At 38.5% G+C, this 72,089-nt stretch overlaps 1 protein-coding gene, 2 long non-coding RNA genes and 1 other non-coding gene across 5 annotated transcripts; 3 read left to right on the top strand and 1 right to left on the bottom strand.

Moving 5' to 3' along the window:
* Positions 1-19,151: 19,151 nt before the first annotated feature.
* Positions 19,152-19,257, bottom strand: LOC122039173. Its single transcript, XR_006128062.1, has one exon. It is a non-coding gene; the product is annotated as a small nucleolar RNA R71 (small nucleolar RNA).
* A 4,345-nt stretch (positions 19,258-23,602) lies between these two features.
* Positions 23,603-26,681, top strand: LOC122004094. 2 transcript variants are annotated; one of them, XR_006118215.1, is made up of 4 exons: positions 23,603-24,199; positions 24,275-24,337; positions 24,660-24,904; positions 26,601-26,681. It is a non-coding gene; the product is annotated as an uncharacterized LOC122004094 (long non-coding RNA). The 2 variants fall into 2 exon arrangements; XR_006118214.1 differs by lacking the exon at positions 26,601-26,681 and having other exon boundaries at positions 24,039-24,199; positions 24,660-24,968.
* Positions 26,682-26,746: 65 nt separating this feature from the next.
* LOC122004087 lies at positions 26,747-27,417 on the top strand. Its single transcript, XR_006118213.1, has 3 exons — positions 26,747-26,847; positions 27,188-27,336; positions 27,401-27,417. It is a non-coding gene; the product is annotated as an uncharacterized LOC122004087 (long non-coding RNA).
* A 29,581-nt stretch (positions 27,418-56,998) lies between these two features.
* Positions 56,999-59,526, top strand: LOC121998029 (pentatricopeptide repeat-containing protein At1g09900-like). Its single transcript, XM_042552742.1, has 4 exons — positions 56,999-57,154; positions 57,382-57,521; positions 58,861-58,879; positions 58,963-59,526. The coding sequence occupies exons 1-4, from the start codon at positions 56,999-57,001 to the stop codon at positions 59,524-59,526; spliced, it is 879 nt and encodes a 292-aa protein (XP_042408676.1).
* The last annotated feature ends 12,563 nt before the right edge of the window (positions 59,527-72,089 follow it).

Raw genomic sequence — 72,089 nt, 5'->3', positions numbered from 1 at the left:
TTTAATCTTTCCTTTTTAGAATTACCAAATTCATTTTGGGGATATGCTCTGGAAACAACAGTGTACATTCTGAACTTGGTATCTTCTAAGTCAGTACCCTCTACTCCCACAGAATTATGGAATGGACGTAAGCCTAGTTTGAAACATATTAGGATTTAGGGTAGTCCAGCATATGTATTGAAGGGAGACACTGATAAGTTCGAATCACGTACAGAAGTTTGCCTGTTTGCGGGTTATCCTAAAGGAATGAAAGGTGGTTTATTTTATAGTCCTAAAGATAAGAAGGTCATTGTTAGCACCAATATTTGATTTTTAGAAGAGGACTATGTAATGAACCATAAGCTTATGAGTAAAATTGTTCTTGAGGAAATAAGAGAGTACACGTCTAATTTAGTACCAACGGTATAAGATGATATACCACAAGAAACTGCAACACGTGTCACAAATGATGCACAATTACAGGTAGTGCCTCGTCGTAGTGGGACTGTTGTTCGACAACCTGATAGATTCATGTTTTGGAGAGTCTTCAGACTTGATCCCTGGTGAACATGAACCTGATCCCTGGACATATGATGAAGCACTCCAAGATAAAGATGCAGCATCTTGGCAAAGTGCAATAAACTCTGAAATAGAATCTATGTATTCTAATTAAGTCTGGGAGCTTGTAGAACTACCAAATGGTGTAAAATCCATTGGATGTAAATGGGTCTACAAAAGAAAAAGAGGGACAGATGGGAAGGTGGAAACCTTCAAAGCTAGGCTTGTTGCAAAAAGGTATACTCAGAAAGAGAGAATCGATTATGAGAAAACCTTTTCGCCGATAGCCATGCTTAAGTTTGTCTGCATTCTTTTATCTATTGTCGCTTATATTGATTATGAGGTTTGGCAAATGGATGTCAAGACAGCTTTCCTTAACAAAAGTCTTGAAGAAAACATCTATATGAAGCAACCAGAGAGATTCATTGTGAAGGGCAAAAAGCATCTTGTATGTAAGCTCAATCGGTCTATCTATGAACTGAAGCAAGCTTCGAGATCTTAGAACATCCGGTTTAATGAAGTGATCCAGTCTTATGGATTTATTTAGTGTCCGGATGAGTCTTGTGTATACAAGAAGAGTGATGGAAACGTGGTGGTATTTCTTGTACTATACGTAGATAACATTTTGCTCATTGGCAACAATGTCAAAGTGTTGTCAGACATAAGGGTATGGTTGTCCAAGCAGTTTGATATGAAGGATTTGGGAGAATGTGGATATATTTTTGGGATCAAAGTAATAAGGGATCGTAAGTAAAGAATGTTGTGCTTATCCCAAGCTTCATACATCGATACTATTCTAACTCGTTTTAGCATGCAAAACTCCAAGAAAGGTTTTCTTTTACCTTTTCGGCATGGAGTACCTTTATCTAAAGAGATGTGTCCTAAAACATCAAAGGAGATAGAGGACATGAAGGCAGTTCCTTATGCTTCGGTTATAGGAAGCCTAATGTATGCAATGCTTTGTACGAGACCGGACATCTGTTTTTCCATGGGTATGGTTAGCAAATATCAAAGTAATTCAGGACAGGGACATTGGACTGCCGTAAAGCATATATTAAAGTACCTGAAAAGGACTAGAGATTATATGCTGGTTTACCAGGCAGAAGCTTAGCACGCCCAAGGGAACAAATCAAGTTTACTTTAAGCAAGTCCCCTTCGCCCGGCCGAGCGAAAAGATAACAAGTATGTTTGCAATTTATGTACTTCATTCAATTTTATGAATACAATGCAGGCCAAATATCGCCCGAAAGGCAGACACGGTTTAAACAATGTGGTGATTGCCGGGTAGACATTCTTATTCAGCTCAAGTGGCTGTCAATTGGGGGCTTGAAGGAATGACCGACCGGGTTTTCTTAAGAAATATCGAAGACGTTAAATTATCACAAGGTTAGGGTAAGCATTTTCACTCAAAAACACAGTCGATCGGGAAATCTCTTGAAGTAACCCGGACGGGCCTTCTCGAGAGGAACCAGAGACTTTAAACTATCAAAAACATAGTCGATCGGAAAATCTCTTGAAGTAACCCAGACGGGCCTTCTCGAGAGGAACCAGAGACATTAAACTATCAAAAACACAATCAATCGAGAATTCTCTTGAAGTAACCCGGACGGGCCTTCTCGAGAGGAACCAGAGACTTTAAATTATCAAAAACACAGTCGATCGACAAATCTCTTGAAATAACCCAGACGAGCCTTCTCGAGAGGAACCGGAGACTTTAAATTATCAAAAACACAGTCGATCGGGAAATCTCTTGAAGTAACCCGGACGGGCCTTCTCGAGAGGAACTAGAGACTTTAAACTATCAAAAACATAGTCGATCGACAAATCTCTTGAAGTAACCCGAACATGCCTTCTCGAGAGGAACCGAAGACTTTAAACTATCAAAAATACAATCGATTGGGAAATCTCTTAAAGTAACCTAGACGGGCCTTCTCGAGAGGAACCGGAGACTTTAAACTATCAAAAACACAGTCGATCGGGAAATCTCTTAAAGTAACCTGGACGGGCCTTCTCAAGAGGAATTGGGGACTTTAAACTATCAAAAACACAGTCGATCGGGAAATCTCTTGAAGTAACCCGAACGGGCCTTCTCTAGAGGAACCGAGGACTTTAAACTATCAAAAACACAGTCAATCGAGAAATCTCTTGAAGTAACCCAGACAGGCCTTCTCGAGAGGAACCAGAGACTTTAAATTATCAAAAATGCAGTCGATCGACAAATCTCTTGAAGTAACCCGGACAGGCCTTCTCGAGAGGAACCGGAGACTTTAAACTATCAAAAACATAGTCGATCGGGAAATCTCTTGAAAAAACCTGGACGGGCCTTCTCAAGAGGAACCGGAGACTTTAAACTATCAAAAACATAGTCGATCGGGAAATCTCTTGAAGTAACCCGGACGGGCATTCTCGAGAGGAACCGGAGACTTTAAACTATCAAAAACATAGTCGATCGGGAAATCTCTTGAAGTAACCCGGACGGGTCTTTTCGAGAGGAACCAGAGACTTTAAACTATCGAAAACACAATCGATCGAGAAATCTCTTGAAGTAACCCAGACGGGTCTTCTCAAGAGGAACCAGAGACTTTAAACTATCAAAAACATAGTCGATCAGGAAATCTCTTGAAGTAACCCGGACAGGCCTTCTCGAGAGGAACCGGAGAATTTAAACTATCAAAAACATAGTCGATCGGAAAATATCTTGAAGTATATGACCCTATTGGCTCAAATCAATCGAGATCACAAGCCCGACCTGTTGGTTGCTACTCGGAAAACCTAGAGGTTCCACTGTACAAAAATTTTGTACAAAGGTCTGAACCTTTTCCTAGCTACCATGTGTTCTTTTAAATTAAATTTTGGATCGCCTGCGGAACTTAACACGTTTGATCCAAAACTTAATTTATTTGTTCTTTAAGGTTTAGACTTGGATCTCCTGCGGAACTTAACACGTTTGATCCAAATCACCTAAGTTATTAATTCCATTAAATATTAATTTCCATAATTGGTTCCCAGTACTGACGTGGCGAGGCACATGGCCTTCTTGGATATGGGAACAACCACCACCGACTAGACAAAACCTTTTATGGAAAGCTAATATTTAATTTCCTAAAATAACTTTAGGTCAACCAAAAGGAACAATCAAATCACAAGGAAAAGAAAAATAAAAGAACACAACTTCGAAAAACATATTCGAAATACTAGAATCGTAAGCCTCTTGTATTTGATATTATTTCCATAAATAACTAGTATGATGCGGAAAGAAAAATTACTAGTTATACCTTATAGAAAAACCTCTTGATCTTCTACCGTATTCCTCTTCTAACCTCGGACGTTGTGTGGGCAACAATCTTCCGAGATGAGAAACCACCAAAGCACCTTCTTCTCCTTTCTTCAAGTTTCGGCCAAGCACTATGCTTCCAAGAGATGAAGATCTTTTTCCATCAATCAAGCTCCAAGGGATGTAAGCTTTCTCTCCTTCTTCTCCAAGCTAAAATCCGGCCACCACTTGATCTTCAAGGAGGAAGAGAGGTCCGCCACAAGATGGAGAGAAGAGAAAGGAAGGAGGCCGGCCACACCAAGGAAGAAAAGAAGGAGAAAATAATAGAGGTTGTTCACCCTTGAAGGCTCCTCTACCTCCTCTTTTATAATCCTTGGTCTTGGCAAATAAGGAAATTTTAATAAAAACTTCCTTAATTCTTTTGCCATGAAAAGGAAAATTTTATTTTAATTAAAATAATTTTTCTTCTCACTAAAACATGGTCGGCCACTTATTTCCTCAAATCAAGGAGAGTTTTAATTAAACAAGAATTAAAACTTCCTAATTTGTTTCCGGAAATTTATAAAAATTTCTCCAATAATTTTATCCCTTCATGATTGGTTTATAAAAAGGAAATTTAATAAATTAAAATCTTTCTTTTAAACATGTGGATAAAAAGAAAGTTATCTCTAAAAATTAAAATCTCTTTCAATCTACAAATAAGGAAAGATATCAAATCTTTTCTTAATCTTTTGTAGAAACTTATAAAAGAGAATATTTAATTTTTAAACTCTCTTTTAAATCATTAACATGTTTAAAAAGGAAAGTTTTCTTAAAATTTAAAATCCTCCTTTAATCAACAAATAAGGAAAGATTTCAAATTTTAAACTCTCTTTTAATCATGTAGATGATTTACAAATAAGGAAAGTTTTTACCAAAAATTAAAACCATCCTTTTAAACTACAAATAAGGAAAGAGATTAATCTCTTTTCTTAATCTTTTGTAGAAAGTTATAAAATGAAATTTTTAATTTTTTTTTAACTCTCTTTTAAAAACATGATATCCTCATAAGAAATAATTTTAATAAAAATCCTTTTTAATATTCTAGTGGCCGACCACCTAAGCTTGGGACCCAAGCTTTGGCCGGCCACCTTCATGGCTCATCCACTTGGTCTTGGCCGGCCCTAGCTTGGGTTCCAAGCTAGCTTGGCCGGCCCCATTGGATGGGTAAGAAGGTGGGTATGCGGTGGGTATAAATCTCTATATACTAGAGGCTACGATAGGGACCGAGAGGAGGAATTGGTTTTGGTCTCCCGATAAAATTAAGCATCCCGTGTTTGCCCCGAACACACAACTTAATTTTATCAATAATAATTCATTCCACTAGAGAACTATTATTGAACTACCGCACCAATCCCAAATTACATTTTGGGCTCCTTCTTATTATGAGTGTGTTAGTCTCCCTGTGTTTAAGATAACAAATGTCCACTAATTAAGTAAGTTACTGACAACTCACTTAATTAATATCTTAGTCCAAGAGTAGTACCACTCAACCTTATCATCATGTCGGACTAGGTCCACCTGCAGGGTTTAACATGACAATCTTTATGAGCTCCTCTTGAGGACATTATCAACCTAGTATCTCTAGGACACAGTTTCCTTCTATAATCAACAACACACACTATAAGTGATACCATTTCCCAACTTATCGGGCTTATTGATTCATCGAACTAAATTTCACCCATTGATAAATTAAAGAAATAAATATCAAATATATGTGCTTGTTATTATATTAGGATTAAGAGCACACACTTCCATAATAACCGAGGTCTTTGTTTCTTTATAAAATCAGTATAAAAGAAACGACCTCAAATGGTCCTACTCAATACACTCTAAGTGTACTAGTGTAATTATACAGTCAAGATAAACTGATACCTAATTACACTACGACCTTCTAATGGTTTGTTCCTTTCCATTTTCCTCGTGAGCTACTGTTTATAATTTATAAGGTATTGATAACATGATCCTCTGTATGTGACACCACACACCATGTTATCTACAATATAAATTAATTGAACAACTACATTTATCACAAATGTAGACATTTGACCAATGTGATTCTTATTTCTAGATAAATGTTTATACCAAAAGCTAGGCTTTTAGTATACACTCTAACAATCTCCCACTTATACTAAAAGACTAAGCTGCCATATCTGCTGCCATACATCTGATTCCCATCCCTTCAACATGCCCATCAAAAGCTCTTGCCTTAAGGACCTTAGTGAAAGGATCTATAGGTCATCACGTGAAGTAATCTAGGCGGCAACAACTTCTCCTCGTTTATATGATTTCTCGTATTGGGCGGTACTTGCGCTCTATTGTGTTTACTTGCCTTATAGACTTATGGTTTCTTCGAGTTTGCTACTGCACCAACATTATTACAATAAATTGTAATAATCTTTGGACAAACCAGAAATCATATCTAAGTCTATCTTGAGATTATTGAGTCATTCAGCTTTTATGGCTACCTCAGAGGCTTGCCATATACTAAGCTTCTATGGTGAAGTCCAGAAAAACACCTATGCTTATCACTTTTCCATAGTTATGACTTTACCTCCTAAAGTAAACACAAAACCCCGAGATGACTTATTATTGTCCCTATACGATTGGAAGTCAAAATCCATGTAACCCACAGGGACCTAATTAACTGCCTTGTAAGTTAGCATATAATCTCTAGTGCCTCTAAGGTACTACAATATATGCTTTACTGCAGCCTATCCTTGTCCAGGTTACTTTGATATCTGCTAACTATGCCCTTGGCAAAACAGATTCGATCTAGTGCATAGCATACATTAGGCCATAGCATAAAGAACTGCCTTTATTTCATTTATCTCCTTTGATGTCTACAGAGACATATCTTTAGATAAAGTTACTCCATCCCGAAAAGGTAAGAAACCTTTCTTGGAGTTTTGTATGCTTAAAACGAGCAAGGATTTTTCCGATGTATGAAGCTTGGGATAAGTAAAATATTCTTTTCTTGCGATCCATTATTACTTTGATCTCAAGAATATATACATTCTCCCAAGTCCTTTATATCGAATTGTTTGGACAACCATACCCTTACTTCGACAACATTTTGATATTGTTTCCAACTACCAAAAATGTTATCTAAGTATAGTACAAGAAATACCACCACGTTTCCATCACATCTTTTGTATACACAAGACTTATCCGGTTACTAAATCCATAGATCTGGATTACTTTGATAAATCAGATGTTCCAAGACCTTGAAGCTTTGCTTCAGTCCATAGACCGATTGAGCTTACACAAGATGCTCTTAGCCCTTTGCAATGAACCCTTCGGTTGCTTTATATGGATGTTTTCTTCAAGACTTCCATTAAGGAATCTTGTCTTGACATCCACTTGCCAAATAGATAAAAGAATCCGGATAAACTTAAGCATGACTACCGGTGAAAAGTTTCCTTTTCATCAAGCCTTGCTTTGAAAGTTACTACCTTCTGTCTATCCCTCTTTTCCTATTATAGACCTTTTTATACCCATGACTTTTACACCATTTGGTGATTCTACAAGCTTCAGTTTTATTAGAATACATATATTCTAATTCTTTATTCATTACTCTTTGCCAAGATGCGTCTTTATCTTGGAGTGCTTCATCATATGTATGGAGATCGGTTCATGCCCTCCAGAGATCGAGTCCAAAACTCTCCCAAAACATGAACCTATTTAGGTTGCATAACAACCCTCCCACTACAATAAGACACTTTCTGTAATTGTGTATCAATTTGTGATCTGAGTTGCAGTTTTCTTGTGGTATCTCATCTTGTACAGTTGGTACTAGGTTAGACATGTCCTTTATTATTTCCTTAAGAACAAATTTACTTATGAGCACGTGGTTCATTATATAGTCCTTTTCTAAAAATCGGTCATTTATGCTAACAATGACCTTGATTTTAAGACTATAAACCTACTTTTGTTTATCTAGGATATCTTACAAACAAGTGAACTCCTATCCAACTTATCATTATCTCTCTTTAACATATGTGCTGGATTACCGAATCCGAATATGCTTCAAAATAGGCTTACACCTATTCAGAATTCTATATGAGCAGAGAGTTATGACTTTGGAAAGTTCACTTCGTTTCAGAGCATATCCTTAAAACAAATTTGGTAATTTTCTGAATAACTCATCATCTATCTAATTATTCCATAAGAGTCCTATACCTTCTTTCTACTACACCATTCTGTTGGGGTGTTCCAGATGCAGTTAGTTGGGATTGAAATCCAACTTCTGATAAGTGACTCCTAAAATCTCTCAAGAGGTACTTGCCACTACGATTTTCCATAGTGACTTTTTACTTTAACATTTCTCCGCATCAGCCTTGTACTCTTTGAACTAATCAAAGCACTTAGTCTTGCGGTACATTAAGTAAATGTATTTGTATCTTGAATAGTTGTCTATAAAATAGATGAAATATTCGATACTACCTCTTGTTTGGATTGTCATAGGATCACACAAATTAGAATGAACCAATTCCAATATATCTTTGACTCCATTCCCCTTAGACTTAAAAGCTTCTTGGTTATTTTTCCTTTCAAGTAAGACTTGTAGGTTGGAAAGATTTCCACTACTAATGAACACAAAAGTTCATCAGCTACCAATGAATCCTACTTAAGTTAATATAACCTAGCTTTAGATGCCAAAGATATAATTGGTTCATTTCCGAAGGTTGCTTTCTCTTAAAATTAGAAGATGTGTGACTAATTTCTATTTGTTGCATCGTGGGAGTTATTGGATTATAAATTGTCAACCATCATACCAGAATAGATAACTTTCCTATTTTTCTTGATAACAACTTTGTTATCAAAATAGACACAATATCTATAATAGTTTAGAAACTGAAATCAGGTTCTTTCTAAACTTGGTATGTAAAGACAATTACTTAAAATCCATATTTTATTCTTATCAAAAGATAAACATCTCCCACTGCAACAGCTACCATTTTTACAGTAGTGCCCATGTGGACGGTGATTTACCTTTCATTTAGTTGTTGGGTTTCCTGGAACCCTGCAATGAATTGCAGACATGATTAATGGCATCTTGTATCTACACACCAGGTACCGGTAGATAACTCCACTAAACATGTATCAACTAATGAATAAAATACACCTATATTGTTCTTAGTTCTAAGAGAACAGTCTACCTTAATGTCCAAATTCTATTTCCAATCAATTATAATTGGGACCACTAAGTCTATCCTAAAGTATATCAGCTAGGGTTTGACCATCTTCCTAAGAATCACAAAAATATTTGGTTAAGACCAACTCCTTAAAAAATCCCCATGAATTTTGTATGCCACGTTAGTGTGGACGTATACAAATTCAAAGAGGAAATTTTATCATTTAATTTTATTATCTCGTCAACCTTACTTTATGACGAATAAAATTAATAGTTGGTCTATCTTTAATCAAATATTTGGTCAAGACTCTAAATTTAAAATAATATTGATTCCTCTAACAATACTATTTAAATTTACCAACACCTCAAAACACCGTGAATTTTGCATGCCACGTTAGTGTGGACGTATACAAAATCAACATTTGTAAGAGGAGGGTTTTACCCATTAACTATCTTGTCAACGTAACTTTATGACAAATAAAATTATCTCAAACACCGTTAATTTTGTATGCCACGTTAGTGTGAACGTATACAAAATCAATCATTTGTAAGAGGGGTTTTAACCCTTTAATTTTATTATCTTGTCAACCTAGTTTTATGACAAATTAATAGTTGGTTTCATTTGGTCACACAAATAATAGCAGTGACTCCGATGGGGAGGATACTATTAGATGTGTCTAAGTGTATACCATTACTTGACACTAAGTCCATTAATAAGATTATGCCCCTTCCGTTGGGGAAGATCACACGCTCTTAATTAACTTCTTATAGTCATCCAAAAATGGAAGTCTGTTCTAGTGATCCACAAACAAGCTCATCCGTTATGGAGGAAGGCACTCAGAGCCAACGCGCAAGCTTGTTTGCATCACTTACAAACCAGTAATGGAGACCATGGGATTTACTTAAAATCCCTCTCCCACTTAGTTATTTATTAATGAGGAATTTTAACTATGCTAGCCTACTAAACTTGTAAACTAACATGCACACAATATAAAAGCAATAAATAGAAAATCTAATTTTCAACTATTATGGCTTTTATCTCTAGTTATCCTCCGTGTGTTGTCATCCCAAGTGCTGCCATATTTGGCCACCGCTACCGTCGCATCCATCTTGCTCCTTGTTCCGCTGCGCCTCTGGTCCTTAGAAGGTTCCACGCTTTGCAAGATTCGATCCGCGACATAAATAGAATTTTACAATTTTGATCCTATATTCCATAAAAGGAATGTACATGTATCTAGATCAAAAATAAAATCCTAATAAAACTAAATACAGCTCCTGCTGTATTTTATAATACAATCATGCACACACATATAAATGCCCTTGACATGTCCAAGGGTCCAATCACACACATAAAACTCTAAGCCATAATAGTTGGATCCTGCATCCACAAAGTTAGCACATCCTACTATTATCCTACCTAAATTATGTATGACATGTGCATAATTAAACTAATACCAAATACACAGAGGCAAAAACCTCGCTCTGATACCAATTGTTGGTTGCTACTCGGAAAACCTAGAGATTCCACTGTACAAAAATTTTGTACAAAGGTCTGAACCTTTTCCTAGCTACCATGTGTTCTTTTAAATTAAATTTTGGATCGCCTGCGGAACTTAACACGTTTGATCCAAAACTTAATCTATTTGTTCTTTAAGGTTTAGACTTGGATCTCCTGCGGAACTTAACACGTTTGATCCAAATCACCTAAGTTATTAATTCCATTAAATATTAATTTCCATAATTGGTTCCCAGTACTGACATGGCGAGGCACATGGCCTTCTTAGATATGGGAACAACCACCACCGACTAGACAAAACCTTTTATGGAAAGCTAATATTTAATTTCCTAAAATAACTTTAGGTCAACCAAAAGGAACAATCAAATCACAAGGAAAAGAAAAATAAAAGAACACAACTTCGAAAAACATATTCGAAATACTAGAATCGTAAGCCTCTTGTATTTGATATTATTTCCATAAATAACTAGTATGATGCGGAAAGAAAAATTACTAGTTATACCTTATAGAAAAAACCTCTTGATCTTCTACCGTATTCCTCTTCTAACCTCGGACGTTGTGTGGGCAACGATCTTCCAAGATGAGAAACCACCAAAGCACCTTCTTCTCCTTTCTTCAAGTTTCGGCCAAGCACTATGCTTCCAAGAGATGAAGATCTTTTTCCATCAATCAAGCTCCAAGGGATGTAAGCTTTCTCTCCTTCTTCTCCAAGCTAAAATCCGGCCACCACTTGATCTTCAAGGAGGAAGAGAGGTCCGGCCACAAGATGGAGAGAAGAGAAAGGAAGGAGGCCGGCCACACCAAGGAAGAAAAGAGGGAGAAAATAATAGAGGTTGTTCACCCTTGAAGGCTCCTCTACCTCCTCTTTTATAATCCTTGGTCTTGGCAAATAAGGAAATTTTAATAAAAACTTCCTTAATTCTTTTGCCATGAAAAGGAAAATTTTATTTTAATTAAAATAATTTTTCTTCTCACTAAAACATGGCCGGCCACTTATTTCCTCAAATCAAGGAGAGTTTTAATTAAACAAGAATTAAAACTTCCTAATTTGTTTCGAAATTTATAAAATTTCTCCAATAATTTTATCCCTTCATGATTGGTTTATAAAAAGGAAATTTAATAAATTAAAATCTTTCTTTTAAACATGTGGATAAAAAGAAAGTTATCTCTAAAAATTAAAATCTCTTTCAATCTACAAATAAGGAAAGATATCAAATCTTTTCTTAATCTTTGTAGAAACTTATAAAAGAGAATATTTAATTTTTAAACTCTCTTTTAAATCATGAACATGTTTAAAAGGAAAGTTTTCTTAAAATTTAAAATCCTCCTTTAATCAACAAATAAGGAAAGATTTCAAATTTTAAACTCTCTTTTAATCATGTAGATGATTTACAAATAAGGAAAGTTTTTACCAAAAATTAAAACCATCCTTTTAAACTACAAATAAGGAAAGAGATTAATCTCTTCTCTTAATCTTTTGTAGAAAGTTATAAAAGGAAATTTTTAATTTTTTTAACTCTCTTTTAAAAACATGATATCCACATAAGAAATAATTTTAATAAAAATCCTTTTTAATATTCTAGTGGCCGGCCACCTAAGCTTGGGACCCAAGCTTTGGCCGGCCATCAACTTAACTCATCCACTTGGTCTTGGCCGGCCCTAGCTTGGGTTCCAAGCTAGCTTGGCCGGCCCCATTGGATGGGTAAGAAGGTGGGTATGCGGTGGGTATAAATCTCTATATACTAGAGGCTACGATAGGGACCGAGAGGAGGAATTGGTTTTGGTCTCCCGATAAAATTAAGCATCCCGTGTTCGCCCCGAACACACAACTTAATTTTATCAATAATAATTCATTCCACTAGAGAACTATTATTGAACTACCGCACCAATCCCAAATTACATTTTGGGCTCCTTCTTATTATGAGTGTGTTAGTCTCCCTGTGTTTAAGATAACAAATGTCCACTAATTAAGTAAGTTACTGACAACTCACTTAATTAATATCTAGCTCCAAGAGTAGTACCACTCAACCTTATCATCATGTCGGACTAGGTCCACCTGCAGGGTTTAACATGACAATCCTTATGAGCTTCTCTTGAGGACATTATCAACCTAGTATCTCTAGGACACAGTTTCCTTCTATAATCAACAACACACACTATAAGTGATACCATTTCCCAACTTATCGGGCTTATTGATTCATCGAACTAAATCTCACCCATTGATAAATTAAAGAAATAAATATCAAATATATGTGCTTGTTATTATATTAGGATTAAGAGCACACACTTCCATAATAACCGAGGTCTTTGTTTCTTTATAAAATCAGTATAAAAGAAACGACCTCAAATGGTCCTACTCAATACACTCTAAGTGTACTAGTGTAATTATACAGTCAAGATAAACTGATACCTAATTACACTACGACCTTCTAATGGTTTGTTCCTTTCCATTTTGGTCGTGAGCTACTGTTTATAATTTATAAGGTACTGATAACATGATCCTCTGTGTGTGACACCACACACCATGTTATCTACAATATAAATTAATTGAACAACTACATTTATCACAAATGTAGACATTTGACCAATGTGATTCTTATTTCTAGATAAATGTTTATACCAAAAGCTAGGCTTTTAGTATACACTCTAACACGACCAAAATTTGATCGATCGAGATTACATGCTCGAATGAAAATCATAAGTTGATTGAATTCTCCATTCGGGATTACACGTCCGACCGGAATTCAAAGTCATATGGATTTCTTTATGAAAATCACTCGGGATTACACTCCCGACCGGGATTCAAAATTCAGTGGGAATGCTTTATATATATAATCATTCAAAATTACACTCCTGATCAAAAGCCGCAATCATATGAAGTGCTTTATATAAAATCACTCTGGATTGTACGCTCAACCAAAATGTATAAAACTTATGGGGGTCTTCATATAAAGTTGCTCGGGAGTACATGCCCCTATGAAGTACTGAGGTTTTTAGGATCCTTTATATACAGTCGCGCCTGATCAAAGTTCAAGGAGTTTATGGAAAGCATTATTGTTCATGACCATATGATCAATCAAGATACCACAAATGGAAGGGTTTATTAAAATAGTTCATAACTTCAAGAAATGAGGAAGGATTCTTGAACAAGATAATACTTATTCTTAGCTCTCATGATCACTTCAAGGGAAGCAGTAGCAAGATAACAAAGGTTGGGAAAAAAAGGTAGGTATAAATTTTTACAAAAATGCAAGTACTTGATTACAAGTCTTTTATAAATACATAATCATGCTTATTTAAAGTTGCTTGTCAAGTTTTCGGGCAATTCCTTGTTAAGTCTATGACGGTTTATGAAATGAGAGGGAGGTTCATGAGATATATAACCACCTTCCTTTAATTGCTGAATAATCTCGGTCATAGAATGATTTAAAGTCCCTATGATACGGCGGACATATTCGCCATTAAACTCAGGGGACCGCAGATAGGCTAGGCGCTTGTCCTCCCATCGATCTTCTTCATGTTCCTTATAACCTTGAAATTCGGTTTGTAGTTTAGCAGCCTGATCTTTAAAAGTGTCTCTTTCTAATTTAAGCTGCTCTAATGCCTTTTGGAGTGAGGATATCTCTGCATCCTGAGCCTTTCTCTGTTCTTGCACTTGTAGAAGAGCAAACTCTCTTGATGCTGAATTTTGAGCCTGCTCAGAAAGAAAGATATTGTGAAGTCTTTCCACTTTCTCTAAGACAATGTTTTTATGAGAAACATCTGAAATAACTTTGTCTTTTAAAGCAGTTTCCACCTAGAGGCTGGAGTTTAACCGATCTACTTGTAACTCCAAGATTTTCCTTTCAAGCTCTTTGTTTTCCAATAATTGTTGCCGGTGCTGCAGTTCCTTCTTCATAGTCTCTATTTATTGAGTCTGTAAAGCTATCTTCTCTCGTAATTGAGTAAGATCAATGTGGGAAGGAGGAAGAGCAACTTTCAATGCCTCTACTTGGGCCCTTAACTTGCTGTTATCCTTTTCCAAAGCAATGAGCAGCTGGTCTAGATGAAAACTTGAGGCAAAGAATTAAACAAAATAATAATGCAGTTAGAGGGGATGATAAGAAGTTAACAACATATAATTAAAAATATTTACAGCAGAAGTTTAACGGCTATGACTATCAACGCGGCTTGAGATACTGGTGCCCTTTAATAGTTCTTGGCTATGTAGCCAAGATTCGGCCAACATGCCTTGTAGTTGTATAGATCCCCAAATAGGAGGATCTGAGGCTTGCCCCAGTTGAGAGGGCAAACCCAAAGCTTGCCTAAAAAGAGGTGTGGGGACAGAAGGGGAAGAGGGTCGTGTAGAAGAAGAAGGAAGAGAGGGAAGGGAAGTAGTAGAAATGGGAACAATAGAAGAAGAGCTAGACGGGATGAAAGATGTCAAAGCAAGGAGAGTTGAGTCAGTTGTTGAGGTCTAGATAGCTGATAGCCCTGGACTCGGAGAAGATCTCTTGCAGGGTGCTCTTTTAGTTCGCGGTCCAGAGGCCATAGGAGGTAAGACCAAGGGAATAGGTGATGTACGTAACTATTATGATCATTTATGCATGTTTTAACGCACATTCACGTACTTTATTCATATATATTCGTTTCATGATTGCCTCTTTCGTCTTGTATTCATTATATATAATCTTTTGTTCGGATATCTGCTCTTTGTTTGGTTTTGTGTTAACAGGGATGACTTTCGGAGAAAAAACGACGATTATCTACGCACTGAAATAAGCCAAAGAACACGGCCATGCAACACACGGTCGTGTGACCAGACAGAAGAGAGCAGTGCACGACCGTGCTGTTGGGACTTTCGGGCCGCAAAAATCGCTTTTTGCGTTGCGGAAACCCCGAAGTTCCATGCCACCGGATCCGTGTGAAGATTAAAATTTTCGTATACACGTTTTCTAATCCTAGATCTACACTAGATCTACATGGTAGAGAAGTTATACCTTTGATGCGAAGCCCTTCGCTTATCCAGCTCGTCCAAAAGTTTGCCGGATCTCAAGGGTGTCAAGTGAACACCCCTCTATGTGTATCCACACGAGCAAAAAATGGAGAAGAAACCTTAGAGTGTGCTAGCACTCTTGAAGGTTTCGGCCAAGGTGGAGGAGAGGGAGAGAAGAAGATGAGAGGAGGAAGAAGAAGGAGTGAATGAGCACACAAAACATTCAACACCACTTAAAGTGGTCGACCACTTCAAGAGGGGTTTTTAAACTCCATGGAATACCAAGAGTCACAACTCTTGATCTCCCTCATGAGGTGGCACACACATGTACTATCCTTGATGATATGGAACATCATCATTGACCCACTCTATGCCAACTCACAAATGAGGTGGCATTGGTCAAGTAAAACTTGACCTTTCATCTTCCCTTCTCAAATCAAGTCAAACTTGATCTCTTCTCTCCCATGGTTGATCAAATCTAACCATTTGATTCAAACCAATTTAATTTAATGTATCTTTATCCATTGAATTAAATTGACTCAATGAATCCAAATCTAATTAGACTCATTTAACACATGAACCAAATTGAGTGCAACTCAATTAGTTTAATTAGGATTACTCTTAATCTAATTTGGTTCATCACATGAACCTAATCCTCTTGGTTCATCATATGAACCTAATCTCCATCTAATTGCCCTTTGTGTGTGACCCTATAGGTTCTTGTAACGTTGGCAATGATCCTAAACTCATTTAGAAGCATAAGTAATAAGCGGTATCTATCAACACATCATTACTACCCAAGTTACAAGAATGTTGAGATCCAACATCATCTTGTGACTACTAATTGTGACTCTTCACAATATATGATAATGTCCTTCTATCATTGACATCTACATTGATCAATTTGAGGCATAGACGGTGTTATCCTCTGATTAATCTAAATCTTGAACTTCAAGTAGACTCATTATAATCAAATGAGCTCAATATCTCATATTGACTCATTTGGGCATGACCATGCACTTAGTGGTCTCACTCTATCAAAAATAATGATGTCACTCCCATTATATAGGAGGGATAGATCTCATCTACATCACTCACATCTCTGCGCATAAGTTGTTATATACCCAGTAATCGCCTTTATAGTCCACCCAGTTATGGGTGACGTTTGACGAAGCCAAAGTATGCAACTCCTTATGTAGGGAACCATGGTGACTTCATGTCCAAGGACTAATAGTCATATTAATAGCCACATGATAAAGTATATGACACTCATATAACGATCCATGATACTTTCTCATGGTGGGTCATTCAGTATATATTCTCCAATGCATACTCATGTGTCAACTTGATATCTCTATATCTATGACTTGTGAGATCAAGTCATCGAGTTGACCTACATGCTAGTCTCGTCGCATTAACATTGTCCCTGAATGTTAATACCTGACTAGGAATGATTAAGAGTAGTATTCTCTATATCATCTCACTATCGATTCAACCAATCGATTGATATAGATAAGAACCTTCTACTCAAGGACGCTATTATACTTAGTTATTTGGCACCAATACAAGTAAGTATAATAACCAAAATAAATGCCTTTATATACATAGGAATATGCTACAATGAGTCCATACAACAATCATTATATGATTGGATCTAGGGCTCTAACTAACACGTGCACCCTTGCACGGCCGTGCGGTCATGGCAGAGGCGGAGCAGTGCACGGTTGTGCACCCTTGCATGACCGTGCGACCATGGCAGAGGCAAAGCAGCACACTACTGTGCATCATTGCACGGCCGTTCCTAAGAGAGCAGAAGCCAGAGACCACACGACCGTGCCAATCAGCACGACCGTGCAGCTTCGCCAGAGGAGAAGATGGGCGTGGTCGTGCCAACCTTGCACGGTCGTGCCACGGGTCGTGTGGCGTCCATACCCTAGCTTATAAAAGGGTCAATAAACCTATTCTGGGGGATCTTTTGGTTCGGGACTTCGTCCCTCCCCTCGGGGAAAGCCGTAGAGCTTCATCCACCGCCCGTCCCTTCACGATCCGTCCATCTCCGGAGTAAGGAGGCATCCCCAAGACATCGGAATCATCGGCAAGAATCTCTTCTTCCCTTTCTTCTCACACCTAGGGTTGTAAATATGCTTTTCTTTATATTCTAGGGTTGTTCTTCCCCCACAATAGAGTAGACGTCCTCTTTTAGGATTAGGGAGTATTTGTAATGTGATGGAGATGTAGAACTATGTAGATTCACTTTGTTTCTATACGATGACTTGTTAATGTCTTGTTCATGCTTGTGTGAGATGTTTATATTTCTATTCTTTGATTGATTGATGTGGAGGATTGTTGATCCCGCAAAGGAGATACCTTAGAGCGTATTGACCAAGGTACCCTAGTGATAGGGGTAATCCTTTCTGGACGTCTAAGACGTTCCCTCATAAGGAGAGACAATCCCTTAGGAACTGCTGCTCTCGTAAAGAGAGTGCTCTAGATCGTATACCCGAGGGGCCCTAGTGACAAGGGTAACTCGTTCACAAACGTCTAGGACATTCTCTTGAAAGGAGAGGCAATTCCTCCATAGGAAGTAGGTAACCGTACGGAACCTCTACCCTTATCCTTATTGTTCTTTACTAGATATGTATCCCAGTGATCTACCGAGGCGCCCTCGTGACAGGGGGGTTAACCGTTATAGGATTTCACAGGGATCGTCTCTACGTGATACTTAGGGATACTAGTCAATCTAACTTCCTGCAAGAGGATTGACATAGAGGATGAAAACTAAGCAATCTATGTAGTATCTCCTAGTATTATAATAAAATCGAAATCCTAGAATCCATCTCCCGAAACTCATTCCCTCCAAGATCAGTTCTCTCTCTTCTCACTTTCCTCTTCTCTCTCTCTTATTCTCTTTTCTCACCAATCTTAGGTTTGTCTAGATAACGTACTTTGCAATATCTCTAGTGCTTAATCAACAGTCCCTGTGGATTCGATATTTTTATTACTGATGATGAAACCATACACTTACGGTTGCATAACAAGTTTTTAGCGCCGTTGCCGGGGATTGTTCGCATTAACATTAGTAGATTAGCAATTTAGTTAACCTAGACTTGTGAATAGTTTTTGTTTTTCCATTTTAAATTGCAATCTGTTTTCCATATACATAATCAAAAAAAAATCTACATTTTTTTCCTAGCAATTTAAATTCTACATTTTGTTTCTTGTTTTTCATATAGCATTTCTTTTCTTATCTTTAATTCTTCATTTTTATTTTTACTCATTTTATTTCGATGAGCACTAACATGTCAAGCAGGGCCTTAAGAGATTTCTCGGCACCTATTTCTGTAAGATTTATGTCTCCCATTGTGCAGCCTCATATTGAAGCGGAAAATTTCCAACTAGACCCAGAGTTAATTTCCATGATACAATGTCACGAATTTGGAGGAGAAGTATCAGAAAGTCCTTATATGCATCTTCAGACATTTCTAGAGCTTTGTGATATGGTGAATTGTGAAGGAGTATCAGCAGATACAGTTCGGTTGATGGCATTTCCCTTTAGCATCAAGGATAAAGCAAGGACTTGGTTATATTCTCTCTATTCTCAAAGCATCACAAGTTGGGAACAATTGGAGCAGCAATTTCTGAATCATTTTTTTCCCTCCAAGCACAACAATCTATATGAGGAGTTGCATCACAAATTTTGCTTAGGTGTATGGAGAATCATTATTTGAAGCATGGGATAGATTCAAGAGTCTACAAAGACAGTGCCCTCATCATGGTTTGGAGAAATGGCTGATTCTACACATATTTTATAGGGGAGTTTCTTTTTTAGATAAGTGTTTGTTAGATTCATCAGCTGGAGGTTCTTTTATGGACAAGAGTATAGAAGAAACTTATACATTGATTGATCAAGTGACATTGAACCTCCATGGATGGTCGAGCAAAAGTTGGATTGAATCTCCCTCAGAAATTCAAGAAGTACAAGCCATATATACAAGAGAGCCTGACAAACAAAATGCAGTTCAACCACCTAAGAATGTTGAAATTCAGAAGTCACAGAATGAGGAGTTCAAACATTTGGGGGCAAGGATTGAGAGCATAGTTTCAAAATGGTTCAAAGAAGATCCCCCTCCTACACAAATAAGATCTAGTGAAAATTGTAATGATATTAAGTTGAGGGGCGGCAAGAATCATTAAGAACTTCTGAAAAATGACTTGTATAGAATTGAGGAGAAGAACAATAGAAGATCACAAGATCTCAGTTTCATTACTCCAAGAAGTTCACAAAGACCACATGTACCCTTCCCTCAACGATTGATCACACCAACATTAGATAAGCAAATTGGACCTCCTCTGCATGCTCAAAGGGAATATGGAGAAAAGGAAGTACATTTCCCAAGACCTTCACTAAAGGTTCCTTTTCCACAAAGGCTAGTGAGGGTCAATGAAAATGAAGACTTTGGCAAATTCTGTGACACTAATATGGTTGAGTGTAGATTTCTGGATGTATATGAATATGAGGACTCTTCAGATGAGGATTGTGATGATAATACAGTGGATAACAAATTTTCATATCTACCTTCTGGGTTTACAAGGTGTTATGATGAAATTGAATTTTCAGATGATGAATGTATTGAGGTATATCAACTTAAAAATGCAAATGAAGTCAATGATCCTCTTATAGTTGATTCTCCTGTTAAAGATATAGACATTGATTTATTTTTCAATGCTTGTGTTGATGATGATGATTTGGAAGAATGTGTAGGGAGCTGCATTGTGGAAGCAGCATCTCAAGGATCACCTCCTTCGTCCACACAACCCTTAGAGGTAAGAATTGCAAGGGTTGAACATGTTGTGGACCAATGTGTAGGGACTCATGTAGATATGGGTGAGTCCCAAAAATCACAATCTATTATATCACCAACACCTGAGCTAGAGCCAGACCCATCAATTGATTCAGAAGAGGTCACATTGACATGTTTAGAAATTTCAGGTATCTCTCAGCAAAATAAGGTTAGTATTTCTTATGATCATTTGGAAAATTTTATAGAGGTATCTATCATTGACTTTGTTGGATGTGATTCAGTTTTTATTTCTTATCCTGCTTATCTTAATATGGTTATGGCTCTATCTTATCTAATACGTTTGTGGGAGATTTGCATTTTCTTTGCATGTGCAGATTTTCATAGGGCCTATAATTGGAAGCTCGATCTGAACCATCTTCGGCCACCTGAAAGAACTTCAAACAAGACGAAGATGGAGAGAGTTATACTTTACTTTGTAGCTCCTTTGATGAAAGCTCTCTCCATAATAAGAGCCCTTGGTAGGAGGGTGCTGAAATATCTTACCCCTCCTAGAGCGAGATTTCGATGAATCTAATGAGATGGTCGAGCTAATGATCTTAAATAAGCGCTTCTTGGGAGGCAAGCCAAAATTCTTTCTCATTTTTGTCTTTAGTTATTTCTTATTTTCATTTCTTTCCTCATAATAAACATGTATCCTCTACTTAATTTTTGTTGTCTATCTTCTTTTATAGGACTCAAAGATTAGGAGGAGTGCAACTACATGATGGAGAAGTTAATGACATGGATACTTGGCACGCATCATTTGGTAACTTCTCTTACTTTTAATCTCCTCTACTTTATTTTTAGTTTTCATTGGGACAATGAAAAGTTTAAGTCTGGGAGGGTGCATTAGATGCATTTGGTTTTTATTTTTGTTCTCTTCTTTTTGCATAATAAAATTTTTGCTAGTTGCATCTTACATCACATCATGATTGCTTGTTCCTTATTGTAAAATACTAGCACATTTATTCTAGATTTTATGTGTTACTTATGGTGCTAGTATGTTTAGTGATATATCTTTTTCTATCTTTGATAGCATGAAGTGAGCAATATTTTTACTATAGAGTTTAAGTATTGGCTTTGTTTTAGGATCTCTATACACTATGCCTATTTTGATGGTTGATAACTCTAAAATAGTCATGATTCATAGAATTGGACTAGTATTTGTGTTTCTATGGTGACCTCTCAACTATATTTTGGTTACTGGATAAACTCAAATCATGTAAGCTCATTTGGAAAAATCAATCCCAAAAAAAAAAAATTAAAAAAAAATGAAGGTTTGTTCAAGTTTGATACTTTGCAAACATTCAAAGAAAAAAAAGGGATAAAAAAATAGTTATCGTGAGTAGAAACTAGCAATTCACCCCTTTGAGACCGAGTTAGGTTACTGTGGAAATAAATGCTATGTTTCTCTTGATATTGAGTATTCCTTTGAGACCTTGTGTAGACGATGCATAACATTTTTTTGAGGGGAACGAACCTTGCGTGTGGCAGGTAAGTGCCTTTCGCCGGAATCATAAGGAACACAATTTTATGATGACTTGACTAGACTTAGGGATTGCAACTTGATAAATCTAGGCCACTTTTGCACTGAGCACGGAGGACTACTACTTAGGTCATACTTAAACTACTTTTGTATCTTGCTCACCAATGAAATCATTTGATAGAATTAGATTGACTTACTAGAGATTATGATGCACTATCTAACCACATAAATCTAGATTGCGGGTTTTGCTTGAGGATAAGCAAAGGTCTAAGTCTGGGGGTGTGATGCGCGCAAATATTATGATCATTTATGCATGTTTTAGCGCACATTCACGTACTTTATTCATATATATTCATTACATGATTGCCTCTTTCGTCTTGTATTCATTATATATATTCTTTTGTTTGGATATCTGTTCTTTGGTTAGTTTTGTGTTGACAGAGATGACTTTCGGAGCAAAAACGGCGATTATCTACGCACCAAAACAAGACAAAGAACACCGCCATGCAACACACGGTCGTGTGACCAGACAGAAGGGAGAAGTGCACGACCGTGCACCCTTGCACGGCCGTGCGACCATGATCACTACAAGAAAATCTGCATTCAACAACACTCAAACGACAACGGTTTTATACCAAATCGTTGTATTTTTACCTTTTAACAACGGTTTTAACAAAAACCGTTGTCTTTAGCAATTTTTTTTGGCCTACGACAACGGTTTTTAAAAACCGTTGTCTATTTATGTTTTTTTGGGGCTACGACAACGGTTTTTAAAGGCTACGACAACAGTTTTTGAAAAATGTTGTCTATGTGCGCTTTTTTTGGGATTACGACAACGGTTTTTGAAAACCGTTGTCTATTAAGTGTTATTGAATAGCGTTGTTTTTCTTCTTTCGCCGCTTTTTCCCCTTCGCAATTTTTTGCCGCTGCTGCGTTTTGTCTTTCCCTCTCTCTGAAATTTTTTGCCGCTGCATTCTGCCCCTTTACCTTCTCAATCCCTAAAACCTCTCACTTGCTCTCTCGTTTTCTATGGTGATGGTGAGCGCGCAGCTGTGGGATTGGAGTAGAATGGAAGGCTTAGAGGTTTTCAATGCGTGGCGATCTTTGTCGACGCGTCCTAAACCTCATCGCATACCTCTGATCTGCAGCCACGGATTGTACCAACCGCGACCTCGACGACCTTGGAGCACTGCTAAGATCAAGCAGCACTTCTGTTTTATTCCTCTCTCGACTCGATTGCTCCTTTGTCCATCGCACGCTTTCATATTCTTTGCTTTTTCCTTTTCTTCTACAGATCATTTGAAGATGGAGGGCGATCTCCTTTCCATGGCTTCCACTCAGCGCTTGAAGTTATTCCAGGGAAGCCAGGCTTTTCCCTCCAACCTCCACCTCTATCTTCTGTCAAAACTAGGCATTCTGCGAAATTTAGGAGATAAAGAAAGCTGGTAAGCGAAATGAGTTCTTGGTGGAAGGGTAACTATCCTACAGCCAGGTCCAATGGTGACTCTTCGAGGAGGAATTCGACAACCACTGAGGAACAGAAGCAGACGAGAAGGACAAACACGTTCTACGGACCTTTGGAATCACATTGGCATTTTCCGGAGCCTGAGAAGAAGAAGCCCCCTTTAACTTCAAAATTGACCTTCAGGTCCTTGTAGAAATCGCTCACTAAGGTCAGCAAAAGCAATGCATTTCCAACGATGTTCCAAGGCGTCCACGATCCGAATGAGGAGAAAGTGGTGAAGTCGTTGAGGGACACACTACTATCGAAGGGCCAGCTACCTGAGAAGTATGATGACTACCATACACTTCTCCGGTATGGCTAGAATACATTTGTTAAGTAGCTGGAAGAAATTTCTCTTTTTGAATCCTTCTTATTATTATATTGATCATACATGTCCTAGTTCTATATCGTGTGAAAGAATTTTACTATTGATGCTATAGCTTTCTATTCTTCTCTGCAGATTTTTGTGATTGCGGAACTTCAACATGTCTAAGGCAGAGATCATGTTTGTTAATATGCTCAAGTGGAGAGATAGTTCTGGTGTTTATCTTATTGCAAAAGTAATATATTCCTGACATGTTTTTCTCCCTATGGGTTACTATGTGGGCATTTCAATTCAACACCTCACGACTTTTACTGACTTTGACACAAATATGATGAAACAAATAACAATTTTCATCCAATTTCTACAATAATATTTCTGCCGAGATCTTTTTCCTTGCAAACATTAAATCAAATGACAGATTAAAAAAATGTCTTTTAAATGCTGGTTTTTTCTAAATAATGCTTTCATTTTTTTCAAACATAACCATGATGATCCATGTGAATATACATTCCTTTGCAGGTTTTGGATTCTTTATAGGGCCAAGCAAGATGGACCAGTAGTCTTGGTAAATTACCTTACTATGAATATCATCCTATACCTTGGTCATCTCAATATAACTGTTGTACAAACACCTATTCAGGGTTGGCGTCATCCTTGGGAAGGGCATGGAGATCACTCACATGATCATGTGCCTGAAGACAAGGTATTATAGTACAAGCATGCCTTAATTCATCTACAATTTCCCTTTTGTTTGTGTATGTATAAGATGCTTCCAAAGCTTCAATATGATTATTGTTGACAACAGGTGCTTATTCATGAATAAGCTCCAAGCAGATTCAATTTCCCTATAAGATGTATGTTTGGATTCATGGTATAGACTAAAAGATTATTGTTGTGGCACCTTTACCTTAGAAGTGCTAACAAGCTCAATGCACATGATGAATCTCTTTGCTATCCTTTCAAACTGCTAATTTCTAGCTTCAATATGCATTGACATTGACCTGTTATGCTTGGATATCTTCTAGGTGTAGATGTTAGAACATCCAAGATATGCGAACTTGGAATATTGAATTATAGAGCTAAGCGAGTGCTTTGGATTGCCCTCCGCCAGCTTGAAGTAATTGAGACCCACAGTGGATATGGTTCTCATCACACATCTTTCCTGTAATGAATTAAGATTGTCTGCTACATTTTTGACCTGGCTCTGATCCATTAGATCTGTGTAACTATGCTGTAAGATTTCACAGTAGAACGAGAGACATGTGAGAAGGTGATTTCTTTGACTCATTTAATTAGATCTAGTCCTTTATTTGCTAATACTTCCCCATACTGATTTTTTTTAAGCATGTTAGAATTGTGAAGAATTTCTAATTATATCTGTGTGCTACCTTTCTCATAGTTTATTGCAATGTGTGATAACTATTAGATGTTGCTATTCTTTTTCTCCATTATGTAGTCCTTTGATTAATATTTGCCAATTTTCCATAGTTTTTCACTTTAAGATCTTTCAAGCATCTAGTGACAAGTGCAAATTGGTTAGCATCTAGTGACATCCTTGTGTGGACTTTAGAGATTAAAGATTGATGTAATTAGCATGTTTTTCTGGTGCTATAATCCAATGATATAATTTATTCTTCCAATGCGAGTAAACATTGTCAGATTCCTTTATACTCCTTTATGTATTAGATTTCTTATGATTATTTCTTATTGCCTTCTCATTTTTCTAATTGTAGAGATCGAGCGAATCAAAGAAATACTTGCAATGCCGAATGGAAAGGTTAGTTTGCATCTAGTTTAACTTTTTCCCTCTTAATGGAATATTCTTCAGATAGAAATGAGTGCAAAATAAGTCTGTTAATATCTTAGTTGTCTCAGAAGAAGTCTATTGTGTCACTTGTGCTGGGCTAATATATAATTTACTTAATTCTATATTTTTCCTTATGCTTGACGTTATAATTGTTCCTCTTTGAAAGTGCCCTTAATCTTAGTCCTTAATCTCCTATTGACTTTATTCACAGATTATTAGTCTTGATGAAACGCATACCTCTTGGGCGCTTGACAGATAAGTAGATTAGAAGTCTTTGTTTTCTTAAACACACTAATGGTTTTATTTTGTTTCTAGAAACTTGATGGCGAAACAAGATCTGTCAGAGCTTAGTTAGCTTAGTTTATGCAATGCTACAATAGATTTATCCGAGAATCCCTTGATCTCTCCTTTAAGATAATAATTGTTGATTAAGAATCACCCACTAGTGGGAATTACATGAAGCCCTTGATCAAGTTGTATTCGCTATTGCTTGAATAAGTTGATTAAAGTTGCAAGTTGAGCCTGCACTTTCACTAAGACTAGAAATTTTATCCTTTAATCAAGTAGTAGTTTCTTGATGGAGTTTATTTAGCATATGAAACTCATTTAAGATTTATGTTTGTTGTTCAATACTTTTTTGACCTCATACTTGTTATAATTTTTGGTTTATAATGCATTGGACCTTAATGTAAAAAGGCAGATTGTCTACCTTATGGCTCCATTTGTGATAGATGAAACTTTACAAACACCAGCAGATGTTGTGAAAGGCACATCCTTATAACAGGCAACCACTCTTTATTAGACTGCAGATCAACCTGCAGCTTCTCCCAAACTTTGCTCTTGGCGTTTAAGACGCTGTTTGGTTCGCCTGAGTATCCCAGAAAGGTCACTCGTTCACCAACCTTGGCTGATGATGGTGGATCAACTAACTCAACCTGGAAACAAAATGAATTCATTAGTCGTTCTTGATGAATGATCACATGTAAAGATGATAATTTCCCAGGTAAACCAACCAATATTATAATACTAAAAAACTAACAGGTTAGTAAAAGCAAAGACTTGTAAGAATGGAGGCAGAGTTAACGACTTAACTTTGTGTGGTCATCGTTTGATGCAGCCAAGACCATTGCTTGTGACTTAATGCCCCTCATGGTTGCAGGCTTCAAGTTACAAAGGACACAAACCTTCCGATTCTGCACCAGTGATTTAGAGAACATAGGAAATTCACATCCAAATGGAAGAAAAATTGAAAAGGGAAGCAAAATAAACCTGCATTTCCTTAAGAGGAATATATTTCACCAGGCCACTAACAACTGTTCGAGGGGATTCTTCACCGACATCAATTTCTTCAACATAGAGTGAATCTGCATCTGGGTGCTTCTGAACTTTTTTGATGAGGCCAACAGGTATGTCAAGTCTTGAGACAGAAATTTCTGTTTCAGCAGACTTCGTTTTTGTACTGCCAGAAGGCTTATTATGTTGTTTCTTAGAATTTCCTACAGCAGGTCACATGAGAAACTTATTGAGCTCTAGGATAAGCTTTAACTTCATTAAGTCGAGTTTTATTAATACTTCAAAACTTGGAAAACCATTTACATTAATACAACACTAAAAAGTAGCTTCATTTGCAGGTCTAGGATAAACCTTCATGAAACTTTCTCCTTGTATCAAAAATTGTATATGGTCAAGAGTTACTAGTGCTTCAGATAAAGATGAACTCTTCTAATATATGTTTATATTTTGTAGGTTCTATTGACAAAGTTTTATGTTGTGGTTTTATTTGCCGATATGAATGGGGTACTTGAAGAGTATGATTTATCAAATCTGTTATTGTGATTGTAGCAACTACATTTCTCCAAATTTCAGCTATCAACCCTGTTTTACGTCTTCTACAGGTATTATATTCTTCCCTTTTATTTTTGGTGCTTTGCTCACATACTTTGATTCACAAAAATCCAGAATGTTGGAAAAGGTTGATATGGAAGAATCAACAAGTGAGAAAGAGGAGTCCGATGAAATTCTACAAGTTGAAGATTTTGATGGGGCTTGAGTTGACAATAATTACTTGCAATCCTACATGGCATGAACCACCATCACAAGTTTCTAGTCTTTTGACAATTATTCATTAGTTGTAAATGAAGTTTATTTGTTTATTTGTATTGGGATAAATTTTATTTGAATATTAGACATGTTTTTTCTTTTGTGATTGTAATATAATTCTTGTATAAGTAACATTTTGAATGACATTGATATGGAAAATATTCTTTCTTTTGTGATTATGATTCTTTATTATATATTTATATTGAAATATGATATATTGGTATTAAAAGATAATAATTTAAAAGACAATGATCTAAAACTGTTGTTGTTGTCTATCACCCTCAAAGACAACGGTTAAAAACCGTTGTCAAAGCCCCAAAAACGGTTGTAAACTAGCAGTGTTAATAAAAAATGCTCTAAACAACAACGGTTTTAAACCGTTGTCTTTTCATTCAAAGACAACGGTTTAAAACCGTTGCAAAACTGTTGTCTTTTCATTCAAAAGACAACGGTTTAAAACCGTTGTCGTAGCCTCCACTTTTAACAACACTGCCAGTTACAACGGTTTTAAAGGGCCTACGACAACGGTTTTTAACCGTTGTCTTTTAATGTTTTTGTTGTAGTGGATAGAGGCGGAGCAGTGCATGGTCGTGCACCCTTGCACGACCGTGCGGCCATGGCAGAGGCAAAGCAGCACACGGCCGTGCATCATTGCACGACCGTGCCGCCCCAGGCCGAGACAAAGGAATGCCCGACCATGCATCCTTGCATGGTCGTGCCTCAGGGAGCAGAAGCTAGAGACCACACGGCCGTGCCAATCGGCACGACCGTGCAGCTTCGCCAGAGGAGAAGATGGGCATGACCGTGCCAACCTTGCATGACCATGCCACGGGTCGTGCGGCGCCCATGACCTAGCTTATAAAAGGGTCAAGAAACCTATTATGGGGGATCTTTTGGTTCGGGACTTCGTCCCTCCCCTCGAGGAAAGCCGTAGAGCTTCATCCACCGCCGTCCCTTCACGATCCGTCCATCTCCGGAGCAAGGAGGCATCCCTAAGACATCGAAATCATCGGCAAGCCTCTCTTCTTCCCTTTCTTCTCACACCTAGGGTTGTAAGTATGTTTTTCTTTATGTTCTAGGGTTGTTCTTCCCCCACAATGGAGTAGACGCCCTCTTCTAAGATTAGGGAGTATTTGTAATGCGATGGAGATATAGAACTATGTAGATTCACTTTGTTTCTATAAGATGACTTTTTAATGTCTTGTTCATGCTTGCTTGAGATGTTTATATTTCTATTCTTTGATTGATTGATGTGGAGGATTGCTGATCTTGCAAAGGGGATACCTTAGAGCGTATTGACCAAGGTACCCTAGTGACAGGGGTAATCCTTTCCTGTCGTCTAAGACGTTCCCTCATAAGGAGAGACAATCCCTTAGGAACTATTGCTCTCGTAAAGAGAGTGCTCTAGATCGTATACCTGAGGGGCTCTAGTGACAAGGGTAACCCGTTCACGAACGTCTAGGACATTCTCTTGAAAGGAGAGGCAATTCCTCCATAAGGAAGTAGGTAACCGTACGGAACCTCTACCCTTATCCTTATTGTTCTTTACTAGATATGTATCCCAGTGATCTACCGAGGCGCCCTCGTGACAAGGGGGTTAACCATTACAAGATTTCACAGGGATCGTCTCTACCTGATACTTAGGGATACTAGCTAATCTAACTTCCTGCAAGAGGAGTGACATAGAGGATGGAAACTAAGCAATCTATGTAGTATCTCCTAGTATTATAATGAAATCGAAATCCTAGAATCCATCTCCCGAAGCTCATTCCCTCCAAGATCAGTTCTCTCTTCTCACTTTCCTCTTCTCTCTCTCTTATTCTCTTTTCTCACCAATCTTAGGTTTGTCTAGATAACGTACTTTGCAATATCTCTAGTGCTTAATCAACAATCCCTATGGATTCGATATTTTTATTACTAACGACGAAACCGTACACTTGCGGTTGCGTAACAATAGGTTGAGAGGATGTAAAAGCAGTAGTAGTCAGCAGGGAAGCAGAAGCAGCTGAAACAAAAATAGGAGAGGAAGGAATAAGTAGACCCGGTCTCATCATATTAAGAGAAAGGTTGGGGATAAGGTGAGTAGGGGGCATTATTTCCTTACCTCTCTCATAAGAAATAGCTGAAGGAACAATGGGGGTCTGCACGAAAGTACCAAAGGTATCACGAAAGGAAACCTCTTTAGTAAGCCTAAGTTTCTTGTGTATGACAACAAAAGGTTGTTCCTCTTCCGGGGAAGCAAGAGCTTCCGCTGCTTGTTCTTCTTTAGATAACAAACCCAAAGTAGAAGTAGTAGGATTAGCTCGATGAGCCTGTAGCAATTTTTCTCCAAATTGTTTCAAAAAAGATTTGGTCATAGTTGTATTCTTGTACATGAAAGCAGGTAGAAGAGCATCAGCTAAAATATAAGAATTAGACGTTAGTAGAAAGAATAATTAACAAATAGTTGACAAACATAGTCAAGAATGTCTGGATATACCAAAAGGGACCTCCAAGGGAGTTTCAATGGGGCTTAGTTCAAAGGGAAACATTAGACCCTCAACAATTAAGGCCGATAAACAAAATTTAGCCCCCTTTAACTTGGATAAGGCTGAGGAGACAGAGGGATCAGTAAGGAGGTTGTTAGTACTAGGAACGAGAGGGAGATTGTATATCTAGTTGATAGGAAAAGGAGAGGGAGAAGGAAGACGTATAAAGAAAAATTTGTGACACCATTCCTCTTGAGGAGGAATCCCACTAAACAAAATAGCTTTAGGGCGAGACCGAAACTTAAAAATACTAATGTCTACTTGGTGGGAAATGAAGAAGTGATGAAAAAGGCGAGGGGATAAAGGAAAATCTAGTAGTTTGGATACCCCAACAAAACCCACAAGGATAGAAAAAGATTGAGAAATAAGCTGATTAAGAGGAATATCAAAGTAGATATTAACATCAACAAAAAAGGGATGAAGAGGGAATCGGAAACCTTGTAAAGCTTGAGCCCAAAAGATAGATATACTTCCTGGAGGAGGGAGATGCGAACCATTATGAGAGGAAGGGTGAACCATATAGGAGGGAAAACCGTAGTTCATTTTCAATTCCACCTCCTCTGAATCGATAAGGTGAGAAGCACATGAAAGAAACCACGTTGGGGAAGAAGTGGCCATGGCTGAATAATAGAAGGAAGGCGAACAAAGGAAGAAGAAGAGGAAAGGATAGGCTGGGAGCAGAAGATAGCATCTTAAACCTTTTTCCCTTCCTCTATGTCTTATACCAAAAACCCTTAAACAGAGATGGAAGAAGGACTGAAAAAAAGGAGAAACCCAAAGACCAATGATAGTTCGTGCAGAATTTAGGTACAAAAGAGGGTAGGAAAAGAAAAAGTATAAACCCAACAAAGAAGAACACACGGAATTATAACTACCATAAAGAGGTGATATCATCGAGGAATGGAATCAAATTCAAAAAGAAGGCTGGATCCCAAGGAGAGGGTGATAAGCTCAGCAATTATTCTCGGAAAGTGTGATAGGTTTTCCTCTCTTTCGCACCTGATTCTTAAAAGATTCAAGGAGGTATGGGGGAAAATCGGTCGGGTATAAGGTCGATCGGGTAGCTTAAGACTACCTATCTGATTAAACAATATACCTGGACAATTATACTAGATCGGACGAAATCTAGTTAAGTATAAAGTACCAGACGATATTTACAAACATAATGGTAAATCAACAGATTATAATAGATTGGTCGAGATTGATGGTATTATAATGTACTGATTGAAAATTAGGACCTTATTTAAATATAGTTAGCTAATAGCAATAGACCGGGCAATATTTGACATGTTAGGATAAGGTGAACAAGAGAAAGTCAGTTACGAAAAGGGGATAAATTCAGGAAGGAGGCAGTAAACCACCATAAATAAAAAAACAAAACAAGTTTGATGAAAGGGGAAGAATAATTTTAAACATATAAATACGAAAAGATAAAAGTATTAAATAAGCATATAAACCAAGTAGTTGGGTACATTCATTAACACAAATTTTTTTTAAACGAATAAGAAGTTTAACTTTACAAAAATAAACCAGTTTCTGATAGGAACTGTCATAACAAGTCATAGTTAACTTTATAGTAATCAGGAGTAAAGTAAAAGGGTTATTCTATAGATAATTGAGGAAATAAATTATCAGGCTTATTATCAATCTTGCGTCGATCCAAGAAGTTGAGAGGAGGATTATGAGACAGGAAGCCTTTCTCCCATCAATGACTCCTTCAGCTCCGGCAGTAAAGCTACCAAAATAGATTTTACAATTGGCCTATTGAAGTCAGTAGATTTGATTAGGGTTGTGGCCCGCTCCTTGAAGCGATCATCTTCACCAGCTTTGTAAACAACTAGGGCTGTTTGAGAAGACTTCAATTCGGCATCTTTAGTGGAGTCCTCTATTTTAGTTGTGTTCAAGGAGACGTTTAAAGAAGTTATTTCATCCTCTTTCAAATGTAAAGTTTTGAGTTTATCAGCTAATGCAGACTCATAATTAGACTTTAGTTTGTTGGTCTCAGTAATTTGTTTCTCTAATTTGGAAGATAATTCAGTGTTGAGGTCCATAGCCGATTTAAATTGAGATTGAAGGCTCTCAAGCTGGGCTTCATACTGTTTCATAGATTCTTCTGAATGTTTGGTAGAGGACATCTCAACAACCTGTTGTTTAAGCTTCTCGTTCTCTGAATATAAGTTGTTTATTAGTCGAGCTAGACCCATATTGGCCATCCATCGCTAAGAACATAAGAATGAGTCATAAAATAGTTAGGGATAAACCATAAAGAAGTAATAGTAAAAATACCTTGGTTTCCTCATGGGAAAATTGATCGATTATCTCAGAAGGGGTAAACCCTCCAAAGAGGGGGCGAATTTCCTCTTGAGCAGTAGTAAAAGAACCTCCCAACAATACAGGGAGGACGGGAATAGAAGAAGAACTCATAGAAAAAGAAGAGGTTGGAATAGAAGGGGGAGCGAAAACCAAATAAGAAGAGGATGAAGAAGGTAAAGACCCAGATTCTGGTCAAGATAAGGGAAAAGTAAAAGAAGTACCACTGGGGCCAGTACTGCTAGAAGAAGGAGAGGAAGAGAAAATAAGGGAAGGATAAAGATCAACCAAAGTGGGCTCAGTAGAGGGAAGGGTAGTAGGAGCAAAACCTTCTGAAAGTAACTTCTCAACAGAAAGGATGAGTCTCCTTTTGGAAGGGGGAGCTCTGGTGAGTTTGCGTCCCGGGCGTTTGCCAGGGGCAACCTCAGCAGGGGATTTTTCTGAGCTTACAGGGGATGTCAGCTCGATAATAGGAAGAGAAGCGGTAGGTAAGGGAGCAACAACCACTGACGAAGAAGCAGCTAGCAAAGGGATAGCAGAAGTTTCTGTAGGAAGGCCCTCAGAAACCTCAGGAACCACCTGGGTGCTGGAAGCTTCGACCAGAGGAACCGAAACTCCAATTGAGGGGGTTTGATTAATTGTAGCAAAAAGCTCTTGTTTTTTAGCATGAAGTTTGACCTCTTCTATATGCAGCTCTTCATCAATCAGAGCAGCATAAAAACCAACCACTACACAAAATGGAAGAAAAGCTTTTAGTTAGTAAAAGTTAATAGGAGAAGAAACAGAACTTTACCTAAGGAGCCGTGTATCTTAAATTTGTCCGGGCTCAAACTAAACAGATACAGAAGTTTGTTTCATAGCCATTTAATGATAGAAAGGCGACGACATAGCAACTTTTCATAATAAAGGGGAAAAGAAGGGTGAAGATGAAACTCCTTGATATCAGGTAAAGGAGGCAAAGAAGATCTCCAAGCATGAGACCAAGGAATAGGTCCGGGAAACTTTATAAAGAAGAAGCGAGATTTCCAGGCTTTAAGAGAAGAAGACATATCATCAAAAAGGACCATCTTAGTACGAAATTGGAAAAGAAAAACACCTGGCTCTGCCCCCTTTGGATAAGAAAACATGAAAAAATTTTGAGGAGTAGGAGGAATATCGAATATATGAAACAACATGTTGGCGCCACACAAATAACGAAAAGCATTAGGAGCAAATTGTTGAAGAGGAATGTCAAAGTATTGGCTTACATCGATTAGAAAAGAGGGAATGGGAAACCTTAAACCCCCTATTAACTAATCCCTGAAGAAAGTTACGCAGTTGACAGGGGGACGGTGAGGATGCTCATCTGGTTTAGGGATTATGATATCATAGTCCCTAGGAATTTCGTATTGTCTGCGAATAGAAAGCCTAGCATCCTTGTTGAAAGAGGATGAAATTTGAACATACCAGGGGGCAATTGCTTCTTCAGCCATAGATGGAAGTAAGGATTAATAGAAAAACAAGTTACTTACTGAGGGTTAAAAGAGAAGATCACTGGAAGAAGGCAATCGCGAAGATTGATCAAAAGATTACAGTAAAGAAGAAATGCTAAGGCAAGGAAGAAGGGGCAAAGTCGACAAGAAGATGAAGGGTTTAGGGTTGAGAGAACATACAACCACCGTTAGATCAGAATATCTTTTTTCAACGGACACCGTTGATTATGGAAGCATGCAAACGCTAGCATTACAAAGACGAGGGAAAAGACACGCATTATATGGCTAATAATGGGCATTTAGGATGGATACGACAAATCGAATCATGTAGGGGTTGGTGATGCCTCGTTGTGTGCCTCCAACATTATCTTACCATTGAGGGGCCAATCATAGTCAAGGAAATTCTGGAAAGAGGGCGCCGTTTACCAAGTGCAATAAAGAAGGATGGAAGGGGATAGTAATGTTAGAGTGTATACTGAAAGCCTAAGCTTTTGTAGACATTTATTTTGAATAAAGAATTACATTTGGTCAAATTATCTACATTTATTTGTAGTTGTTCAATTAATTTATATTGTAGATAACATAGTATGTGGTGTCACATACAGAAGATAATGTTATTAGTACCTTATAAATTATAAACAGTAGCTCACGACCAAGATGGAAAGGAACAAACCATTGGAAGGTCGTAGTGTAATTAGGTATTAGTTTATCTTAACTATATAATTACACTAGTACACTTAGAGTGTATTGAGTAGGACCATTAGAGGTCGTTTCATTTATACTGACTTTATAAATGAATAAAGACCTCAATTATTATGGAAGTGTGTGCTCTTAATCCTAATATAATAATAAGCACATATATTTGATTTTTTTTTTTAATTTATCAATGGGTGAAATTTAGTTTGATAAATCAATAAGCCTGATAAGTTGGGAAATGATATCACTTATAGTGTGTGTTGTTGATTATAAAAGGAAACTGTGTCCTAGAAATCTAGGTTGAGAATGTCCCCAAGAGGAGCTCATAAGGATTGTCATGTTAAACCCTGCAGGTGGACTTAGTCCGACATGATAATAAGGTTGAGTGGTACTACTCTTGGACTAAGATATTAATTAAGTTAGTTGCCAGTAATTCATTTAATTAGTGGACATTCATTATCTTAAACACAGGGAGACTAACACACTCATAATAAGAAGGAGCCCAAAAAAATGTAATTTGGGATTGGTGCGGTAGTTCAATAATAGTTCTCTAGTGGAATGAATTATTATTGATAAAATTAAGTTGTGCGTTCGGGGCGAACACGGGATACTTAATTTTATCGGGAGACCAAAATCAATTCCTCCTCTCGGTCCCTATCGTAGCCTCTTAGTTATAGAGTACTATACCCACCTATACCCACCTTCATACCCATGTTATAGGGGTCGACCAAGCTAGCTTGGGGACCAAGCTAGGGCTGACCAAGCCTTGGTCCATGGGTGGTCGACCCTAGCTTGAACCCAAGCCTAGGTGGACGACCCTAATAAAATAGAAAAGAATTTTAATTTTAAATTTTTCTTATGTGGAAGATATAATTTAAAAGAGAGATTAAAAAATTAAAATATCTCTTTTATAAGTTTCTACAAAAGATTAAGAAAAGAGATTAAATCTCTTTCCTTATTTGTAGATTAAAAGGATATTTTATTTTTCTTCTTTGTAAATTATCCACATGTTGAAAAAATAAAATTATAGAATTTTTTTTCCAACCATGAAGGGATTTTAAAGAGAAATTTTATTTTTTAAAATTTCCGGAAACAAATAAGGAATTTTAATGGGTTGATTTAAAATTCCCTTATTTGCTCTTTCATGATGTGGCCGGCCATGACATGGGCTATTAGGGAATTTTATTTAATTCTTCCTAATTAGTTCATGTCAAGAAAAGTTAAGGAAATTTTATTGTAACTAAATTTCCTTATTTGCCAAGGCTAAGGATTATAAATGAAAGGGTTTTGGGTGCCTTCATGAGACACAACCTCTATTCTATTTTCTCCCTCTTTTCTTCCTTGGTGTGGCCGGCTTCTTCAAATTCTCTCCTCTCCTTGGTGTGGCCGAACCTCTCATCTTTCTTGGAGATCAAGTGGTGGTCGGATCTTAGCTTGGAGAAGGAGAGAAAGCTTGCATCCCTTGGAGCTTGGTTGGTGGAAAAAGTTCTTCATCTTTTGGAAGTTTTGTGCTTGGACGAAACTTGAAGGAAGGAGAAGAAGGTGCTAGGTGGTTCTCGTCTCGGAAGATCGTTGCCCACACAACGTCCGAGATTAGAAGAGGAATATGGTAGAAGATCAAGAGGTCATTATTCACAAAGAAAGGTATAACTAATAATTGCTTTCTGCATCATGTTAGTTTTGTTTCTTTGTAAAAATACCAAATATAAGAGGCATGCGATTCTAGTTTTTCGAATTAGTTTTCGAAGTTGTGTTCTTTTTGTTTTTTCTTTTCCTTGTGATTTGATTGTTCTTAGCGGTTAACCAAGGGTTACTATGGGAAGGTTAAACATTTAATTTCCTTAAAAGGCTTTGTCTAGTCGGTGGTGGTTGCTCCCATATCCAAGAAGGCCAAGTGCCTCGCCATGCAGTACTGGAAGCCGATTTTGGAAATAAATATTTAATTATCTTCGTGACCTAGGTGATTTGGATCGAACATGTTAAGTTCCGCAGGAGATCCAAATCTAAACTTAAAAGAACAAATAAATTAAACTTAGGATCAAACGTGTTAAGTTCCGCAGGCGATCTAAGTTTAATTTAAAAGAACACATGGTAGCTAGGAAAAGGTTCAGACCTTTGTACAAAATTTTTGTACAGTGGAACCGTTAGGTTTTCTGAGTAGCAACCAACAAGTAAAACCATACAAAGCCTAATCAGTCGGTTACATCTCTTTTTGACTAGACTCAAAGAATAGGCTGATAACATGGGTTAGGTTTTGAGGTCTCTTAGCTCGGCCGAAAGGGGAAATATCTATCGGGTATTACAGGTCGGGCGGGTATAGAGACCTTTAGCCTTATGTGGTCCGTGTGGTAATATCGATTGACCAAATGAAAAATATTGGATGGGATAAGAAGACACTTAATCTTATATAATTTACAGCACATAAATGACTAGATAAGTATGGATTAAGGCGAAGTCTGGCCAGTTTTCTTGCGTTTGGGGTTTTCGTGATATGAAGAGCCTAATTTGACTTAATCTAGTGCAGCAGAGAATTCACCTGATCTCTTAGAAGGCCCGTCCGTGGTCATGGATGAAGGACTGGTCGAATTAATATAATTATAGGGGGTAGACCAATTCGGCCAGGTTAACACGCTTATAAGAGACAGGCCAATATCGGTTGAGTTAATACATCTATAAAAGATAAGTCAGTATTAGTCAAGGTTGAGGGGGTTGATCGAGTATAATATATCGATCGCATTTGAAGCATTTAGTCCTATACAACTTTAGAGCATGTCATCAGTTAAATAAAAAAAAGACATTTTGCACACACTCAATAGGCAAAGCCCGATCGAGTTATGTAACTCAACTAAATATAAACTCATGTCTGGTCAGTCGGTTAACTCCTCCTTCGACTAGACTTGAAGGGAAGGCTAGTGATATGGGTTAGGTTTAGTAGGTCCCTGGTGGGAAGGAGAAAGGAGATAGCAGAATTAAGCAAGCATGAATATTGGCCGGGATAATACCTTAAGAAAGATTGGTCAATGTCAATCGGGTTTGCACTTTAAGATAGATGGTCGGGATTGTCTGAATTAGTACATCTGGATATAGACTAGTATGGGTTGGATGTATATGATCGCTTGGGTATATAAGGAAACAAAGCCTTACAGAATTTATGGTATATTATTGGACGAATAGGATATATGTTGAATAGTAATAATAACCCGCCCGGACATAACGTAGGTTCAATTCCGTCCGATACAAATCATAGTATAATATCGGGTTGTCCATAACATAGTAAAAACAGGGTAAGCAGGCATAGGCGATAAATATACCTTGACATAACTTATAAGATAGAGCGAGAACAAATATTTCGAGAATATTCATAAATATCTTATGAAAATATCTGTAGCATGTGATTGTATAACAGGTTGATTAATTTGGCGGGAAGGATGTTTCCAGACTCTTCTGCAGGTACTAAGCGACAAAGAGGGTACATCTGGGATACAAGAAAGATTCCTTAAAAACTATTTTCTACAAGTACATGGCTTATGTCATCTCATAACAAACTATAACAAACTGAAGTCCACTTCATGACTATGGAGGTTAGGTGAAGTGGTATAAAAAGGGGAATCCTCTCCATTGGCCAGGTATGCTCACGCTCATAACACACATAGTCATCTATTGCAAACCCTAATTGAGAATTATTGTTCATCTTCTTCCTTCTTCCCCACCAAAAGAAATCACTAACTTGAGTGTCGGAAGACCTAGCTAGGGATTCCCACCCCGGTCTTAGGTTGCTGACAATAGTGTTGGCTGGTCTCTTGTGTGCAGGAGGTCATTAAAGCTCCAGATCCTGGTATTCTTTGGGGGATTCTTCCTTTCACCCTTGGGTCTTTGCACAAGGAGGTATTCTGTGACTTTCTTCTTCCGAATCTGCTTTGGTTTTCTTGGATCGGAAGTCCTCAGGTATTCTTTTTCATCAACATTAGGTTCCTTCCCCAGCTTTCTGTTTTGTTAAGTTTCTCATACAGGATCAATGACATTGTAGGCTGAGGGGGCGTCTACCACGATGAAGTTCGTGGTTCTGGTCCTCCTGAGGGCTCCTCTTCGAGCGATATGGCCAACTTGGTCTGGTCTATTGGCAAAACCTCGGTGCCGATGAACCCATACAATGGGGTGGTCATTGGTAGCAACTCACCCTGGTCGATCTGCAGCTGGTCGAATGCTTTCTTGAAAATTATGTTCACCAAACTTCCTATGTCAACAAAGATACGGTGAATGGTATAATTAGCGATCACTGCTAAGATGATCAAGGCGTCGTCGTGAGGGATCTTGCCTCCCTCCAAGTCCCGGGGTCCGAAGCTAATCTCGGGCCTATTTGCCCTCTCCCGGCTACATCCTACTGCATGGATCTCCAATCGTCGTGCGTATAACTTCTCGGCTCAATTGGAGTCGCCGCTGGTCGGACCACCGACGATGATGTTTATTTCTCCTTGGGCGGCATTGCTTCGATTCTCTTCCTCACAAGCGGAGGGCCTGCTTCGATCGTCCAGGCCCCGGGCGGGCTCAGCATGCTCTCTTCGTTGGTGTTGTCGCTCGGGCAATCTTCCCACGTCTTGCTGCCCAGCGGATTGATGTCTATATCGTTGGTTGGGAGAGGGGGATCGATGACGGTAGCTTCGTTGAGCTGATCGACTGACGATAGGCATCAATTCTTGGCAGTTTCATGTGTTGTGCTACGCAGACTGGTGGAAAGAGCAAAACATAGGTGTCCATATCTTACATTTGATGGTTTAAGCCGGCCAGAAGTGACATGTTGCATGACATACGTCCTTGTCTCATGTGGCCACCCTCCTTTGGCTCGAGGCCCCTTGGGCAGCTGGTGGTTGCTCATCGGTCGGCGTTCGGTCAACGCCGAGGGCTCGACTAGTGTCTCCTTCCTTCTGGTCGCTTGGGCTTCTTTCACGTTGATGTACTCATTGCCCTTTTTGAGCATGCGATCATAATCCCTGGCCATCTTCCTTATGAGAAATCGAAAGAAGTCTCCCTTGACGAGCCCTTGAGTGAATGCATTTATCATGGTCTCGGATGAGACCGAAGGGATATCCATGACCACCTGATTGAACCACTGAATATAGGCTCGTAATGTTGGTGCAATTAGCACTAATGATCTAAATCAGGTTTTGATGAATGACAAAGTAGGTTAAGTTAGTTTCGTTGTGATCTAAACACTTTGACGAAGTGTGTAGGAGAAGTCCAGTTAGGTCAACGGGTCAACCTGATAGCTGGCATGAAGCCCAGACAGGTCAACGAGCTGACCTGATAGTGGCACAAAGTTCAGACAGGTCGAAGGGTTGACCGGACATTTGGCAGGTAAGTGAAGGTAAGTCACTGGAGGGGAGTGACTATGAGGATTCATTCCCGGGAAGGGAACATTAGGCGTCGATCCAACTTAGATCCATTTCAGAACTCTAAGTTGAGATCTTGACTAGATTCCGGTCTCGGTGAGACGGAATCTAATTAATACTCTCTTTATTTATTACATGTGAGATATCGAAAAATTTAAATAATAGGGCTATTTGAGAAATAGCCTTATAAATTTTTTTCCGGAATTTTTAGAAATTTTCTAGGAATTTTTCAGAACTCGAACGGAGGGTTTTGAGGAGATCGATCGGCGGGTGCGGATAAAGCCTGTTTGGGATACCCGTTTAAGTGAGGAAATGTTTATTATATAAATTCCTTTTCCCTTTTTCTTTTATTCCCTTCCCAAATCGCAGTTTCCCCCAAACCCGACGTCGATCACCCGAGTCTTCTCCTTCCCCGATCTCCCCGACTCCTTTCGCTGTCTCTCTCTCACGAACGAAGCAAAGTCGACGATTCCGGCGACCGTCAACCTCGACGGAAACTGGTGGAGTCGCCGGATCTCGACGGTGCCGAGGAAGACCAGGCTGCCTTCAGCTGAGGGGTCTCTGCTTCGGTGGTGCTTGCGGCTGAACGACGAACCCTTGGTGGCTAGGGCACGGTGAGGAACAAGGTTCGCGTCATCTCCCAACCTACTGACTCCCTCGTTCATCTTCCTCGAGTTACTCATGGAGCGATCCGCGTCTTCTTTAGCCAGATCGGATGGCGATGCCATCGGGAGGTGATCTAGAGAGGTAAGGTTTCGTTGGATCATTGTTGATTACAGGTTTAGCTAGGTTAGGGTTCTTCTCTGTATTGACCCTCTCTTTCTCTGATTTGTGCCCTAGCACCATCTGTGAATCCCCAATTTCTTCTCTGACTGACGGCGAGGTGCACAAGGTTGCTCTAGCAACGATCTTGGAGGTAGATGGTTAATTAGATTGTTGTTTGGATTTGGGATCTCCAATCTTGATCTCTGTTCTTGATTTGATCAATGATCTTCCTGTTGATGTTGTTTTAATCTGGTCCAGTGAGGAGGAATTCCTGTAGGGAGGTCTTGCTGTGGTGTTCTTTGATCCAGTAGCTCAGTTTGGTTCGGCAGCCACCCATGCCTCAGTGTTCCTTGTTCCAGCATCTTGTTTGGCTGTGAATCGAGGTAAGTGTAGGGATTTGATACGTGTTGTGGATAATGGATTGATTTAGATATGATTTGATTACATGATCATGTTTAGTTAGAATTAATCTAATGGAATGATTAGGGTTAAGGTAATTAACCCTAGTCAACCGTTGGATTTCTAATCTAATGGGTGATTAGGGACTAGGAAACTAACCCTAATTGACTGTTAGATTCAATTAGGTGGGTTGTGATTGTGTTTGATTAGGGTTTTGTCCTAATTTAGTTTTGGAGATTTTATTTAGCTATTCATTGGATTTAGCTAAATAAAATATATATATATTGTTTGACGCAGGACTCTGAATCGAGATGGGTGTCTCGACGTCGACTTTGGATTGCTTGATTGGACCCTATATTTGAGGTGGGTACCCTTTGACTTATCTTGTTGATATTGTCTTATGATACGTGCAGTTTATATATAATTACTAGTGATTGGTAGATTTATCACTTCCTTGGTTATAGTTTATTCGATACCTGTAGGCGGTTACTAGTGATTGGTAGTTATAGTACTTCCCTTGGTTTTAGTTTAGTTGATACCTGATACATATTTCTACTGTTAGCTGCTATACCTTAGTATGCTTTTCTTTCTCGCTATGCTTATCTGTGTTCATAGAGATAAGCTATTTATTATGTTTCTCTTGATACTGGATTAGTAGATAGACATGTTGGATATGTGATGTTGGATTCCTATAGTTTATTATCCTTGGTATATATGTGTTTATCTTTTCGGCACCTACGTATATGGAGGAGGATATGTTCAGGTATAACATACTGTAGTCGCATGCATCATATCGCATGATTGCATGCTGGGCGATTGACGACTCCATTATTGTTGAGCTCGTCGTTCGGCTACATGGACCTGCACACCACGTGGCCACTGCATGGGTAGTGGCACAACACATAGGGTGTGTAGGTTGCTCGGTGGTGCTCCGCTGGAGGCTCCACTCATGGGTAGTGTGATAGGCAGCGTGGTAGCACGCCGGGGTCCCTCCCCGTCATCGTGTACCGGGAGATGAGAGCATTGTGCTCCCTCACTATGGTTGAGGTAGGAGGATAGGTGTACTCCGGTGCATCCCGTCCACTCGGTCACTCATCAGGGGTAGTGATGGCAGAGTGCACGGTGTCACAGCCCTACCCACTCGGTCTCACTATTGTGTGTGAGATGACTGACTGGCGTCAAGGGTGACCATGTCATATTGCATCATATGCACAGATTGCATTTTATTATGATTGTTGCATATTGGATGATGCATTTTGGTGACTGCATATGATTGACATGCATACAGGATACATGCTTAATTGCTCTAACTATCTTTATCTGTGTATGTCCACAGTCATTTGCTCAAGCCTCGCAGGTGAGTACAGTTTATTTTAGTATTGCATTTCTTACTATTCTTGCAGTAGACTGTATTACATGCCTATTGTTGGTTACTGCAGTTTATTCAGTTATGCATACCTGCTATATTGTTAGGAGACTATACTATAGGTTATATTGTTAGGATACTGTACCGTAGGATTGTTGCTGGTGGTTATATGTTGCTGTATATATCTATTGGATTACCTGCTGAGTTCTATGGACTCACACCATTATATTACTATTTTTCAGGTTGAGGCCGTCGGGAGATTCCAGTCGCTAGCCCCCTTGTCGCGAGGATTTCTTATTATTGATTTCTGTTATGGTTTCTATCCATATACCGGTGATGTGGGTTTTGTATTGTGGACTTTATGTTGAACATTCGGGTTTGCTACTCTTGTTTTCCGCGACGGATATTTTCATTACTTCCTGGATTTTGTTATTCTTCATTGTAGTGGAGTAGAAGGTTTTACATATATCTACAATGATTTTTATATCATCTTTCTGATTGTGGATGGTTCATATTACATTATGTGGAATGTTGATATAAACTGCGTGGTTGTTTATTATTTGTGTTGTATTATTCCGGCCATGTGGGCCGAGTATTAGATATATGTATTCTGGATTCATATTGTCACCCGGACAGGGGAGATGCTGCCGAAATTTCTTCTGGCAGGGACTACCTGGGGCGTGATAATTTATTTGGTATCAGAGCAGGTTTGCGATACCTATTCCGGATTTTTGAGTTTATCTAATACCAATATTTTTGGTATTAGAGCAGGTTACGATACTTGCTAGGCATTCTAGATTTTTGGAATTTTATCTGATACCAATTTATTTAGTATCAGAGCAGGTATACGATACTTTCTATGTGTTCTGGATTTTTGAGATTTATCTGATACCAATTTATTTGGTATCAGAGCCTTGTTTGCGATACCGGTATGTTTTTATGAGTCTTGCGAGCTTATCTCGATATTTTCGGATTATACGGATTTCCGTCGATTTTTCGATTCAGAATTTCAAGGTATATTTGACGAGGTTCTATTTAGGGGACTAAGCAGCGACAGGACATCTCCAGACGACAAATAGGTAAATTAAGAAATTTTATAGTTCTAATACCTGTAGTGATATCTGGGTAACATTTTGCTTACAGATATGACACATACATGTGTTCCGGTACCGAGACGTGGGTGACCACATAAGAGGGCGATAGATTCTCTAGAGATAGAGTCTCCATAGAGATCTGTGTAACTACCCGACCCTCTTGGCCCATTTGGCGGCCTATTTGGCGACCCTCGGGTCGTCGACCGTCGGTCCTTATGTCGTCGGCCCATTTGATGACCTCTCATGTCGTCGACCGATGACCCTTGGTCGTGCCGTTACTCACTAGGACTTTCCACCCCTGGCAGTGGATTTTTGCCTCCCCCAGGATTCGAACTCTAAACCTCCAGGCTTAAGTACTAGAGTTTATGAATCCTGGTAACCAAGTGAGATCATCTCACTTGGTTACCAGTTCGAATCCTGGGGGAGGCAAAAATCTACTGCCAGGGGTGGAAAGTCCTAGTGAGTAACGGCACGGCCAAGGGTCGTCGGTCGACGACATGAGAGGTCGCCAAATGGGCCGACGACATAAGGGGCCACTAGTGTGCCGCCGCAAGGGCCGCCCAAGAGGCCAAAGGGCCGGGTCGTTACAATCTGCTAGGATCGAGCCTGTCCATCAGGGACAAACTCGTCAGGATATTATAGGCACGTCGGATTATAAGCCCGATGGTTCCGACTTTAGAGGTACATACCTCGACTGTACCACCAGTGGTACCACTGTCGGCATATTCGGTGCCTCCCCCATCAACAGTACCTGCAGTATACCCGGCACCCCCTCCAGTCGTGCCTACTACTGCATACTTGAGGTACGAGACGAGGCAGGAATCTGGTGGGACACGCAGCGCTCGATTATAGGCGAGCAGCATATTACATGGGCGATATTTAGAGAAGTATTTGAAAGTCAGTATTTTCCCCAAGCATATCAGATGACACGACGGCAGGATTTTCTGAGTCTTCGGCAGAATAACCACTTAGTGATGGAGTATAATGCCGAATTTAACCGATTGGTCAGATTCTGTCCTGAGTTGGTTGCCAATGATAGATCTAGTATGCTTCAGTTTGTCCAGGGACTGGATGGACATCTTCAGGTGAAGATTGCCGGTCTTGGTATTGCGTCATACACAGAGGTACTGGATAGAGCGCTTATGATTGAGTCTGCTCAACAGAGAGTGAATGCAGATAAGAAGAGAAAACAGATTGATCGGACTTCCGGACAGATCCAGCAGCCACAGACTATCGGACAGCAGCAGAGCAGTCGTACTGAGACGGGTCAGGGTACTTCTGGGTCATCTGGCCGACCCCAGAAGTCAGGATGATCTTCATCAGGATGTTTTCGGTCTTCTCACCAAAACCAAAAATAGTCCACTGGTGACCCGTACTGCACCCGATGTGGATCCTGAGATCACATCATCTCTGCATGCACTCTGAGACAGTCAATTTGCTATTATTGTAAACTGCCTGGGCACATCAGCCGAGACTGTTCGCTGAAGGCCCAACATGTAGCTTCCGGAGTTTCTATTCCGGGAGGACAGTTTGGTCAGTCCGGGGCTCAGTGAGGCGGGCCGAAAGCCTAATCTTTGCATCGTCAGCAGAGGACAACTCCCCTGCAACAATTGCATATGGCATGCACCGGCAGGAGCATTTCAGTGTCCTTGTGGAGAACCCCACGGTATTCCACCCTAGTTTTCTCCTATACTATTCGTCAAGAAGAAGGATGGTACGTTGAGGTTATGCATCGATTATAGGCAGTTGAATGTAGTGACTATCAGAAATAAGTACCCCTTGCCACGGATCGAGGATTTATTTGATTAGCTCAGAGATACATCAGTGTATTCTAAGATTAATCTGTGGCCTGGATATCATCAGCTGAGAGTCAAAGATTCTGATATTCAGAAGACAACATTTCGCACTAGATACGGACATTATGAGTTTTTGGTGATGCCATTTGGGCTTACCAATGCTCCCGCAGTATTTATGGATTTGATGAACCATATCTTTCTAGAGTATCTAGATCAGTTCGTTATTATTTTTATCGATGACATATTGATCTATTCACGTTCCGAGGAGGAACATGCGCAGCACCTTTGCATAATCTTGGAGACTCTTCGACGACATCATCTATATGCGAAGTTCAGCAAGTGTGTATTTTGTCTATTCTCAGTTGGTTTTCTAGGACATTAGGTTTCTTGCTGAGGTATTTCAGTAGATTCTCGGAAGATCGAGGCTATCACTAGCTGGGAGCAACCGAAGTCAGTCCAAGAGATCCGTAATTTCTTGGGACTGGCTAGATATTACAGACGATTCATTGAGGGTTTCTCCAGTATTGCTATGCCGTTGACACGTCTGAACAGAAAAGGCGTAAAGTTCACATGGTTAGAAGCTTGTGAGACCAGCTTCCAAGAGCTGAAGCGGAGATTAGTATCAACACCAGTGTTGGTTTTACCTTCTGGTGATGACGGATTTGTACTTTACACAGACGCATCTCTTCAGGGCTTGAGCGCCGTTTTGATGCAACACGGTAGGGTAGTCTCTTATGCTTCTTGTCAGTTGAAGGAGCATGAGAAGAATTACCCCGTACATGATTTAGAGCTAGCCGCTATTATCTTTGCTTTGAAGATTTGGCGACATCATCTTTATGGTATTACTTTTGAGATTCTTATTGATCATAAGAGTCTCAAATATCTTTTTACACAGAAGGAACGCAATCTCCGACAAAGGAGATGGATGGAGTTTCTGAAAGATTATGATTGTACTATTAGCTACCATCCGGGTAAAGCTAATATGGTTGCTGATGCACTTAGCAGGAAGTCCAGAGGGACTTTAGCTTGCCACCGAGTTGTAGTCACGGACTTGATTCAGGGATTCTCCGAGTTGGGCCTTGAGGAGCAGGGACAGACAAAGCAGGGTATTCTTATTACTATGGTTGCTCAGTCGTCGATTAGGATAAGGATTCGTGAGGCCCAGGCCGGAGATCAACATTTACAGTTCATTAGCATCCAAATAGCTTTCGGACAGCAGACCGAGTTTGCACGAGATGACGAGGGTATTGTTTATTTCCGGGGCAGATTATGTGTGCCTCAGTCTCACTTGGTCATGGAGGAGTTACTTCAGGAGGCTCATAGTTCTAGATTTGCTATCCACCCAGGTGGAACTCATATGTATCATGATTTGAGGCGTTCCTATTGGTGGAACGGTATGAAGAAAGACCAACAAGTGGTATCAGAGCAAGTATCGCTCTGAATTAGTGCAACCACCAATCAGACAGGGGGTGAAATTTGCTTCTTTTTTTTTTGTTTTCAATTTTAATCTATAAATCCAAACTGGTATTGTTGCCTTTTTGGAATTTTTTTTCGTAGTAATTAAGCTGAATTGGTGCAACACCAATTCAGTTTTTCTTTAATTTTATTTCGCACTGCTAATCCAAGACCAAGTCTTGGGATTTCTCGTCTCTTTGTTTATTTGTGTGCAGGATAAAAATGTCTCAAGTCGAAGGCTTCAGCAAAGTACGTCCCCCCTATTCAACGGGGATGACTTTCCCTACTGGAAGAAGCGAATGGAGGTCTACCTGAAGACCAACTTCGATCAGTGGTTCAACGTCACTAGAGGATACAAGGTGCCGATCGACAACTCCGGGAATCCACTAGACTCGGAATAGTGGACTCCGGACATGAGAAAGAAATCCTCGACGGACTACAAAGCTCTCAACACGCTGACAAAGGAAGAGCTGAACCGAGTAGGACCGCACAAAATTATGAAAGAGTTATGAGACAAGTTGATTGAACTACATGAAGGAACAAGCGAATCAAAGGTAACTAAGCGCGACCTTTTGTTAAACAAATTATTTAATATTAAAATACAGGAAGGAGAAACAGCGAGTCAACTTTATGTGAGGATCAAACACATCCTCAACGGACTCCACGCAATAGGCCACCAAATGGAAAATTGAGACTTAATAAGCTACGCTTTAAATGCTTTCCCACGAAATTAATTGTGGGCATCTATCGTGGATGCCTACAAAATTTTAAAAAATTCATCTAAATTAAAACTAGACGAATTATTCTACGAACTTGAGCTACACGAGCAGACTAATGTCGGATCCGAGAAAGGTATTGCTTTGTCTGCAGGTTCCTCCAAGGAAAGGACAAAGACCAAGCCTGGACCTGAAGATGAATCCGATCAAGATTATGAAGACGAAGAATACCTGGTGAACCTGGTAAGGAAGATGTTCGCTAGGAGGAAGAAGAGCTTCAGCAAAAAGGACCTGCAGAAGATCAACTCCCCGACTGAACCAAAGGAACGTGACCTACTTCGGGTGCAATAAGAAAGGCCACTACAAGAATGAGTGTCCAAAATTGAAGAGTGACAAATCAAAGACATCAAAGAAGAAGGCTCTCAAAGTGACCTGGGACGACTGATCCTCAGAAGAATCAGAGGTCGAAGACCAGAAGCACCAGAGTCACCTCATGTTGATAGCCCGCGAAGCAGAATCGGAGGACGAATTGAAAGACGGGTCCAAACTCGAATCGAGCCACGAGTCTATACTTGTTTCCTTCCGAATGTACCGAAGAGGTAAATTTTAATTTGAATTAGAATTTTTTTTAAAATGATTGCTTGTTTAAATAAAAAATTAACTATAATAGAAAATGGAAATAAATTGTTCCTTGAGGAAAACCAAAACCTCAAGGAACAAATTATAAATTCTAATCCAACTCAAGACCTAACACTTAAGGAAGAAAATTAAACACTAAAAATAGAAAATAATAAATTAAAAAGTCTATTAGAAAAATTTAGATCTTATTTTAAACAGTCTACAATAAAACCGGACTTGGCTACAAGTCAAGTTCAAATAAAATATTTAAATCATTAATAACCCAACATAAACAACAAAATAAAGCTTGGATTTCAAAAGCGTGCTTAACCATGCAAGTAGGAATTAATCAATATTACATACCCAAAGACAAAATATACTATGTAAAATCTGATAAATCAAATCAAAAACCAAAACACAAACCTAGACCAACAAAATCAAAATCGAAAAATTTTAAAACCCATCAAAAGTCAGATTATCATCAAGTTAAATATAATTATAAAAGTAACAAACATAAACCTAGAACTAAAACTTAAAAATACAAGCCAATAATTCAGGGGGAGACTCCAGAATAGCTGGCACCTCCAAAACTAATCTATCCGGTAGGGTAACCAAAAACTAACCTACCCGACAGGGTAATTAGGACTAGTTTAAAAGGACAACAGTTTAACTTGACCAATGATACTGGTGAAGTTTTGGATGATAGTACGTTAGGGAAACTTTGTCTATGCATGTCTAGGAAGATATGGCTTCAACCTGGTGCATTTGGCTTAGTAGAACTAACCGAAGCTATCCTTTATGGATTATAACTAGTTAGACCAAGATTTTGTATTAAGTTCAGTGGATAGGACTATTTGTAAAACCTCGAAGGCATGGTTATTCTAATGATGTCCAAGTGACTCACCATAGTCTAGAAATTTATCCAGAGAATGCTTATTTGTTGAAGCCAAAGCTAAACCTGAATCAAACATAAGTTAAATCAAACCCTGAAATTGAATCTAATTCATCATACAAAATTATAAGATTCCCTGATTGAAAATTTAGATCGGGTGAAATGATTAAGAACTGAACTTTAAATTAAATTAAATTAACTAAAATTAAATTAAATTAAAAATAAACTAAACTAAATTAAACTAAATTATATTAAATTAAAGTAAATTAAATTACATTAAATTAAATTAAATTAAATCAATTTAATTATTTTGTATATATATTTTTTGAATTTATATAAATTTATTTTAAAAATATTTTTTAACTTAAAATTTATTTGAAAATTTTTTTAACTTAAAATTTATATTAACTTAAAATTTATTTTAATTTTTTTAACTTAAAATTTATATTAACTTAAAATTTATTTTAAAATTTTTTAACTTAAAATTTATTTTAAAATATTTTAAACTTAAAATTTATATTAACTTAAAATTTATTTTAAAAATCTTTTTAACTTAAAATTTATATTATCTTAAAATTTATTTTAATTTTTTTTTAACTTAAAATTTATATTAACTTAAATTTTTTTAAAAAATATTTTTAAATTAAAATTCATATTAACTTAAAATTTACTTTAAAAATTGTTTTAACTTAAAATTTATATTAACATAAAATTTATTTATTTATTTTTTGACTTAAAATTTATATTAACTAAAAATTTATTTTAAAAATCTTTTTACTTAAAATTTATATTAACTTAAAATTTATATTAAAAATCTTTTTAACTTAAAATTTATTTAACTTAAAAAATTTATCTTAAATTTTTTTTTAACTCAAAAATTTATTTTAAAATATTTTTAACTTAAAAAATTTATGAAAAAAAATCCTGATAAAAAACCAAGGCCAAGCGCCACTGGTATAGCCTTCCAGGCGCTCAAAAGGCACTCCGGGCGCCACGCCTCGGCTCATTCCGGGCGCCCGGACCGGCCTATATAAAGGGGGGGGGGGGTCATGTTGTACTTCTCCCTTCTATTTCTTGCAAAGGCTCTCTCCAAGCCTTAACTCAAGAGGGATTGATAATTAAAATTTTTCCTCTTTCTTCGGTTATTACGCTGTTGCTAGTCAACCGAGGTCATCATTTCTAACATTCTTACTCGCGATGCCTTGGTAAATTCTTGTTCCTTCCTAAGTTTTTAAAATGCTTCATTTTTATATTTTATGCTTAGTATAGTTTTTCTTTAATAATTTAGGAAACGTTCTAGATCTGGTGTTGGGTCCTCTACTGCTAGTACCGACCCTAGGTTCCCTACTGATGAACTTAGGATTAGGTTTGAGTCTACCATTTATATGCCTATTCAAACTAGGTGTTTGGATAGACAGTTCTTTTTGCGCTCTTACATTCCAGCCGTAGAGGTCATTGACTACTATCGCTTGCAGAACCTTGTTTATTGTACCAGTTCAATAAACATTGGTTTGTGTGCTGAATTTTACAATAGTTTAGTCAGGGTAGATGATCTTACATATACTACTAGGGTAGCTGGTACTGATATCACACTATCTCCTACCATCATTCGGACCTTTTTAGGCCTACGACCATCTACGTGCACTTTTCAGTGCTACCCTCCTAGGGATCTATTATTTGGTGATCCTTACTCGCACATTACTCTTGATACGATTTATTTGTATTTTTTTAGGAGAGAGCGAGTACCCACTATTACTATGTTTAGGTCAGTAGCCCTTCGAGTTCACGAATATGTACTCTATAAGGTTTTAGTCTCCTGTATTTTGCCGTTGACCACTCGCGACATCGCAATGATGCGTCTTTTTCATTCTTTTCTCCTTTCTACCCTTTTCCATAGATTAGATATAGACATTAACCGACATATCTTTCAGACTATTATCTACTCAGTTGGAGTCACCGCCAGCGCACGAGCACACATGCCGTACTGTTACATTTTGACAGCATATATTGCCTCTCTACATATTGAAGTCACTAGAGGTGATATCCGAGTCTTGACTGAGTTTGACATCGTAGGGTCTAGGAACTTTTCTCTAGGAGGTATCCATATAGATGATGAGGGTGTCCTCTGTTGGTGGAGGGGGCACAGCACCAACCGGACCCAGATGCCCAGGAGGAGGCAGAGCAGGATGAGTTTATGATCGCGATATTCGACGAGACTGCTCCGACCTCGACACCACCTCCAGCCCGAGCACCATGTCCCGCTCTTCACACTCTAGGTGACCAAGTCGCTGGACTTGAGTTATCTATGACGAGTCTCCATCAGGAGGTTTTCAATTTTCATCGAGGTATTCAGCAGGAGATCACCGACCTACGACTGGAGATGCGGCAGGAGTTCTCCGACTTGCGACGAGACGTACGACAGGAAATCTCTGACCTTCGACGTGACCTATCCAGCTCCCAAGAGGATGACCGGGCCCAACATACTGAGATGATAGAGTTATTACGCTCCTTGGGGACTGGACCACCCTCCTCCTCATCTCGATAGACTAGATCACTACTATATGTACTTGGACGTGACTTGACTTAGTTATTGACTTATCCTGTTCTGATTTACTTCGACTTAGTTATATCTCGACTCTGACATTGACTTATCTTGATCTGATTAATAGACTAGGATTCTTAAAATTATTTTCAAAAATGATTGTTTTTAACTTCTAGGATAAAACTTTTATATTTTCAAAATTTTTCATTTTTAGAATTTCAAAAATCAATTTTAGCCTTAGACTAGGTTAATTCCATAGAAAGCATGTTCCTATAGGACTAGAATTTGAGAATCTCACCAACACACTAGGACTATCTTGTTTGTGATTGTCGAACATAGAAAGGGGTAAGATGCATAGGCAGATTGCCTAGACTTAAGATGCTTATTTCAGTGCATCGATATAAGTCTGGGCATTAAATACAAAACTAATATCAATCAGGTTGAGTTGTTCAGTTTAGTTAACCACTAACTGATTACAGTTAACTTAACATGACTAACCAAGTGAAAACTGTTATCTTTTGATAGACAGTAACTAACTAATTGGTTAGACAGTTTTTATATCAGGTTCAGGGGGAGGACTAATTATGTTCATACTTATTTTAAAATTAGTTTTTGTTATGTATTTTAAATTTGTTTTAAAAAAATTGATTTCCTACTTTGATAGACCTATTTTTAAAACTAAGTTTTATAAAATTTGAAAAGCTTAAAATTATTAGTTTTGAAAATTGAAGTTCAACTTGATTTTGAAAATTATGATTTGAAAATTGAAGTTTACATACTTAGTTTTTGAAAAATATTTCCTTAAAAATATTTCGAACTAACAAGTTTCTTTTAAATGGGATTTTACTCAATTTTGAAAGTTGGATTTGAAAATTAGTTTTACAAACTTAGTTGGATTTGATTTTATGAACTTGGCTTTGATAAATTTATACCTTAAAATTAACCTTTATAAAACTTTTTTTTTTTTGAAAATTATGTTTAGAAAGTATTTTAAATTTACAAAACTTATTTTGAAAATTAGGTTAATTTTGTAAAGTTTACAAAATTAGTTTTTTTTTTGCTATTTTTAAGCTAAAGTTTAAAGTAAAGTGTTCTATGTTAGACTCCCCCGAGTCAATTTGATTTTCATTCAATTTCTCGATTGCATTTTCTTTTACTTCCTTAATCGCTTACTTTTTGTGTTATTTTTGGTGAATGTCAAAGGGGGAGGGTTAGGTGGTTTAGGTTAGTTAAAAATATAAACCAACTTTAAAAACCTTATATTTGCTTGTTTTACTTGCATATTTTTTAACTAACTTAATCCAGGTTGTCATTGTATCAAAAAGGGGAAGATTGTTGGTGCAGTTAGCACTAATGATCTAACTCAGGTTTTGATAAATGACAAAGTATGTTAAGTTAGTTTCGTTGTGGTCTAAACACTTTGATGAAGTATGCAGGAGAAGTCCAGCTAGGTCAACCAGTCAACCTGATAGCTGGCACGAGACCCAGATAGGTCGACGGGTTGACCTGATAGTGGCACAAAGTCCAGATGGGTCGAAGGGCTGACCGGACGTCTGGCAGGTAAGTGAAGGTAAGTCACTGGAGGGGAGTGACTATGAGGACGCATTCCCGGGAAGGGAACATTAGGCATCGATCCAACTTAGATCTATTTCGGAACTCTAAGTTGAGATCTTGACTAGATTCCGGTCTTAGTGAGACGAAATCTAATTAATACTCTGTTTATTTATTACAACTATGCTAACACTTCGTTTTGCACGGTAATATAATTTGCACTTTGCATCGGACTAACTCTTTCTTGCAGGAGGACTATCTGAAGAAAAAGTGGTCCGAGCGCCTGGAGGTTTGAGCGCCCGGAAGGGATCCAGGCGCCCGGAGTGCAAAAATTATCCCCAAGCGACATCGCAACCTGGAAGGGATCCGGCTCCCGGAACCTCCTATATAAGGAGGATGCACCTTGGAGCAAAGATAATCTCAGAACAAGATCTTCCAACACTTGCTCTTCTGTGCTGTGCTCCTGTGACACTGCAAGGCTTCTCCGACAATTGCTAATTTTATTTTGAGAAATGATATGCATCTCGAAATGCCTTCTCGAATTCATATCTCGACTGATGTGGATTCTTGCGTGGGCATGACATGTCAGCACCAATTTTGGGGTTTTTTCTCTCTGCGTCGCTCGATTCGCGCTCATTTCTCGTTACTTCCTTCCTCCTTGCCCTAAAACACACTCTTTCTCGTCGTCTCCTTGCCGTCGCTCTTTCTCTCCGCTCTCCGCCCCCATCGAACTCCCGGCGATGCTCTTTGCGCCCTCTGCTCTCTGCTCTCTGTGGTCCTAACTCTCGACACTCTCTGCTTGCCGCTCTCCCTTCCCATCGAACATCCGACGGCCCAAGATTCTTCCCCTAGCCCACGCAGGCCCTAAATCTGCCCTGAATCCAGGTATGAGGTATTTTCCTTAGCTGATTTTGTTGGATCTTAAGATTTTTTTGTTGGATCTAAACGTCGCTCGGTTTTCTTCTGTTTAGCTGCTCGCCTCACACTTCCATTGTGTAGATCAAAATAGGGTCGATCAAATTTCATTGTAATGAAGATTCTTGCTTTGTACATTCATTAGTGTAGCGGGTATCTGCCGTGATAACATTAGTGATCAAATTTCATTTTTAGCTATCTGTCGTGATAACATTAGTGTATGGAAGCAATAACATTAGTGCTTCCTAAGCGCATAAGCTATTTGCCGTGATATGACCATTACATTTGCTTACCGGTTGCTATTTGCTATTTGGGTTTTAGTTTTTATTTTAGAGTTTTGTTTGTTTGGTTTAGTAAATTTGGTACTAACTTTGTTGCTATTTGCTTACCGATTACATTTCTTTTAGATCTGTTTTCTAATTTTTAAACAAATAAATGTAGTTGAATACTTACCTACCTTCCATTTTTGAATAAATGTAGGTGAAAAATAATCATAGAACAAGGAAAAAGTGATTCAAATGAGGTAAACGATAACAACGACCATGTGAGCACAGATCTATCTCCATCTAATTTAAATGAAGTCATGATTCCTAAGATTGGAATGACTTTTATATCTAAAGATGAAGTTCATAATTTTTATAAATCCTATGCTCAGAATGTTGGTTTTGATATTTCTAAATTAGGTGGTAAAAAGGGAGATGATGGAAAGTAAAAATATTTTTATTTTGGATGTGCCAAAAGTGGTAAAACAATATCTCAAGCCAAAAATGCTTTGCACCCTAGACCTTTTACTAAGACAAATTGCAAAGCTAAGATTAATGTTGTTATTCGAATGATGATAACTTTGTGATAAGTAGTGTATCTCTTGAACATAATCATGTCTTGAGCCCTGGAAAGTCACGACATTTTAGATGTAATAAATTATTAGATTCAACTACAAAGAGGAAACTTGAATTAAATGATCAAGTAGGAATAACTTTAAGTAAAAGTTTTCATTCATTGGTAGTTGAGGCTGGAGGCCATGAGAATTTGACATTTGATGAGAGAAAGTGTAGGAATTATATTTCAGAAGCTAGAAGGTTGAGGTTAGGGGATGGAGATGCTGAAGCCTTGAGTAATTATTTTTGTCGCGTGCAAAGTCGGAGCTCTAACTTCTTTTATGTGCTTGGTTTAGATGAAGAGTCTCGAATAAGAAATGTTTTTTGGGCAGATGCAAGATGTAGGGCTGCATATGATTACTTTTCTGATGTTGTGACTTTTGATACTACTTATTTGACTAATAGTTATGATATGCCATTTGCTCCTTTTGTTGGGGTGAATCATCATGGTCAATCTATTTTGCTTGGATGTGGTTTATTATCCAGTGAAGATTCAGAAACATTCAAATGGTTGTTCAAATCTTGGCTGACATGTATGCTCGGGCGTGCTCCGAAGGCCATAATCACAGACCAGTGTCGCGCCATGGCAATTGCTATTGAAGAGATATTTCTAGATTCTCATCATCGTTTGTGTCTTTGGCATATAATGAAAAAATTACCAGCAAAATTAGGTGGGCATGCTCAATATAAGCTGATAAAGAAACAATTGAAGAATATTGTTTACAACTCACTTACTATTGATGAATGTGATGAGAATTGGATGAAAATGATTGAGGATTTTAATTTAGAGAATAATGACTGGTTGAAATCTTTGTATGAACAACGAAATAGATGGATACCTGTGTACGTCAAGGATAAGTTTTGGGTAGGTATGCCCACATCTCAAAGGAGTGAAAGTATGAATGTTTTTTTTGATGAATATGTTCATTCGAAAACTTCTTTGAAGCAATTTGTTGAACAGTTTGATAATGCTCTGAAGAAGAAGATTAAAAAAGAAAAAAAATTTGGATTTTGGTTCTTTTAATTCTATGATACCAGTAATTTCTGGTTATCCAATTGAAAGACAATTTCAAAGTTTCTACACTAACAACTTATTTAAGTTGTTCCAAGATGAGATAAGAGGGTTGATGTTTTGCAATACCTCACTAGTGAGGCAAGAAGGGGCTGCTTTTATATTTGAAGTGGTAGAAACTTTGTTGGGAAAAAATGGAGACCCTATAAGAGATGCTTCCTTCAGGGTACATTATACTGAGTTAGATTGTCAAGTTAAGTATCTATGCCATCTTTTTGAGTTTCGGGGAATTTTATGTAGGCATGTGATCTCTATGTTGATACGAATGAAGGTGATTGAAGTTCCTATGAATTATATTATGGATCGATGGCGCAAAGATATTAAGCGTGGTTATCAAAGTATCACTAACATTTATGATGAATATGTTTGTGAAAGGGAAAGACATCAGTATAATATTCTCACTCCATTGATACAAGAGGTTCAACAACTTGGGACAAATAATGACGACGGTTGCTCTATTTTGGTGGAAATCTTGAAAGATGCGAAGGAAAAATTGATTGCTATTCATATAGATCATTCAAGAGCGGATCAACTGAAAGAAGCATCTACATTGAGTTCAAAAACAATACACTCTCCATTAAAAGTAAGATCTCGAGGTCATCCACCCACAAAGAGGAAACAATCTAAGATTGAACAAATTATGAAGAAATCAGTTGCAAAGGCCAGAAGAAAGGTATGATTTATTATGTTTTAAGCGATAGATGATTATTGTTCGGTACCTATGAGATAACTTTTGCATTATATACTTTTTTGTAGCCAAATATCTCTATTTACTATTTATAGGGTTCTTTGTTGAATACAATGTCAGGTCATTCATTCTGTGACAACCAATCAATCAACAACATAATATACTTTTCTTAAAATTTGATGTCAAAGCAAAGGTTAGTTCCAACATAATTTGTCCAAATTAAAGTAGTATGATTTACTTCATCTGTCAAAGATAATATATTTGGTTTACATGATAGTTGGTCCATTCTGCTCCAGCACCACAGGTTTCTCCTGACGATGCTAACGCTCTTGGCAATCCTATGCACCATCTATCTCTACTTCGCGATCACTTTTGGCGTGGCCATAGATTCATGTACAGGCTTGTCAGGGGCTAAGAAGGCAGTGTGCCAAGACAAAGCTTTGGAAGTCAAGAAGTTTAAGCCAGATCAGGATGTCTCAAATTTTTTTCCTTGAAACACAATATATGGATCTTGATCTGTTTATATGATACTTGTTTCTTATGTTTCTAAGCTTGTTCAATGCTGTGTGATGGTTAATTGTAGCTATGGATGCCATTTTAACAAACTGCTGAGACTTAATTTCTCTTTGCATATCCATTGTTTGATGAAATGATAACCAAGTTTTATAATTTAATCATTCCCAAGCCTGCCTTCATCTAGATTTCTCTAAATTATCATACATTTTCATATGCAATTGCTGCACATGGTCAAACTCATTTTGAAGATAACAAGAATTATCCAGATTCTGCGGAGTTTATATCTGTAGTGCAGGCCCTTAAAGGTGGTCTTCATCCTCAGAGGTTATTGTTGGAACCCTAAGGTTGTTTTGGTATGATCAACAAGTTAAGTTAGGTCCTGTATGTTTCTAACATTGTTTCTAAGTGTATAGGAGCTTAGGAGCACAGGTACTCGAGCGCAAGAAGCGGCTAGCGAGAAGGACGGCACAAGGAGAGAGCTGAGGGGCTCGGTGCGTCCGAGGGACGAGGTGCCGCGGAAGAGTACCCCGGTGGACGAGAAGGAAGCGTGCACTGGTTCCGAGGGACGAGAAGCCGGAGCGGAAGATTGCTTGGGGAGCAAGAGACGCAGCTAGCGAGAAGGTCGTCACGGGAGAGAGCCGACAGGCTCAGTTCGACCGAGGGACGAAGACTGCAGACGAGTACACTGGCAGACGAGAAAGAATCATGCGACGACTCCGAGGGACGAGGAGCCGGAGCGGAAGCCTGCTCGAGAAGACCGGAAGTTGGGTTCGGGTGAGCCCTTTTCCGGATGGCAGAGATCACCCAAGCGAGTGGATCCGGAGCAGAAGACCCGGACTGAGGCGGGACTGAACCAGAGAAGAGGTCCCGGACAAAAGTCAACAACTGTTGACTTTTTGCTCCGGGGCGCCCGGAACCATTCCGGGCACCCGGAGCAGTCCGGGGCGCCCGGAATGGCTCCGGGCTCCCAGACTAGTACTGTTGATCAAAACACGCCCAATACGTTCTGAACATTGGGGGATAAAGTTTTATCCCCCCAGGGTGCCCGGAACCCTTCTAGGCGCCCCGACCAAGGCTATAAATATAGTCTTGGTCCAGAAGCTTTTCAATGAACTCCTGTAATTCATTTCCAACGCTTGTGCGCTTTAGTTTAGAGTTAAGCTTATGTTTTCTGCGCTTCATTGTTGTACGAGGCTTCTCCGCCTGAAGGAGACTGATAGTGGGGTTTATCTTCCTTGGGTTAACAACCACATCGGTTATAACCAAGTAAATACTGGTGCCTCATTCTTTATGCCTTTTATTTATCTGCTTTGTTTATTTTACAAGTGTTAGCTTAAAGAGTTTGAGAAGGGTTGTTTGTTTTATTTTCTACAGGATTATCCAACAACCCCCCTTCCAGTCGGTCGCAACGGTCCTACAGTTAGTTCATGTGTTGGATTCTATGTTGGATGTGACCTCAGCTCTTAAAGCATTTAAATGGGCTTCTACTCAAAGAAGATTCCAACACACTGCTGAGACTTATGCCTGTATGATCTTGAGGTTGGGATTGGTTGGAAATATTGAAGAGATGGAGATTCTTCTGAATGAGATGATTAAGTTACAACTCGACAATACAAATCAAGTGTTTTGGTTCCATGATTGATTCTTTTTATGTAAATTGCAGGGAAGTTGAAGCTTTGCTGGTATTCAGATATTCAATTTTAGCAAAACAGCAGCCATCCATCTCAACATGCAACAGACTTTTAGATACTTTTTCCTCACACAGTGGAAATTTCTTTTCATCATTGTAATGTTTGTATATAAAGAAATGGTAAAATCGGGGATTCTTCCAGATGTTGTCACATTAAATTACCTTATAAAGGGCCCAATTTCACATAATGTATTTCAGCAGATGCTCGAGTTTGGTTGCACTCATCTTCCGGACTTTTATTATAATGTTATGCCTCTTCTTTGCAACATCAACATATTTGAGGAAGGCATTAAATTGTTAAGGATGAAGGGAAATATAAAGGGTGATCAAGATTTATATTTGTATAAACATTTAATCCAATGCTTATGTAACAACCGACAACTTGAGATTGCAATAGAATTTCTTCAAGAAATAAAAAACTGGGGATTTACTCCTCTAACTGTTACATACACAGATGTTGTCAATGGGTTTTGCAAATTTGGGAAGTTGAATGAGGCTATGACCTTCTTAGATAGGGAGGACGTTGTGCAAGTTGAACCTTACAATGCCTTGCTCAAGGGTCTCTGCAATGCTGGTAGATATCAAGAGGCAGCTATATATCATTACAAAATGATCAAACCATTACAAAATGGGTACTAGTAAGAACAAGTCCAGAAAGAAGAAGAACGCACAATAAATCATTATAAAATGATCAAACCATTATATAACAAGTTCTGCATTATCCATCTTAACTAAAAACAAATTATCCTATCACATTACAGTACCAACATTAGTCAACACTAATTAACCACCTAAACTAATAAACCAATTAGTCTTAAGCTAGTTATTACAAACATTTAATCTTTCATATTACAACAACAACATTACTCAACACTAATTAACAAGACCGAACTAACAAAGTAATAAGATATACAACCAAAAGAGTTAAATTCACTATAACTAATATCCTGACCACTGATGGTACATTCCAATTTCCTAGATTATGCCCACGAGAAGCAATGTATTCACTGCCTAACCTTGACTCTATTCTTCCTAACCTTCCACGACATATTTCACTTCTGTCTTTATTAGACAAAGTATCAGCTACCACCCACTTTTGCCAGCCATGTTGCGCACATCCATAATACCTCCTTTCAGGATTTTTGCTCGATCTAGAAACACATACCAATGTTCTTCATCCGCAATCTCTACATGGTACATGTTCAAATTTTATATTGTCGATGGAGCTGTAACTTGATGATGCCATCAAATAACAACCTATTAAGAAAACAAGAATTACTTAGATTCAAATATTTTTTAATGCTCATAGATTGTATGCTAAATCAATTCAAAAATAGGAAATAAGCTATTTTGCGATGACCTTACATCTAGATGGTAAAGAACATACATCCAAACACTAAAGTTATAAGAGATGTCTGTCAGCGCAGTACTGGTCTCTCTCATGTTTTATTTTAAAAATTTACTAAACCAAACACACAAAACTCTAAACATTGGTCTTTATAAACACCAACCTATCCGAAACAACGACTTTCCTCCATGCTACGATTGCTAAAATTGTGGATTTTTAATCAAATCTACAAATTACAATGACCATATTTCATAGTAAATATATAAGAAACTATAAAGGTGATTACAACCTGATAACAATAGAGAACTACAGTTGTTAAGACAGGCTGCAACTTAGATAACTTATTCTCAGATAAAATGCAACTTACATAACAATTTTCAATATAAACTCTTCCACAGACATTAAGCAAATATAATGGTCATATCACGGCAGGTATCACAAATTGAATATCTGAATACCAGTAAAGCTTCAACTTCCCTGCAATTTACACAAAAGAATCAATCATGGAACCAAACACTTGATTTGTATTGTCGAGTTGTAACTTAATCATCTCATTAAGAAGAATCTCCATCTCTTCAATATTTCCAACCAATCCCAACCTAATTTAAACACTTGATGATGCCACATAAGGAAAAACTGATGAAAGGAGAGCTTCCATACACAGGCTACACTAATGAATGTACAAAGCAAGAATCTCCATCACAATGAAATTTGATCGACCCTATTTTGATCTACACAATGGAAGTGTGAGGCAAGCAGCTAAATAGAAGAAAACTGAGCGATGTTTAGATCCAACAAAAAAAATCTTAAGATCCAACAAAATCAGCTAAGGAAAATACCTCATACCTGGATTCAGGGCAGATTTAGGGCAGGGGAGGGCTAGGGGAAGAATCTTGGGCCGCCGGACGTTCGATGGGAAGGGAGAGCGGCGAGCAGAGAGCGTCGAGAGTTAGGACCATAGAGAGCATAGAGCAGAGGGCGCAGAGAGCATTGCCGGGAGTTCGATGGGGGCGAAGAGCGGAGAGAAAGAGCGACGGCAAGGAGACAATGAGAAAGAGCATGTTTTAGGGCAAGGAGGAAGGGAAGCGGCGAGAAATGAGCGCGAATCGAGCGACGTAGAGAGAAAAAACCCCAAAATTGGTGCTGACGTGTCATGCCCACGCAGGAATCCACATCAGTCGAGATATGAATTCGAGAAGGCATTTCGAGATGCATATCATTTCTCTTTTCTTTTCCTTATTATTGTTGGTATTGTTTATTTATTAGAATTCCTGTAATTTAAACTGTGTAATCATCTTTTCGAATTGCTAGTGAATTGCCCAACGAAAGCACCCAACGAGTGCGGGCCTTGGAGTAGGAGTCGACAAAGGCTCTGAATCAAGTAAAATGACTCTTGTTAACATTGATCATTTTATTCTTACATTGTGAACTCGACTTGAGTTTTTACGATATTTTTTAATTGCTATTCACCCCCCTTTAGGGAATTCATCGATCCAACAAGTAGTATCAGAGCAAGTATCGCTCTGATTTGGTGCAACCACCAATCAGACAGGGGTGAAATTTGCTTTTATTTTTTTTTTTTTGGTTTTCAGTTTTATGCTATAAATCCAAACTGGTATCGTTGCTTTTTTGGATTTTTTTTTTGTAGTAATTAAGTTGAATTGGTGCAACACCAATTTAGTTTTTCTTTAATTTTATTTCGCACTGCTAATCCAAGACCAAGTCTAGGATTTCTCGTGTCTTTGTTTATTTGTGTGTAGGATAAAAATATCTCAAGTCGAAGGCTTCAGCACAGTACATCCTCCCTATTTAACGGGGGCGACTTTCCCTACTGGAAGAAGCGAATGGAGGTCTACCTAAAGACCGACTTCGACCAGTGGTTCAACGTCACTAGAGGATACAAGGTGCCGATCAACAACTCCGGGAATCCACTAGACTCGGAATAGTGGACTCCGGACACGAGAAAGAAATCCTCGATGGACTACAAAGCTCTCAACACGTTGCAATGCAGGCTGACAAAGAAAGAGTTGAACCGAGTAGGACCGCACCAAATTGTGAAGGAGTTGTGGGACAAGTAGATCGAACTACACGAAGGAACAAGTGACTCAAAGGTAACTAAGCGCGACCTTTTGTTAAACAAATTATTTAATATTAAAATACAGGAAGGAGAAACAGCGAGTCAACTTTATGTGAGGATTAAAGACATCCTCAACGGACTCCACGCAATAGGCCACCAAATGGAAAATCGAGACTTAATAAGGTACGCTTTAAATGTTTTTTCCACGAAATTAATTGTGGGCATCTATTGTGTATGCCTACAAAATTTCGAAAAATTTATCTAAATTAAAACTAGACGAATTATTCTACGAACTTGAGCTACACGAGCAGACTAATGCCGGATCCGAGAAAGGTATTGCTTTGTTTGCAGGTTCCTCCAAGGAAAGCACAAAGACCAAGCCTGGACCTGAAGATGAATCCGATCAAGATTCTGAAGATGAAGAGTACCTGGTGAACCTGGTAAGGAAGATGTTCGCTAGGAGGAAGAAGAGCTTCAGCAAAAAGGACCTGCAGAAGATCAACTCCCCGACTGAACCAAGGAACGTGACCTACTTCGGGTGTAATAAGAAAGGTCACTACAAGAATGAGTGTCCAAGATTGAAGAGCGACAAATCAAATACATCTAAGAAGAAGGCTCTCAAAGTGACCTAGGATGACTCATCCTCGGAAGAATCGGAGGTCGAAGACCAGAAGCACCAGAGTCACCTCGCGTTGATGGCCCGCAAAGCAAAATCGGAGGACGAATCAAAAGACGGGTCCAAATCCGAATCGAGCCACGAGTCTGTACTTGTTTCCTTCCGAATGTACCGAAGAGGTAAATTTTAATTTGAATTAGAATTTTTTTAAAATTATTGCTTGTTTAAATAAAAAATTAACTGTAATAGAAAATGAAAATAAATTGTTCCTTGAGGAAAACCAAAATCTCAAGGAACAAATTATAAATTATAATCCAACTCAAGACCTAACACTTGAGGAATAAAATTTAACACTAAAAACAGAAAATAATAAATTAAAAAGTCTATTAGAAAAATTTACAACAAGATCTAAAAATTTAGATCTTATTTTAAACAGTCAAAAAGCAGTCTACAATAAAATCGGACTTGGCTACAAGTCAAGTTCAAATAAAACATTTAAATCATTAATAACCCAACATAAACAACAAAATAAAGCTTGGGTTCCGAAAGCGTGCTTAACCACGCAAGTAGGAATTAATCAATATTACATACCCAAAAACAAAATATACTATGTAAAATTTGATAAATCAAATCAAAAACCGAAACACAAACCTAGACCAAAAAAATCAAAATCAAAAAATTTTAGAACCCATCAAAAGTCATATTATCATCAAGTTAAATATAATTATAAAAGTAACAGACATAAACCTAGAACTAAAACTTAAAAATACAAGCCAATAATTCAAGGGGAGGCTCCAGAATAGCTAGCACCTCCAAAACTAATCTACCCGGTAGGGTAATCAAAAACTAACCTACCCGGCAGGGTAATTAGGACTAGCTTAAAGGGATAACAGTTTAACTTGACCAACGGTACTGGTGAAGTTTTGGATGATAGTACGTTAGGGAAACTTTGTCTATGCATGTCTAGGAAGATATGACTTCAACCTGGTGTATTTGGCTTAGTGGAACTAACCGAAGCTACCCTTTATGGATTCTAACTAGTTAGACCAAGGTTTTGTATTCAGTTCAGTGGATAGAACTATTTGAAAAACTTGAAGGCATAGTTACTCTAATGATGTCCAAGTGACTCACCATAGTCTAGAAATTTATCCAGAGAATGTCTATTTGTTGAGCCGAAAGCTAAAACTGAAACTAATACAAGTTAAATCAAACCCTGAAATTGAATCTAATTCATTTCACAAAATTATAAAATTCCCTGATTGAAAATTTAGATCGGGTGAAATGACTAAGGACTGAACTTTAAAATAAATTAAATTAAACTAAACTAAACTAAATTAAATTAAATTAAATTAAATTAAATTAAACTAGATTAAATTAAATTAAATTAAATTAAACTAAATTAAATTAAATTATATTAAATTAAATTAAAATAATTAAATTAAATCAAATTAAATTATTTTGTATATATTTTTTAAAAATTTATATTAACTTGAAATTTATTTTTAAAATATTTTTTAACTTAAAATTTATATTAACTTAAAATTTATTTTAAAATGTTTTTAACTTAAAATTTATATTAACTTAAAATTTATTTTAATTTTTTTTAACTTAAAATTTATATTAACTTAAAATTTAATTTAATTTTTTTTAACTTAAAATTTATATTAACTTAAAATTTATTTTAAAATATTTTTAACTTAAAATTTAAATTAACTTAAAATTTATTTTAAAAATCTTTTTAACTTAAAATTTATATTAAGTTAAAATTTATTTTAACTTAAAATTTATTTTAACTTAAAATTTATTTTAACTTAAAATTTATTTTAGCTTAAAATTTATTTTACCTTAAAATTTATTAATTTTTTTTTAATTTAAAATTTATATTAACTTAAAATTTATTTTAAAAATTTTTTTACCTTAAAATTTATTAATTTTTTTTTGATTTAAAATTTATATTAACTTAAAATTTATTTTAAAAATCTTTTTGACTTAAAATTTATATTGAAAATTTTTTTAACTTAAAAAATTTTTCTTAAATTTTTTTAACTTAAAAAAATTTTCTTAAATTTTTTTTAACTCAAAAATTTATTTTAAAATATTTTTAACTAAAAAATTTATTAAAATAATCTCGGTCAAAAGCTAGGGGCAGGTGCCCCTGGTATAGCCTTCCGAGGTGCTCGGTAGGCACTCCGAGCACCCCGCCCCGGCTCATTCCGGGCGCCCGGACCGCCTTATATAAGGGGGCGGGGTCATCTTGCACTTCTCCCTTCTATTTCTTGCAAAGGCTCTCTCCGAGCCTTAACGCAAGAGAGATTGATAATTAAAATTTTTCCTCTTTCTTCGGTTATTACGCTGCTGCTAGTCAACCGAGGTCGTCATTTCTAACATTCTTTCTCACGATGCCATGGTAAATTCTTGTTCCTTCCTAAGTTTTTAAAATGCTTCATTTTTATATTTTATGCTTAGTATAGTTTTTCTTTAATAATTTAGGAAACGTTCTAGATATGGTGCTGGGTCTTCTACTGCTAGTACCGACCCTAGGTTCCCTACTGATGAACTTAGGATTAGGTTTGAGTCTACCATTTATATATCTATCTGGACTAAGTGTTTGGATAGACAGTTCTTTATGCGCTCCTACATTCCAGCCATAGAGGTCATTGACTACTATAGCTTGCAGAACCTTGTTTATTGTACCAATTCAATAAACATTGGTTTGTGTGCTGAATATTACAATAATTTAGTCAGGGTAGATGATCTTACATATACTACTAGGGTAGCTGATACTGACATCACGCTATCCCCTACCATCATCCAGACCTTTTTAGGCCTACGACCATCTACGTGTGCTTTTCAGTGCTACCCTCGTAAGGATCTATCATTTGGTGATCCTTACTCGTACATTACTCTTGATACGATGTAACGACCCGACCCTCTTGGCCCATTTGGCGACCCCTCATGTCGTCGACCGTCGGCCCTTATGTCGTCGGCCCATTTGGTGACCTCTATTGTCGTCGACCGACGACCCTTTGGCCGTGCCGTTACTCACTAGGACTTTCCACCCTTGGCCAGTGGATTTTTGCCTCCCCCAGGATTCGAACTCTAGACCTCCAGGCTTAAGTATTAGAGTTTATGAATCTTGGTAACCAAGTGAGATCATCTCACTTGGTTGCGGATCATAAAAAGAATCCTAAAGGGTCGCCGACGACAACAGAGGTCGCCAAACGACGCCGCCGAAGGGCCGCCCAAGAGGCCAAAGGGCCGGGTCATTACAATAAAAAGGTGCCTTTTATTGTAACGACCCGGCCCTCTTGGCACATTTGGCGGCCCATTTGGTGACCTCTCATGTCGTCGACCGTCGGCTCTTATGTCGTCGGCCCATTTGGCGACCTCTAATGTCGTCGACCGACGACCCTCGACCCTTGGTCGTGCTGTTACTCACTAGGACTTTCCACCCCTGGTCAGTGGATTTTTGCCTCCCCCAGGATTCGAACTCTAAACCTCCAAGCTTAAGTATTAGAGTTTATGAATCCTGGTAACCAAGAGACTTGGTTACCAGGATTCATAAACTCTAATACTTAAGCTTGGAGGTTTAGAGTTCGAATCCTGGGGGAGGCAAAAATCCACTGACTAGGGGTGGAAAGTCCTAGTGAGTAACAGCACGGCCAAGGGTCGTCGGTCGACGACATTGGAGGTCTCTAAATGGGCCGATGACATAAGGGCCGACGGTCGACGACATGAGAGGTCGTCAAATGGGCCGCCAATGGGCCAAGAGGGTCGGGTCGTTACATACGATTTATTTGTATTTTTTTTAGGAGAGAGCGAGTACCCACTGTTACTATGTTTAGGTCAGTAGCCCTTCGAGTTCACGAATATGTACTCTATAAGGTTTTAGTCTCTTGCATTTTGTCGTTGACCACTCGCGACATCGCAATGATGCATCTTTTTCATTCTTTTCTCGTTTATACCCTTTGCCATAGGTTAGATATAGACATTAGCCGACATATCTTTCAGACTATTATCTACTCAGCTAGAGTCACCACCAGTGCACGAGCTCACATGCTGTACTGTTACATTTTGACAACATATATTGCCTCTCTACATATTGACGCCACAAGAGGTGATATCCGAGTCCTGACCGAGTTTGACGTCGTAGGGTCTAGGAACATTTCTCTAGGAGGTATCCATATAGATGATGAGGGTGTCCTATGTTGGCGGAGGGGGCACAGCACCAGCCGGACCCAGATGCCCAGGAGGAGGCAGAGCAGGATGAGTTTATGGTCGCGCTATTCAGCGAGACCGCTCTGGCCCCGACACCACCTCTAGCCCGAGCACCACGTCCCGCTCTTCACAATCTAGGTGACCGAGTCGCTAGACTTGAGCTATCTATGACGAGTCTCCGTCTGGTGGTTTTCAATGTTCATCGAGGTATGCGGTAGGAGGTCACCGACCTACGACGGGAAATGCGGAAGGAGGTCTTTGACTTGCGACGGGGCATATGACAAGAGATCTCCAACCTTCGACGTGACCTATCCAGCTCCCAAGAGGATGATCGGGCCCAACATACTGAGATGATAAAGCTATTACGCTCCTTGGGGACTGGACCACACTCCACATCATCCCGATAGACTAGATCACTACATATGTACTTGGACGTGACTTGACTTAGTTATTGACTTATCCTATTCTGATTTACTTCGGCTTAGTTATATCTCGACTCTGACATTGACTTATCTTGATCTGAGTAATGGACTAGGATTCTTTAAATTGTTTTAAAAAATGATTGTTTTTAACTTCTAGGATAAAACTTTTATATTTTCAAAAATTTTCCATTTTTAGAATTTCAAAAATCAATTTTAGCCTTATACTAGGTTAATTCCTTAGAAAGCATGTTCCTATAGGACTAGAATTTGAGCATCTCACCAACACACTAGGACTACCTTATTTGTGATTGTTGAACATAGAAAGGGGTGAGATGCATAGGCAGATTGCCTAGACTTAAAATGCTTATTTCAGTGCATCGATATAAGTCTGGGCGTTAAATACAAAACAAATATCAATCAGGTTGAGTTATTTAGTTTAGTCAACCACTAACTGATTACAGTTAACTTAATCTGACTAACCAAGTGAAAACTGCTATCCTTTGATAGATAGTAACTAACTAATTGGTTAGACAGTTTTTATATCAGGTTCAGGGGGAGGACTAATTATGTTCATACTTATTTTAAAATTAGTTTTTGTTATGTATTTTAAATTTGTTTTAAAAAAAATTGATTTCCTACTTTGATAGACCTATTTTTAAAACTAAGTTTTATAAAATTTGAAAGCTTAAAATTATTAGTTTTGAAAATTGAAGTTCAACTTGGTTTTGAAAATTAGGATTTGAAAATTGAAGTTTACATACTTAGTTTTTGAAAAATATTTCCTTAAAAATATTTTGAACTAACAAGTTTCTTTTAAATTGGATTTTACTCAATTTTGAAAGTTGGATTTGAAAATTAGATTTTACAAACTTAGTTGAATTTGTTTTTATGAGCTTGGCTTTGATAAATTTATACCATAAAATTAACCTTTATAAAACTTATTTTTTTAAAAAAAATTATGTTTAGAAAGTATTTTAAATTTGTAAAGCTTATTTTGAAAATCAGGTTAATTTTGTAAAGTTTACAAAATTAGGTTATTTTTTTTGCTATTTTTAAGCTAAAGTTTAAAGTAAAGTGTTCTATGTTAGACTCCCTGAGTCAATCTGATTTTAATTCAATTTCTCGTTTGCATTTTCTTTTATTTCCTTAATCGCTTATTTTTTGTGTTGTTTTTGGTGAATGTTAAAGGGGGAGGGTTAGGTGGTTTAGGTTAGTTAAAAATATAAACCAACTTTAAAAACCTTATATTTGCTTGTTTTACTTGCATATTTTTTCACTAACTTAACTCAGATTGTCATTGCATCAAAAAGAGGAAGATTTTTGGTGCAGTTAGCACTAATGATCTAACTCAGGTTTTGATGAATGACAAAGTAGGTTAAGTTAGTTTCGTTGTGATCTAAATACTTTGACGAAGTGTGTAGGAGAAGTCCAACTAGTTCAACGGGTCGACCTGATAGCTGGCACGAAGCCCAGACCGGTCGACAGGCTGACCGGATGTCTAGCACGAAGTCCAGCTAGGTCAACGGGTCGACTTGATAGCTGGTACGATGCCCAGACAGGTCGATGGACTAACCGGATGTCTGGCACGAAGTCCAGCTAGGTCGATGGACGGACCTGATAGTTGGCACGAAGTCCAGATGGGTCAAAGGGTTGACCAAACGTCTGGCAGGTAAGTAAAGGTAAGTCACTGGAGGGGAGTGACTGTGAGGGCGCGCTCCCGGAAAGGGAACATTAGGCGTCGATCAAACTTAAATTCATTACAGAACTCTAAGATGAGAACTTGACTAGATTCCGGTCTCGGTGAGACGGAATCTAATTAATACTCTGTTTGTTTATTACAACTGTGCTAACATTTCGTTTTGCAGGGTAATATAATTTGCACTTTGCCTCAGACTAACTCTTTCTTACAGGAGAAGAACTTTTTGGAGAAAAAGTGGTCTGGGTGCCTGGAGTGCAAAAATTATCCCCAAGCGACGTTACAACGTGGAGCGTGGGTGGCGCCTCTCCATGCGTGTCGGTTGGCAATCTATTCTGCCCCCAAATAGAGAGTTGCTCCGGGCGGTCCTCCTGTGCTACTTGACCTCTTGCTATAGACGTTGCTTGCTGCGTTTGTCGATCGGCTAGTGCTTTCTGTTGTTGCTGCTTGACTATTTTCTGTCCTCGGGCTTGCACGAGCAGGTCGAGCTCTTCTTGGGTGAGCATCACCGTGTGAAGTCATCTATGTTGATACAGTCTGACCTGGCTGTTGTTTTGATGTTGACACTGATTTAAGTTTGTATCAGATATTAATTTAACTCAGAATGACTACTGATCGAGGTTGATCAGTTGGGAGGGAAAGTCCTGGTGAGTGAAGCCAGGCAAGGGAAATCCAGATGGGTCAAGGTTGACCAGACATCTGGTAAAAAGTCCAAGCAGGGAGCTTGGCACGGGAAAAGTCCAAGTATGGTGACTTGGCACGGAATGGTCAGAGAGGGCTCGGTAGCTCGTTCTCTGGACCGGATGAGGTCGGAGAGGGCTCGGTAGCTCGTTCTCCGGACTAGGTCAGAGAGGGCTCGGTAGCTCGGTCTCGGGACCAGGAAGACCTCAGGGTTTCGGGCTGGAAAGCTGCAAAACTCACTCGGTAGCATTGGATCGGTCTACAGACCGATCCAGTGATACCTTGGTCGTCTGGATCGGTCTGCAGACCGATCCAGTGATACTCCAAGATCAGTGATCGGTTTGGTGACCGATCAGGATCCACACAGAAACATTCTGTGGGTTAGCGGTCGATGCGTGGGACCGATCGGTAACCTACGTGGGTTAGCGATCGATGCGTGGACCGATCGGTAACCTACGAAGCATTCGTGGGTTATCTGATCGGTCTACAGACCGATCAGAAAGAAGGATCGAACGCCGAGAAAGCGTGGAGCGGTCTGTGGACCGATCCACATAGTATGATCGGTCCACGGACCGATCAGGATCTTCCCGGACCGATCTCCTGATCGGTCCAGAAACCTATGGATCGGTCTGCTGACCGATCCACAGTGATGTCGCACGTCTCCTGCTACTTCTCTGATATTTCTGACTCGTTTCTGATGCATCTGATCTAACATCTGCTTGTGAGCTTTTTGAGTTACAGGCTGCAGGTACCATGGTGATGTTTGAATTCAAATCAATGACTATCAAAGGAATAAAACAAAATGGTTTGTCTACTGGTTATCGCTGCAAATTGTGCAAAAGAAGCGTCAACGTTCACTGGCTTGTTCAGTTGGCTCACTGGCTGCGATCAGCTTGACTCTTCCTTATTAGTTCGAGCTCAGAGACACCAGTGAAGACCAAGGATGGTATTGGTGTGAGTTCAGATGAGGAAGAAGCGTGATTGGCGACGCCTGGTTTGGCGACAGTGATACGCTACTGGTTTGCAGTGATTCGATGCAGGCAAACGCAGTGAAGAAAGCAGAGAAATAAGAAGGAGGAAGAGGAGAGGATGAAAAAATACTCTGGAAAAACTCTCTCTGTCGTTCAAGCAAGAGGCTGTGCGTTTTCGTTGAGCTCTTGGCTGATTCCTCCTGTAGTTGTTTTTCTGCTTCGTGGCTGTAAGTTAAACTGTTCAATCCTTTAGCCACACTCTGTAAGTAATTGTGCTTCACTTTCAAATCTACTCTTGTGATCTTTGTGGAGAGGTTACTCCACCGAGAAGGAGGATCTTTAGCCGGAATTTATCCGGGGTGCGATCTACCGAAGATCAAGGAGTCGTCCACCTTACGGACACGCCGAGGAGTAGGGGCAAGTTATCCCCGAACCTCGTAAATCCTAGTGTTAGTGTGCTTATGTTTTTCTCTCCTTTAGTTGTCTAATTCCGCTGTGCTAACGATTATCTGTGTAGAAGTTTTCGTTTAAGTTTTTAAAGGAGCTATTCACCCCCCCTCTAGCCATCTAAGATCCCAACAAGTGGTATCAGAGCCTGGTGCTCTTCATTTCGGCTTAACAACCCAAAGAGCTAAACAATGGCCATGAAGGAGGGACTCAGCACCAACCGTCCACCCTATTTCGATGGAGCAGATTTTCAATACTGGAAAAGCCGCATGGAGTATTACCTCAAGACCGATATCTCCATGTGGTTCTCCGTCAAGGAGGGATTCTCACCTCCAAAGGACGAAGAAGGTAAGGAACTTGACTCATCGAGATGGTCAACCGAGCAAACTCGCAAGGGACAAGCCGATGCCAAGGCGGTTGTCACTTTGCAATGTGGGATAGCCAAGGATCAACTTGTCAAGGTTGGTCCTTTCACAAGTGCGAAGGATCTATGGAACAAGCTCATCGAGCTCCAAGAAGGGACTCGAGACTCTCGGATCGCCAAGAGGGATTTGTTCCTAAACCAACTACAGAACCTTGTCATGAAGGAAAATGAAACTGTAAGTGAGATACATGGAAGGTTCAAGGAGATCATCAATGGTCTCCATTCGGTGGATGAACGAGTAGAAAACCGTGACCTCGTAAGGTATGCTCTAAAAGCTTTTCCTAGGAATGCCTTGTGGTCAT

Source organism: Zingiber officinale, chromosome 1A (assembly GCF_018446385.1).
Source record: "Zingiber officinale cultivar Zhangliang chromosome 1A, Zo_v1.1, whole genome shotgun sequence".
Taxonomy (NCBI): domain Eukaryota; kingdom Viridiplantae; phylum Streptophyta; class Magnoliopsida; order Zingiberales; family Zingiberaceae; genus Zingiber; species Zingiber officinale.
This window is presented reverse-complemented; position numbering and strand designations above follow the sequence as displayed.

What these genes read in the sequence shown, in the direction of transcription:
- LOC121998029 (XM_042552742.1), top strand. Translation starts at nt 56,999, where the DNA reads ATGCTAACGCTCTTGGCAATCCTATGCACCATCTATCTCTACTTCGCG. An exon ending in AGTTTAAGCCAGATCAGGAT is followed by an intron (nt 57,155 to 57,381) that starts GTCTCAAATTTT and finishes GCCTTCATCTAG; the next exon opens with ATTTCTCTAAATTATCATAC.